A 72,089-nucleotide genomic window follows, 5' to 3' on the forward strand; every position below is an offset into this window, starting at 1 on the left:
GTATCAAATTTCTGATACCACATCCTCGGTGACTGTTTTAACCCATACAAAGACTTTCTTAACTTGCATATCAGTTTTTTCTTACCCTTCACCGCAAAGCCTTTAGGTTGCTTCATGTAGATCTCTTCTTCAAGATCCCTGTGAAGAAATGTTGTCTTCACATCCATATGTTCTACCTCAAACCCAAAAGCAACAACAACAGATAAAATTAATCTAATGGAATCTACCTTGGAAAAAAGAGAAAAAATATCACCAAAATCAATTCTCGACACCTGGGAATAGGGAAAATTCTAAGAATGGAAAATTATCTTGAAGTTTAAAAATGTTGGCTAATGTCACTAGTCCTTTATATGCAAACCATAAAATATTTATTTATGTATTTGTAAAATTATCCAAATTAAAATGATTTTATATATACTCTCTATATAATGTTGGTGATTTTTAAGGTAAAATAATTTATACTGTAAACTTTGGGTGAATCATTTTTATAAAAAAAGGAAATTGGAAAATATTTTTTTGGAAAAATCATGGAAAATTAGCCCACCTGCGAATATTAGCCCCTAAAATTTTCCATGCCTGGGAATAACCTTTTGCTACCAACCGAGATTTGTATTTATCCAACTTTCCTTCTGCATACATCTTCTTCTTACACACCCATTTTCTTCCAATGGGTTTCCTTCTAGTCGGCAACTCCACTAGGTCCCAAACCTCATTTTTGTGCGAAGATGCCATTTCATCAACCATGGCCTCTTCCAGAGTTTTCCATCCTCTGAATCTACTGCTTCCCTCACAGTTTTGGGATCAACATCGGTAATAAATAAATAAAATTTTAACAGAAAGCAGATGGACTATACCTTTCTGGATTCCTTCTTTCTCGAACTGATCTTCTCAAAGCCGGAGTTTGTGGCTCTTAATCTTCATATTCCTCTTCTGTTTTAGAGTTTGGTTCTTCCTCCTTTAGCTCAAACTTTATCTTCTCAGGTTCCATTGGTAGGACTTCATGTTTAATAACATTTTTCACCTCTCTAAACAGAACATCTCGGTTCTACACAACCTTCCTTGTTTCTTGGTTCCAAATCTTATAACCTTTTAAACCATCCTTATACCCAATAAAGATGCAATTTTTAGATTTAATATCCAACTTTGTTCTTTTATCCTTTGGAACATGTACTTTTGCATCACATCCAAATACCCTCAGATGTGAAAGAGAAGGTTTCTTACCAATCGATACCTCTTGTGGAGTATTATCCAACAAAGCTGATCAAGGTGATCTATTGACCACGTAACATGCAGTCTCCACCGCCTTTGCCCAAAATTCCTATCCTAACTCGAGAACACTAAACATGCTTCTTGCCCTTTCCATCAAACACCATTTTCATTCTTTTTTCAACTCCATTTTTCTCAGGTGTGTATGGAGTAGTCTTCTATGATGCTATACCACACTTCTTACAGAACTCTTCAAATTCCTTCTTGCAAAACTCTCCACCATTATCTGTCCTCAACACCTTTATCTTCTTCTCTATCCGGTTTCCTCTAGAGCCTTAAATTATTTAAACCTGTCAAAGAATTCATATTTCTTCTCGAGGAAATATATCCATGTATTCCTTGAGAAGTCATCTATAAATGGTACATATTACATAGAATTTCCCAGTGATGGAACCGACATAGGTCCAAACACATCACTGTGGACAAGCTCTAATATATGTTTTGCCCTCTTACCACCAGAGGGGAAACTCACCCAATTCTGCTTCCCATATACATAATTTTCATAGAAATCAAAATTGAGAGAGATATTATACATACCTTCTACCATGCCTTTACCATGAAGTATTTGAAGACCCTTCTCTCCAATATGTCCAAGCCTTTAATGCCATAGCATGGAATTTTCTCCAGAGACCACTAGATTTTCTGCTCCATTTTCAGGAAACACAAAACCATTGCACCATCAATAACAATTATACCTTGAATCTTATACATATTTCCAATACAAACTCCCCACATCAATACCAATTCTCCCTAACCCATCTTGCAGGTATCTTTCTCGAACACTGATTTTACACCTGCATCATCCATCTTGCTTATAGAAATTATATTTTTGGCCAATGCAGGAATATGTAGAACACCCGGAAGTGTTCTAATCCTTCCACATTTCAACTTCAACTTGAATTTTAAATGACCAACGATTCTAGCCTTCCTTTCGTCCCCTAAAAATACATCACCACCATCATGTTTCTCATACTGGCATAACAACTCTGTATGGGGAGTGAAGTGAGAGGATGAACCTGAGTCAATCAACCATGCCTCATCATCAACATGTGTACTTGAAGAAGAAGCCAAGTACACATCCCCACCTACATGTGAGGTTGTTTTTGCCTCTACAAAAGGAGCATCATCTGATCCCTTTCCTTTTTCAGGAGCTTTAGATTTACAGTCCCTTTTGAAGTTCCCTTCCTTTTTGCATTTCCAGCACACCTTTACAGGTTTTCATGGAGATTTAGATCTCCCTCTAGATTTATATCTCCCACTTGAGGACTTATTTTTATTTCTATTCTGGGACCATCCTCATACAGACAAGGCATCACCATTATGGTCCTACTTATCTTTCAGTCTCATCTCCTCCCATAGCAAGGATGGAACTATTTCATCAAGATGTAAGGCAGTTGCATTGCTACCTATTGCAACAACCAGACTATCTGATGAATATGGTAGAGAACACAACAAACTGATGCAATTATCTTCATCTGAAATTTTAATATCAATGCATAATAGCTGGCTTACCACTGTATTAAATGTGTTCATATTCTTTGTCACTGAGTCACCATATTTCATTCTTAGGTTATACAATTTTTTCTATAGGAACAATTTATTCACCAGAGACTTAGATTGATACAAATTCCCTAACTTGTCCCATATATCCTTAGCCAAAGCTTCCCTTGATACATTCAACAATATTGAATCTGAGACACACAATCGTATTGTGCTCTTTGCCTTCTGACCCAACTTCACCCATTCTTCAGCTGACATTGTTGCTGGTTTAGTATTTAGATCTACCACGATCCACTTATCTTTATCTAGCTGTAGACCCTCCATATTGAGTTTCCACGAGTCAAAACTCTGACCATTAAATTTCACGATCTCTATCTTTCCACTACTTGATATATTTTTTTATTTTACACTAGAAGAATAGATCCCACAGATCTCCCACTAAACACGGTCTACCACAGGGCCGAGAAAAAACCCCTCAGTCGCAAAGGTGTCCCTTTGAGGCCAAAAAAACTGTGATACCAAATGTAGGTTTTAACCCCGTACAGAAATTACCTACATATGAATTCTAAGAAAACAGAAAATAAACAATGGCAAGAGCATAAAACATAAAAAATATATACATAGAGATTTTTCCCTAGATCCCAAAATTGGGGCTACCATATTGATTGTTCATTATGTTCCTTTCAATGTTACAATACATATATATACATTTTGAAGCATCCATAAACCCTGGAATAGAACATAATCATAGATCTCTTGACTAGAACTACAAAATACCATGGACAGAAAACCATCATGCCCAAAACCTTGTGTGAAATCCATGCACAAAACCATAGGTAGGTCTTCCTACCTATTATTGGGTCAAAAAAAGTTTCCCGACACACTGTCGTAGACCCCGTCTAGGGGGGCTACCGCGACCCCTGTAACCCACCAACAGATGGGGTAGTCATGGAAAGAATATAGCATGACCCAACAGGGTTGGTTACAATAAACTGCATATTTTCTTCTCTTTTCCTTTAGATTTCAGGACTTATAAGCCACCAAATGGTCTTCCTATATAAAGAAACCTTCCAAACAAGTGTTAGTGCATACCATAAAATATTTGTCAAGGTTTTTTATTTTCAACAGAAGTGGAACATTGAGTAAATGTTTTAACCGCTTAAAGCTCTCTTGGCATTTTTGAGTCCATTTTATTTTTACCCCTTTCTTTTATAGGGAGCTTATGGGATAGGATAATTAAAAAAATCTTCCTATGAATCTATGGTAGTATCCAGTGATATCCATGAATGATCTCACATCTACAACATCCTTGGGAATTGACCAATTAAATATGACTGTCACCTTTTTGGGATCCACTACAACCCATCTTTATATATCACAAGTCCAAGATATTTTATATTTTCTTGATAAAATTCACTTTTGTTTAACTTAGCTTAAATTTGATGTTCACGAAAAGTACGTTGTAGTATTTCCAAATGTTATTTATGTTCTCCGATTTTTCTTGAATAATTTAGGATGTCATCTATAAATACTAACACAAATTTAACTAGAAACTTACTAAACATATTATTCATTAGGCACATAAAGTTAGCAGGTGCATTTGCAAGTCCAAAAGGAAGCACTGTAAACTTGTAATGTCCATAACAATTTTGAAAATATATTTTTGGAATGTCCTCTCCCTTAATCCTTAGTTGGTGATAACCAAATTTGAGATCTATTTCAGAAAACATTGTTTCCCCTCTTACTTGGTCGAATAAATTGTCAATTATAGGAAGAGGATACTTACTTTTAATTGTCAAATTATTTAACTGCCAGTAGTCAATACACAATATGAGTGTCATGTCCTTGTTCTTGAGAAATAGGACTGGTTCACCCCATGGAGAAATATCGGGTCTAATATACCCTTTATTTAATAATTCATGTAACTACATTTTCAACTCCATTAGTTTCACTACGCTCATCCAGTAAGGTTATTTTGATATCGGTGCTACTCCTAGTATTAGCTCTATAGAAAAATATATCTTTATCTTAAGTGGTAAACCAAATACTTCTTTAGGAAATACATCCATATAATCTCTTATAACTTCTAAATCATTCAAGGATTTGACTGGCTTATTTTTTGAATGCTTCCTCACATGAATGGAAAACAACTAGTAGCCTTTTCTTACTACTCTCTTTAGCTGTAGAGAAGATATTTGGCACATAGAAATGGACTTGAGTATGCCTTTGATAACTTGATTTTCTCCTTTTTTTTTAATTACACGTATTTTATCAAGGAAGTTAAAAATCTCCCTGTGCTCCTCCAACCATTCCTTTCCAACTAAAACATCATATGAACCTAGTGGTATAATGTTTAAATTCATGGTGGTTTGATTTCCATTTAATATAACTAGGAAAGAATTCAACCAATTGGAAAATTTTCTTTTAGTGCCAGTAACTAACTGGACCAGCCAGGAATTTTTGTAGTTTTCAGATTTAGTTTACATTTTTCTACAACCTGGGGACTAATATAACTAAAAATACCACCCGAATATATTAATATAGAGATAGATTGGTTAGAAATAGTACCTCTATTTTCACCATGGTGGACTGTTGCTCTTCCTATCACTCTTCCAAGGCTTTGTTGATACACAAAATGTTTCGAGCCACATCATTAATAGTAGAGGCTCTTGAATTTTCTACAATTTTGGTAAATATTTGGTATCATAGGGACGATTTCTTAAAGGATGGGGTTATTCACAACCTTAAAACTTTAAGGAATCTTTACACTTAAATCCCTTGTTATTGAATTATTTTCATTTGGATTTAGTACGTATCTATGTTCTTTGTTTCTAATTATTGCTTTTCTTTATGTTATGATTCTGGTTACTCTTACTAGATTGTTTAAACAGTCCAGGTTTCGCTCCTTTTCCACCCAGGGAAAACATGTCCTTCTTCTTATTAGGCCATGATTTCTAGTTTTCATCTATCTATTTGGCCCGCTGATAACAAAGTATTTCCTTTCAACTGGCCTCATCCATTTTTGTAGGATTATCATCATTATTTAAAAGACAGTGGGTGAAAAAATATAAAGCGTTATTCTCTTTCTTTTTTCGTCTCTTATGTTTGGCACATATATCAAAAGGTGAGTGATTTTTTTAGCTAACTCATCCATTGACATCTTGCCAAGTTTTAAATCATGGAATTATTTGTCTTTGTGATCAAAATAGAATTCAGTTAAATATTTTCTTTTAAAGAGGCTGAACTTCTTCCCAATTAACCTACTTACTCTCTAAATTATGGATTGCTTCAACTTCTTCCCACCACATGGAAGCTTTTCCTTGAAAATGTTAGGTAGCTAACATCGCCTCTAATTTCATAGAAAATTCATACACTTGAAAATACTTATTGATATTCAACAACCATGCTTTTGATACTTCCTTTGATTCCCCATCATAACTTGGGGGAATAATATTGACGAACTCTCCTTGGAGTTTTATTTTTGGCTTCTTTCTTGGCTTTGAATCAAATTTTGATGAACTATGCTCCTGCACCACCTCAAATTTTTCTTCCTTTCTTTCAACCATCTCTTCAAAGGTATTTTGCTTAAATGCCTCTCCTTATTTTTCTTCACCCCTTTCTGTTTCTGCAGTCTTGGGATTGAATTTATCCCTTAGGTTTTTAATGAGCTATTCTTGATCTACACTAGATTTTAGTAATTGCTTATGTCATGAAATGTGGTTCACTAACTCTATTTTCAAGTCTCTCATCACATTCAATAATTCTTTGGTGGGTACTTTGGATTTTTTACCCAAGTGCACATAGATTTCTTCTTCAACAATGTGGTTATATCATTGTGGTTTTTCCATTTTTTATTTCTCGTGTTTAGTTTTCTTCTTATTTTTTTGCAAACAAAAACATTTATTTTATTAACAAAATAATGGTCATCTCAAAGGCCACAATATTGCAACCTAGTTGCTTTGACACCTGATGCAGGAGCACTCAGCCCAAGGAAAATCATTGTAATTAAGTAGACATAGGGGGTCATGTATTTTTAGGAAGTTGGATTCCTAAGTTATAAATTGATGTAATATTAGGATTTTGAGTTCATAAAATAGAAATTAATTAGATAGTGAGAGGAAGTTGTAAATGCTCTCAAATTAATGAGAACATGAGTGGTGAATAAATGACAACAGTTAGAAGTCAACAAGGACTCTTAAAACAGTTTCATGATTCGAGGAATGAGAGAGAGCTTTTAGGGGTTAATTGAAGTAGAAGTCGACAAAGGATTTAGGAGTCAGTTCAGAGGATTTAGGAGTCAAACCAGGAACAGTTCAACAAAACTTCTGGCATAGATGTAAGCCTGTGGGCAGAGCTCAGAGGGTCCATGATATTGAAGAATAAGCCTATGCGAGACACAGAGTATCAGATATGTAATTGACTATTTATATTTATATATATAGATGTTTATTCCTGACTATGTCAGTGTGTTGAAGAGTATTTCATGAAGGAACTACTTGTGAATTAGTAGGCTCTATAACAAGTTGTAGATAGAATTCTGAAGGACACAGAGGAACATAATGATTCAGAGGAATCATGAATGGATCCTTGAATCCAATTAAGGAACAGAGCGAAGATATGGGGTGAAATAGTGAAGTGAGATTTCATAGAAGAGTAAAGCTCAGATGTAGCTAAGCAGCGGAAGCAGAAGGCGAAGTTTTGAAGGACTACTCAAGAGAAGAGTGATTCAGAGGACCATAATGGGTCATCGAATCAATTAAAGGGATTAAAGCTAAGCTCAGGAGGAATGACACTGTAAAATAGCAGAAAGGCCGAAACCTTTGAATACGAGCAAAACCACAGAAGAATTTAAGACTTAGCGTAAAAACTAAGTAAAAAGGAGGAGCAAAGGAGTAAAGTGTCAGTGCTCAGTAGCCGTTGGATTTGGAAAATCAACGGTCCAGAGGATGTCATTGAGGAACAAGCGGAATATTGCATCGGCAGAGTTATTTATGTAATTTTGGCTGCAAGTGAAAACCTTGACTTACACTAAAAACGAGTGCAAAACATAGTCGGATTTGAAATCCAGACTTGAAATCATATAAAGAGTGTCTTATATCCATATCGAGTCTGTAACGACATCGGATTCATGCATGGAAGTGGAAGGGTCTAGCCTTGATGTTGAGTGAAATGCGATCGTGCAAGTTAATCACAACCATCGGATCGTGAACCAGATTGAAAGTTGCGATTTGATCGCTAATTCGCAATTGGAGGAGTTAAGGGCTAGTGGTTATTGGAATGTCGATGCGCCAATAGCAATAAAGCACTAATCGGCAATCAGAGCGTTCGGAGATCGGAGTTGCGGAAAGGGTCTGAGTAAAGAGTGAACCTGACACATATATAGAACCGGGTGAATTGTTTTTGAAGTCCGAACAAAGGGTTCGGGCGGGGTTTTCCTTTGTATTCGTGAAAGTGTTGTGCCAAGCCTTTTAAGGCTAGAACATATGTTAACTATTCAGATAGTGGAGTCGAAGAAGTGGTGAGGCATATAGGTATGTATGAGCTGTAGAAGAGCCGATAGCGATTGCGATAGAGGTAGCCTCGATAAATGTGCAAAAGTCGTACAGAGGTGGAAAAGCGTATGTTTGCGTAGTTTTCCTTTGTAAAAGGTGTATAAAGGAAAAGAGTGCTGACAGAGTATTTCATGCGATAAAACATATGTAACCAATGCATAAAAGGGGAAGGTTACATATATGCAGGCATTAAAGGGATAATGAAGGTTATGAAGGTTTAAAGGTCGTGATAGGAAGGATTAATGAAAGACTTTAATCAAAGTCTTATAAGAAGGCTTAAGGGTTGATAAAGTTCTGATAGGAGGTTTAGGTGGGGTGATTGAGTTCCGATATAAAGGAACGGATAAAGAGGCCTTAACGATTTGATGGTTGAGGATTTGACTCCTTTGTGAGTTAAATTCTTAGGACAATGTATTTATGTATTTATATGAATATTGTGGGTGTAAGTGGGGGTAACCATGCATCATTTGGTATCAGAGTCGAATTGTAATTAAAACTGTTGGGGTTAAACAGAATAGAGAAATTCTATGTGAAAGAATTAAAAGCAGAGTTATGTGTTAAGGTGTTTATGCAGGCAAGGTAGGATCAGATTCTAATATGAAAAAGGAAGGCACACAGAGGTGATGTGTAGCAGAACTTACAAATGCAAGAGACAGAGGAAATCCATTCAAAGTATAGGTGGAATGGTGAAACAAGATAATGCTGAGATCTTGAAAGTGAGGTAATATGTTCTGTTTTAAATTTAGAATGTGTGTTTTTACACTAATGCACAAGTGACAGCAAGAGAAGCTGTGAGAGGAGACCAGATGTGTTCTTGAAGACAGAGTAAGGAAAATACTCTGATGGAGAAGTGGCACTGAACCTGAAGAATCCAACAAGAGATTGTACAAAGAGGAGAACTGAAGTGTTCTCAAGAGAGAGTGAGAGATTGCAGAAGCCTATAAGCAGCAAAGGTGTTGCTCAAGAGGAGGTTCCAGACAGAGGACCCGTGCTTACCAAAATACTGAGTGAGGAGAGCTTAGTGAGGTAATATCGCAGCGAGGAGGACTAGCTATTGTAGAGGCTTGTTACAGATGAATGAGGAACTCATGAAGAAAGAGGAGAAGAAGATGACTACTGATAGTCATAGCAAAGGTTTAGAGAGAAGCCACATCAGAAGATATGAGAAGAAGGATGCGAAAGCAGATGGCAAGAGGATGAGTCAAGAGGAAATTGACAAAGAGATTTCTGAGTTAAAGGAACAACTTGATGCATTAAGAAGAATACTAGAGGAAAACCAGAGACTAGGTTGGGTCTTTAGGAAGAAGCCAGTGAAGTGGAATGAGTTAAAGAGAAGGCTACGATAGAGGCAAGTAAGGTGGCTGATGGAAAAACTCAAGGAAGTTTAGTTAGAAATGGAAGAGTCCATTTGTGAACTAGAACAGGGAGAAATTCTGGGGGAAAGTGAAGACTAAACTAAAGCTAAAAACTGGAGATCAAGTGAAGATCTCATGGACTATTGGGATAGTTCATAACAGCATGAGGAGATGCTAACTGAAGATGAAGACTTGAAGACTGAAACTTCAATTAAGGGCAAAGAGTCACATGGTTTTAAATCTGAAAATTTGTGTATGTTTCCAGGTGAAACATGTAAAGAAAGACAATTTGCTGATATTGTCATAAAGGAGAAAGAAGACAAGCAGAATCTAAATATGTAGTTGGGGAAAGATACCAAGAAACCAAGTGAAGGACTTGAGGAGATTGAAGACGAGACCATCGATGAATTTCTGAATCATATGCATGATTTAGAATAGGAAGGAGATATGGTGGCTGAACCATCAAGTAGGACCATAAAGTCTTATGTTTTTAAGATTGATAGCTTTTCTGTGGATGCAAAACAAATGTAGGAGAATTTTTATGCAGATGGTGAGACAAGGATAGCTATTGAGGAAGATAAACAGCGAGAGACTGAAGGCGAACTTCAAGAAGAGACTATGATAGCTAAAAACATAGTAATCGATCATCACTCCACCTTGATTATGGGCATAATGGAAATAGCCATGGAAGCTATTGAGACAGTCAAGAGAAAAGAAGGACATCTGTTGAAAGATGTTAAGAAGAAAGAAGTATATGCAAAAGACTTAGCAAAAGGAAAAAGGAGATCTGATGAATTCTCAATAACAAAGGAAGGTATGGAAAATTGTGTGAAATTTCCAAATTCTACTCCAATTGAAATTATCGAGTTATATAGAAAATTAGACTTTCAAAGAAGGGAGTTGGAAAACAGAGGGTAGATGTTCAAGATAGATCACTGAAAGAGAAAAATAAAAACATTTTCCTAAATGACAATCATAAGAAAAAGGAGATGGATATGAAAGTTCAGCAGATTGATCTTGTAGAGAAAGGAGTTCATTACGATGAATAAGAGCAGAGAGATATTATTGGAAAAGATGATGTGGAAGAGAGACTATTTGACAGTCTCATGAGTTCTTTTGAGAATTCAAAACAACATACTGATGTGCTAACAGAGGAGAAAGAAACAGAGCAACAAACTAAATTGTTGCAAAAGGAAGATAAGGCACAAAAGACTTATGTTTTTTATTTTAACAAGTGTTTTGTGAGTATAGGTTTAGTTGCAGATGCTGGAGGAAATTTGGCATAGATGGGTAGCCAAATAAATATGGAAGAAGAAGATTGTATGGAATAATTTAATCCATGGGATAGAGATGCTCAATTGCTGGAGAGAATGGTGCAAAATCATGATTCAGTGCAAGAGGGTAAGGATGATAGGGAGGTAGCAATAAAAGAAAAAGTTGGAGCAAGCAAAGCAAAAGTTGGAGTAAGCAGAGAAAAAGTTGGAACAAGAGCAAAAGAAGAAGAAAAAGTAAGCCAACAACTACAAAGAGGAAGTAACCAACAACAGTTTAAAGAGTTAATGGACAACAACAACAACCTGAAGCAAAGAGAAAGAGGAAGAAGTAAGGGGTAGAGTATGGACCAGCCCAAAGATGTGCTGGAAAAAGAAATTGAAGAAATGTGGAAACTAAAGATGAAGCAGTCCAAATGGAGGAAAATGGTAGTAGCAGGAAGCATGATCAATCGGAGTTTGAACCTGATTGACAAGAAGAAGAAGATGGAGAAAAAGATAGTAGAAGTACAACATCAGCAAAGGAGGAAAGCATTTGGATAGTTACAAAAGAAAGTATGGGATCCAGGAAGACGAAGATCATAAGACACATGATCAGGAGATCATGAATATTTCCTACTTAGGGACTCTGATGCAGGAACATTTAGCCAAAGGAAAATCATTGTAATTAAGTAGACATAGGGGGTCATGTATTTTTAGGAAGTTGGATTCCTAAGTGATAAATTGATGTAATATTAGGCTTTTGAGTGCATAAAATAGAAATTAATTAGATAGTGAGAGGAAGTTGTAAATGCTCTCAAAAAAATGAGAACATGAGTGGTGAATAAATGACAAGAGTTAGAAGTCAATCACGACCCTTAAAACAATTCCATGAATGGAGGGATGAGAGAGAGATTTTAGGAATTAATTGAACTAGAAATGGACAGAGGAATTAGGAGTCAGTTCAGAGAATTTAGGAGTCAAACCAAGATTAGTTCAACCGAAATTTATGGCATAAATGTAAGCCTACGGGCAGAGCTCAGAGGGACCATGATATTGAAGAACAGGCCTGTGCGAGACACAGAGTCTCAGATATGTAATTGACTATTTATATTTATATATATAGATGTTTATTCCTGACTGTGTTAGTGTGTTGAAGAGTATTTCATGAATGAACTACTTGTGAATTCGTAGGCTCTCTAACAGGTTGTAGATAGAATTCTGAAGGACACATAGGAACAAAATGATTCAGAGGAATCTTGAATGGATCCTTGAATCCAATTGAGGAACAGAGGGAAGCTCTGGGGTGAAATAGCAAAGTGAGATTTCGCAGAAGAGTAAAGCTTAGAGGTAGCTGAGAAGTGGAAGCAGAAGGCGAAGTTTTGAAGAACTACGTAAGAGAAGAGTGATTCAGAGGACCATAATGGGTCATTGAATCCATTAGAGGGATTAAAGCCAATCTCAGGAGGAATTGCGCAGTGAAACAACAGAAATGCCAAAACCTTTGAAGAAGAGCAAAACCACAGAGGAACTAAAGACTTAGTGTAAAAACTAAGTAATAAGGAGGAGCGAAGGAGTAAAGTGTCAGTGCTTAGTAGTCATTGGATTTGGAACATCAACGGTCTATATGATGTCGTTGAGGACTAAGTGAAATATTGCATCAGAGGAGTTATTTATGTAATTTTGGCCCGCAAGTGAAAACCTTGACCTACACTAAAAACGAGTGCAAAACATAGTTGGATTTGAAATCCAGACTTGAAATCCTATAAAGAGTGGCCTATATCCATATTGAGTCTGTAAGGACATTAGATTAGCACATGGAAGTGGAAGGGTCTAGACTTGAGGTTGAGTGAAATGCGATCGCGCGAGTTAATCAGAACTGTCGAATCGCAAACCAGATCAACGGGAATGATTTGATCGCTAATTCGCAATCGGAGGAGTTAAGGGATAGCGGTTATTGGAATGTCGATGCGATGATAGCAATAAAGCACTGATTGGCAATCGGAGGGTTTAAAGATCAGAGCTGCGGAGAGGGTCGGAATGAAGAGCGGACTCGATGGATATATAGATCCGAGTGAATTTTTTTTGAAGTCCAAATAAAGGGTTCGGGCGTGGTTTTCCTTTGTATTTGTGAAAGTGTTGTGCCGAGCCTTTTAAGGCTAGAACATACGTTAACTATTCTGATAGTCGCATATTAGAGTCGGAGAAGTGGTGAGGCATACAGGAATGTATGACCCGCGGAAGGGACGATAGCGATTGCGATAGAGGTAGCCTTGTGAAATGTACAGAAGCCGTACAGAGGCAGAAAAGGGTATGTTTGTGAAGTTTTCCTTTGTAAAAGGTGTATAAAGGAAAAGAGTGCTGATAGAGTATTTCATGTGATAAAACATATGTAACCAATGCATAAAAGGGGAAGGTTACATATATGCAGGCATTAAAGGGATAATGAAGGTTATGAAGGTTTAAAGGTCCCGATAGGAAGGATTAATGAAAGAGTTTAATCAAAGTCTTATAAGAAGGCTCGAGGGTTGATAAAGTTTCGATAGGAGGTTTAGGTAGGGTGATTGAGTTCTGATATAAAGGAATAGATAAAGAGGCCTTAACCATTTGATGGTTGAATATTTGACTCTTTTGTGAGTTAAATTCCTGCAACAATGTATTTATGCATTTATATGCATATTGTGGGTGTAGGCGGGGGCAGCCCTACGTCAACACCATCTATAACACCACCTCTATGTTATTTAGAGAAATAAGCATAATTACTAGGATTTTTTTTTTGCAAACATTTGTATATATATCAAATGTATTATTTGTGTCTTTCTGACAAGATGATCCTTGATTTCCCTTTGTAGGAATTATACTTCATATTCACTTTGATTATTTATATGAAAAATGACTTGGTTATATGCTTTATATATGCCATGAGCATGGTATGTACTTTTACTGTTCGTCCAACCACTTTATATGCTATTTGTTGGACACCTAATCCTCTAAGGGTTGGTGTGGAAGCTGAATAGCCAAAAGGAGTCCAAGAAACCACTTGGAATATGAATCCAAGGGTCACACCATGTACTATAAATGTATATAATTTTTTAATAATAAGTGTACTCTCCTAATTATCATTCATATTCTGTTCCTCCCATATGTGTGTTTAACATGGTATCAGAGCAGATGATATCCTGCCCTACTCATATTTGAGCCACTATTTTTTTGGTCTTTCTTTGTGTGTTTGTCAGACCTGAGTGTTGTCTAAAATATTCCAGAATTTATCTGCACCGGTCAGAGCGCAAGTCTCAAATTAGTTAGTGTAACTCCTGTCAAATTTCTCTGCCATATTTTCTGTCCTCTACATTAGTTTTATTGAATGGTGTCTTTAATAATTAGTGGGGTTGGTTAAATGATGGCTCCCTACACACAGTCTGCCTATTGGCCCCAATACATTGCTCTCTGAAATGTTCCTTCGACTAGTACGCTGCTAACCATACCAACCTATTTCCTACAAGCATGACGACCTCAATCGAGGACCATAACTTGATTCTGGCACCCTAGAACACTTGGCCATCCTTAGCTGTATCTCACGTTCAAGATCCTTAACAACGAGATAGCATTCAGGTTTGTAACGTTGAATTATGTCTATAATGTATTGGATTTTCTGGCAACCATCCCATCTGTGTATCTCCTCATAGATGACAGATTGAAACAGTTGTCCAAATTTTATTGGCAGGTTTGGATATTCTGAAAAATGACTATTCTTAGGTGGACAAAAGAATAGTCGAGTGATTCTAAAGAAGGTACTCTCAAATACCTTGCCACGCTGCTCTCCATTGCTATACCTCCGGTTGCATACCTCCATTGCTAGACCTCTGGTTGCTCATACCTCCCATTATATGCAACTAGCAGTTGGATCTCCACTTACATCTTCAACTCTCCACACATATACGTAGCAAGTAGCTCCCATCTGGCTTCAGTAATTCCCCATTTTTTGCCACGTTCACCTCCGCTTACACCGTTGGCTCTCAAAAGGCGTTTTCTTTGAAATTCAATTTCCAAGTCCATGTTTGAGGCATCCTCCTGTCAGGCTTCCATTTCGCTCCAGCTACAACTCACGTGAGGTTGCGAATTCAAACCCTGAGGAGTTGTGGTGGTAGGGTTCTCAACACTTTTTCTTACGAATTGCTAAAGGTTGCATCCCGTAGAATATCAGGCAATAAATTCTTTAATTCTTCAAATGCCCTTTGATTTTTAGAAAGCCTAAGATAGCAAAAAATTATGTGTTTAAGAAATCACACGGGTGGTTTTTATGCAAGTGATGAAACCATGGTTTCCAATACCTGACCTATTGCAAAAAAAAAAAAAAGGCGCTATGTTGTTGCACAAATATATGTTAACCCAACATCATCCAAGAGTATTTTTTGGATGATAAAAGTTACCACTGTCTTTGACAGTTTACTTCCCATCTCCATTGTTCACAAGCAAAGTGGAAAATTAGAATTTATGATAGTCCATAGAGAGTAGAAAATTGACGACATTCGTATCATCCACCTTCACAAGTGCGGCAATCACTTCAAGGTTGGTAAGCCGTAGGTATTCAAATGGTCGTGTCTTGCTGACAGTGTTTACAAAGGATATAGATATAAAGGTATATGAGCATTGAGAAAAAGGCTTCTAGTATCAGGATGTGATTCTAAGCATTGAAGAAGAGATAATGCATTGAAAACACGATTTGAAGCACGATGAGAAATTATTCATAAAATTCATAGAGTTATCCCTCACCAAAACACTAATGCTGCCAGTCACCGGAATACCATTACTGAACCTTTTGAGTCTGCGTTGAATGCAATGTTGAAGCTGTTATTTGTGCATTGATATTTTACTCACCTGATGTGAATTGTTTGTGTTGTTTGAGAGGAAATATCCAACTATTAAATAACTTGGAGTTGCGTAGGGTATTGGTGCATTGGCATCAACATTTGAATGTTGAGCGTTGAGCATTGAATAAGGCAATCTCTTTGGCGTTGTATTGTTCAAAATTGAATGGGTGTGGTTGAAATTCCACCACCTGGAACTACTGTATGCTGCTTTGAATACGTTGAAGGCTATTGTGCACGAGTGTTAATGATATATGGTGTATGGTCAATGAAATATAGAATCTAATCTCATTTCTGTTGGGGTCTTGTTATTGCTGGAAAAGAAGAGCCTGTGGGCTGCAAACCTGTCAAGCTGGACATTCTGTTAAGGCAGCAATATTGGGCTTGATGTGTAGAAATTGAGGCACAAGACATTGTGAAGTGAGAACATGAGCAGACATTAGTGCAAATTAATTTGTGTTGAAAAATTCAAAAATTAATTTTCTAAAACCATTATTGTTTCTACAAATGCATTTTTTGGTCATTTATTGATTTGATTGTTTGAATGATGGAAGAAGTTCATGGATTATTAGAGTTACTAAGCACTCTAATCTTATCTACTAGTGGAAGCACATTTAAAGTCAGAAAAGACACTCTTAGAGATATTCAAACATCTTTACAACATGCAGAAGTAAACATTGCTTTTTTGTAGCTTGAATCTCAACTACAACAAGAAGAATTATAGCAGTTGAGTCATCATTTTGAACCTATTTCTATTTAGAAGATTGAAATAGACTCCCATAAACAACAAGACAATAATTTTACAATTGATTCAGATCCAGTGCCCAATAAAGCAACAGTTGTACATGCAGATGCAAAAGTTCAGTTTGCACTTCCCAAGTCCATCATCAGACCTTTAGAAGAGATTGTCCACAACAAGCACAGAACTAGTCTTGGATATACCAAGGATGTGTCCTTTCACATTCCAAACTACTTAAAGCCCATTCAGTTTTAGAGTGCTAGATTCCTTCATGACAGTTCACCTCGAGCTGTTCCAGATTTTGCCCATCTTTCACAGCAACAGATTGTGAAATGCCAACACTGTGACTGAGTTGGCCATCTAAAAGATCACTGTTTTGATCTTCATCAATGTAAGCACTGTCATAAAACCAGTCATTCTTCAAACATATGCTTCAAAAACAAACATCCTGCAAGAACAATGATTCATCTTGGATGGATTGGTTCTTGGAAATGGGCTTCAACAACCAAGAAGATATTTCACTCATACAACAAGATTTGTTCTCGAGTATTAAATAGTCTTGTAGTTGAGTTTTCACCATCATCTCACCTTGTATCTGACTGGGGGGAAATGATGGTCATCTACAAGTTTCAACGCCACATCAAGCGAGACTGAGCCACAACCTTCATACCAGATTTAGAGTTATAGCTAGAGGCAAAGATGCCCCTAAGCATCCCTTCATTCGGTGATGCCTCTTCAAAGAATTGGGGACACTTCCTCTAGCAAAAGACTTCAGCTTCTTGCCATTTTTGGAAGAGTTCCAGGAATTGCATTAAGCATTCTAGAGTTGTTGGTCATCCTTAAACCATCACAGGTTGAGACCTCCCTTTTTAGGTTGAGGTTCTCCCTTTTAATCGAGGTGAGACCTCCCTTTCATGGTTGAAGGTTTCCCTCTTCAAAACATCTGAAGCACTTCCTCTAGTAGAAGACCTGAGCTTCATGCCAGACTTGGAAGAGTTCTGGGAACTGCACTAAGCATTCCAATGTTGGTGGTCATCCTTAAACCACCTCCCTTTATACCAACATTTTAGAGAGCACATTCAGCCTAGCGCTACCATGCATTTTTGCACATTTTGTATTACAGCTCTCTTCTTGGACGCATACATAACCCTTCAGATTAAGGGGGGGAATGTTGGACACCTAATCCTCTAAGGGTTGGTGTGGAAGGTGAACAACCAAAAGGAGTAAAAGAAACCACTTGGAATATGAATCCAAGGGTCACACCATGTACTATAAATGTATATAATTTGTTAATAATAAGTGTACTCTCCTAATTATCATTCATATTTTGTTGCTCCCATGTGTCTGTTTAACAATATTCAATTGGACCCCTATAGTTATGGATCTACACGATTCCTTCATTATTTATTTCTAGGCCTTGATATTTATGGTTAGTTTGGTGGAAAACCCTATCCAAGCATATGGATAGGAATTAGTTACTATATGTATTCTTATGTCCTTTTAATATGATACTTTTAAAACAATTTTGTCCAACAATTGGTTATTTCTTAAGGTATGTAAAGGTGGTTGGCTATATCATTTTGACCAACACTTATTGCATATATTTATATGTTCATGACGAGGAGATATACCCCATTTATTAAGATTGTCCAAACTATATGTTTACATACTTATAACTTAAATGATTTTTTACCCAATGCTTTATACACTGAGCGCTCAAGAAACTTTATAAATTGTTGGAAATAATACTGAGAAGGGGGGGGGGGGGGGTGAATCAATATTAGCAAATAAATAATCTTTTCATTTCCATTATCATATTCATATACGCTACTTCAGTTAAGGCAACCCACGTGTATACGCAACTGTGTTTAATGCAACTAGTGTATATCCAGTAAACTTATGATTCAGTTAGTTGATCTTTAATGAGTGCATCAGAACATTATTAACCATATAAATAGTAAACAGGTGAAGTAAAATAAAACATATCATCAAACATAAGAAGTACACCATGATATAAGGTGGAAACCCAATGTGGGTGAAAACCACATGCTGCAATCATCTCTATCTTCCTTTTAGTAAGAAACTTCATTTTACAATTTTATACTGGTGCAGACTCATACTAGTACATAGGCACCCACCTATAGAAGGCTACAACCTTTTCTCGTTCTCTAGCTACTACTGGAAGGGAGCTACAACCCCCTAGCTTTTGTACTAGTACATAGGTGTTGACCTACAGAAGGCTACAACCTTCTCTTTTCTTCCAGGGACCACGTTTCATAAATTTTCATACTGGATCCATCAATACAAAAAAGTCACGGCTGCAATACAACCATCAACTCTGAATCACCCAACAACTGAATCACTGAAACCCTGTCATCAAAACACAGTCACCAGAGCACAGAGCAGAGCCCAGAACTCTACAATAACCACTAGAACCAACAACAACCTCAAATATCAAATCTCATAATGTATACACTACTTGACTGTGTTGAACCAGTGTGTATACACTCTTTCACCAAAGGGAACCTGCGTACAGATTTGAAAATAATTACTTATACCTTCGCTACAATTTTCAACTTCAGATATACCCAGAACATAAGATATAAAGGATAAGACATGCGTCAGTATTCAGATATATTCATGATCATTGTTAGGATATTCCGACACATAGGATATAGTTAAGTTCAACTTGGTCTAGTATAGAGTTAGGTTAGAGTTAGGTAAAGTGTGTTTCTTTACCGTTGTACATTTTGTAACTTATAATCCGACGGTCATGATATGTAGTGATCCGACGGTTCACTCTCACCTCGGTATTACCGACACTTGATCCGTGGCTTGACACCCGATTGGTCCATGAGTTCTATTTAAAGCGCATGGAGGGTCATTGTTCGGGTAATTCGTGCATGAGAGAAGCTTATGTAAATTTTCATTCTTTGATTAGTAAATTGCCTGTACTACCCACGTTGGGACAGGCCGTGGATTGTTTCCCTCCTTGCACTTTGAGGGTTTTAACCACGTCAAAAATACTGGTGTATTGATTTGAGATCTGGTTGTGAGCGGTGTCCTTTTGGTGTTCTTTCTGAGGAACTTACCCTGTAAATTCCTACATGGTATCGGAGCTATTTGAGGGCCGCGTCCGTTGGTGATCCAAATCTGAAGCCGGTAGAACTGCATGCGGCTGTCGTTTCCTAGATCTGCTGTTTCTGACTGCTTTCAGGCCGAGAGGACTGCTCTGTTGCATTCGGAGCATCTGTTCCAGTGAGGAACCCCTTTCGTTTCACACGAAAAGGTTTCCGGTAGCCCTAGCTGCGTCATTTTTCAGATCGGGAGGGAAAAAGAGCTTTCTCAAGGCAAGCACGCAAACCAAGGCCCCCCCCCTCTCTCTCTCTCTCTCTCTCTCTCTCTCTCTCTCTCTCTCTCTCTCTCTCTCAAATTTTTTGTATAGATCAATTGGTTCAAAGCTATTTTAAGAGAGTAGAGGTCTTGGGTTCAAGTCTCCATTTTGTGGGGGCGGATTTTTTCATTCTCGCACATTCGCGCACTTTGCCGGCAACTTCAACAATTTTTTTTCAAAAAGCCATAACTTCTTCATCCAGAAGCCCTTTTCAGAGCCGTTTTTTTTTAAACCGCCTATTTTTTCGAGATCTATCCATTGGAACACTTACTTTCAGCATCTTCAGCTTCAGTTTAAAAAAAAAATGGAAAGTCCATGCCAAGTCATTCTTGACAGCACTAACTACTTCCAATGGGTAGCCTACATGGAAGATTTACTTAGAAGTAAAGGTCTCTTCAGAATAGCCACAGACCAAGAGAAGAAACCAAAAGATGAAGACAAGGTTGCAAAATGGGAAAATAGACAAGATCAAGCACGTGGTTTGATAGGGATGTCTATTTCTCCTGATCTTAGATTCCACATTGCAGACCTTGAGACTCCTCATGAAGCATTAGAAAAACTCACTAAAGTGTTTGGGATTAAAAATGAAATTAGAGCCCATCAACTTGAAAATGAGCTGCTTACTTTGGATCCTAATAATTTTTCTTGCATTGAAGATTTCTTGTCCAAATTCAAGACCCTTAGATATCTCTTGGAAGGTGTTAAAGTTAAGAAAGAAGATGGTAACCTTATTTATTCCATCCTTACTAAGTTGGGACCAGCCTACTCTGTATTTGTTTCCACTTTCCATTCTACAAGGGAAGCTTTCATTTGTCAAGGAAAAGACTACAAGGCCCCTTCCTTTGACTCCTTTTGTGATTCCTTAATAAGAGAACAAGAAAAACTCTTACACCTTGGTCTTCTTAATCTTGGAAACTCTTCCACGAAAGCGTTAGCCGCCCAGCAGCAACCAAATTCAAGGAATCCTAAGAAGTCATATCCTCAAAAGAATGGTCCTAAACCATCTCAGCCTCAAAATGAAAGATCATTTCAGCAAAATGATAAGACCAATAAAAACAAATGGAAGAAGACTGATAGACATTGTAACTTTTGTAATCGAGATGGCCACTTAGAATCTAAATGCTTTAAGAAGATGGAAGCCTTGGAAGCCGCAATGAAGAAACATAACATCCATGTGGAGCCTACTTCAACTTCAACTTCCGGAATGGCACTTTCTGCATGTCATTGTCAATCATCTTAGTCTGGTTATGCATTAAATGTATCTTCTTCTTCTTCTCATTCTCATGAGTGGCTCATTGATTCTGGAGCCTCTTGTCACATGGCCAAAAACCAAGCCATGTTTTCTTCTTTAAATGATTGTAACACCAAAAATATATATATTGGTGATGATAGATCTCTTAATGTTGTAGGGACTGGAACTGTTCATCTAGACAATGGTCAGTTTAATGATGTATTATGTGTTCCAACCTTATCCTGCAACCTTCTATCTGTCTATCAGATAACACATTCAAGTGAAGGTAAAATTGTTGAATTTTCACCTCATGATGTTGTAATCAAGGATCTAAAAGATCCTCAACAGATTCTAGCTACTGGTCTTGCTGATGATTCCAAAAGGTTGTATAAGTTTCACAACTTTGGGTCATCAAATCTTCCCTCAGTATTTGTTGCTCATAATGATGAAGTGAGCAAACTTTGGCATGAGCGATTTGGTCACTTAAACTATCGCTCCCTTCAGCATCTATGTAAAGAAAATATGGTGACAGGTCTTCCTATGGTATCTTGCAGAGATGGTGTTTGTTCCGGATGTGTACTCGGAAAACATCATCGGGACAGTTTTGACAAACGTGCCTCTTGGCACGCCTCAGCCCCTTTACAACTTGTGCACAGTGATTTATGTGGTCCTCTTCCTATTGCTTCTTTCTCTGGCTGCAAGTACTTCTTAACTTTCATTGATGGTTTCTCCAGACGCACTTGGGTATACTTCTTAAAACTCAAGAGCGAAGTATTTAACACTTTTTTGGCCTTCAAAGCCTTTGTTGAAAAACAATCTGGACATCAAATTCTTAAGCTAAGAACTGATAATGGTGGAGAATATGTTAAAAACACATTCACCAACTTTTGCACCGAAAATGGAATTCAAATGCAACATACTGTTCCATACACTCCACAACAAAATGGTGTAGCTGAAAGGAAAAATCGCACCTTAAAGGAAATGGCTAATTGTATGCTGGAATCTAAAGGACTCAGTCTTAGTTTTTGGGCCGAAGCAATTAATTGTGCAAATTATATAATCAATCGCACTCCTACTAAGGTTCTAGAGAATATCACTCCAGAAGAAGCTTGGAGTTCCATTAAACCAGATGTAAGTCACTTTCGTGTGTTTGGAAGTGAAGCATGGGCCCATATTCCAGATGAAAAGCATAAAGCTTTAGAACCTAAGAGTGAGAAATGTACTTTTGTTGGATATTCTGAAGATGTAAAAGGTTATAGACTTATTCCATTTAAGTCCAAAAATGTTATCATTAGAAGAGATGTAAAATTTGATGAAAATAAATCGGTCTGCGAGCCTAGTCTGGCGGATGTGCCACCTCTTCCTATCTCTTCTACTTTTGAAAACATTTCTTCTTCAGATGATGAAAGCGAGGATGATAATCCTCCCCCACCTTCTCAGGATCCTCAACTTCCAAGATGGGTCCGTGCTACTCGGGATGCAGCAGATGATCTTGCCGGTGATCCTACAGATCAGCGACGTAGACGTTCTCAGTTTGAAAGAGCCTCTTCTTTACTGGCTCAAGCTCCAGTAAATCATGATCCTGACACTTTTGCAGAAGCTTCAGGCCATCCACATTGGGAAGCAGCTATGAATGAAGAATATCATTCATTGATGACAAATGATACATGGGATCTTGTTCCTCTATCAAAGGGACGCAAACTTGTTAGATGTAAATGGGTTTACAGAACCAAGTATGGACCAGATGGGAAAGTTGATAAACATAAAGCTCGTCTCGTTGCTAAGGGCTTTTCATAGGTTGAAGGCATTGACTACACTGAAACCTTCTCCCCTGTTGCCAAAATGAACTCTATCCGCCTTGTTCTTTCCCTTGCTGCCTCTTTAAAATGGGAAGTCCATTAGATGGATGTTAAATCTGCCTTCTTGCATGGGGACTTGCAGGAAGAAATCTATATGGAACAACCCATTGGCTTCACACAAACAGACTCCAGCGTTGTTTGTCGACTTAAGAAATCCCTTTATGGCCTCAAGCAAGTTCGTCGAGCTTGGTATGCCAAAATGGATAGCTTTCTTTTAAAATCTGGCTTTTCTAGGTGTCATTCTGACAATACTGTCTACACCAAGAAAGTGGGAAACTCTTTTATCATCCTTGTTCTTTATGTTGATGATCTTATTCTTACTGGTAATGATCCCAACCTTATAAACCATGTGAAGTCCAACCTTAAAAAGAAATTTGAAATGACAAACTTAGGACACTTACACTATTTTCTCGGTCTTCAAGTCTTGCAATCCCAGGAGGGTATTTTCCTTTCCCAGTCCAAGTATGCTTGTGATATTCTTCGTCATTTTCACATGGAAGACTGTAAGCCAGCCCCTTCTCCCTTTCAGTCTGGAGTCAAACTTTCAGTCTCTTGTACTTCTCCTGAAGTTGATGCTACCCTATACCGTCAACTTGTCGGAAAACTCTTGTATTTAACCCATACTCGTCCTGATCTTTCCTTTGTTGTTGGCCTTGTTGCTCGTTTTATGCAAAACCCCCGTGAAAGTCATTGGAAAGCAGCTAAAAGAATACTTCGTTATGTTCGAGGTACAATACAGTTTGGGATTCATTACAGTGCCAAAGCAGCTCCTCTGTTAGTTGGTTTCACTGATTCTGATTGGGCTGGTGACCCTGATGATCGGAAGTCTACTGCCGGTTATGTCTTCACTCTTGGTTCAGGACCTATTACATGGGCTTGTAAGAAACAGGCTGCCATTTCTCTTTCGTCAGCAGAAGCAGAGTATCGTGGTGTTGTGGAAGCTAGTAAGGAAGCCTTGTGGCTTCGTCAGATCCTATCAGAGTTTGGCTTTGAGTAGCAGCATCCAACCACACTTTGGTGTGATAATCAAAGTACCATTCAGCTATGCAAAGATCCAGTCCAGCATCAGCGCATCAAACACATTGAACTACACATGCACTTCATCAGAAAGCTCATTCATGACCATGTTCTTGAAGTGCAATATTGTCCAACAGATGATCAGGTTGCAGACATCTTCACAAAGGCTCTCACAGAGGCGAAGTTCACTAAACTTCGATATATGCTTGGAGTTCAGGAAGTTGTCACTAAGGGGGGATAGGCTCTAGTGCCTCCTTCCTTCTCCTATTGTGTCATATTTGTAAATCCTTCAATCCTATCCCAAGTTGTTCTTAAGGGGGGATGTTAGGATATTCCGACACATAGGATATAGTTAAGTTCAACTTGGTCTAGTATAGAGTTAGGTTAGAGTTATGTAAAGTGTGTTTCTTTACCATTGTACATTTTGTAACTTACAATCCGACGGTCACGATATGTAGTGATCTGACGGTTCACTCTCACCTCGGTATTACCGACACTTGATCCGTGGCTTGACACCCGATTGGTCCATGAGTTCTATTTAAAGCGCATGGAGGGTCATTATTCGGGTAATTCGTGCATGAGAGAAGCTTATGTAAATTTTCATTCTTTGATTAATAAATTGCCTGTAGTACCCACGTTGGGACAGGCCGTGGACTGTTTCCCTCCTTGCACTTTGAGGGTTTTAACCACGTCAAAAATATTGGTGTATTGATTTGAGATCTGGTTGTGAGCGGTGTCCTTTTGGTGTTCTTTCTGAGGAACTTACCCTGTAAATTCCTACAATCATACCATATAATGATAATGCATTTTAGTCTTCATGATCCCGGTTCATCAACCTTTATCAACCGCATAAGTGCACCCTTGGTTCAGATCGAGCAAAGCATCACAAACGCATAACTAGCATACTAGATCTCACACTTCATCAGATATTCATTACGTGAATACTTAAACTTTGGCCTAATGATCTTCTCCTTATATAGGTTTAGGCCTCTCTCAATACCATGGTCCAAAACCACGTAGGACCAATACCTTGGACCCAATACCTGGGGTCAATACCTCAGACCAAATACCACGTACCAAAACTTAGTTTTCCGACATGTACGCGCCTTTCCTTCGGTGAAAGTGCATGTGTATGTTATACATGCCTTGTATATAGTGAACCTGCGTATATACGCAACTTGGTATGTAGTGAACCTGCGTATATACGTGGCATGGTATATAATGAACCTGCATGTGTACATGACTTGGTATATAGTGAACCTACGTAAATACGCGACTTGGTATATAGTAAACTTGCGTATACCTTTCTTTCTTCATTCTGTGAATTTGAACGATGATCTGTTATCTGAGTGAGTTTCCATCAAGGACAACACTTGATTCATCCCTGTATCATAATTCCAACAATCTCCCCCTTTAGACTTGATGGAAACAACCACACCAAGTCACTCCCCCCCTTTGACATCGAGGGCAAAGGGCGGACCAAGATATTTTCTCCCTTGATATACATTCTGCTGTCCATACTCCCCCTGAGTACATGCTGAAATCTCTGGTTGAGCTCCCCCTTTCTATATGCTAAGATGGATTAATCCGTCCATGCTCCCCCTGAGCACATGCTGAGTCTAAACAAGACCATGATAGTCATTAGAAACTATCATACACCATATGATCTGCACTATAAGCATCTCTCATCAACATCAACGACCTGTAACCTGCAATATCATTCTCTTGACCAACCAACAGTAAGTACCAAGATGTATCATTTAGCCACATAAGCATTATCACCAAATTTCTGTAACCATAATGCCAACAATGCCAACAATTATGCCAGCAATTATTCGAAGCATATTCTCCCCCTGAACCTGTGCCAACTAACACATACCATGTCTAAACCATATCAGACTTCTTTCCTTGAGTCTGTCCTACTGCTTTTTCTTCAGAGCTCCATACAGGCAACTCTGCAGCCTCTAACTCGCGTATATACACGATTTCTCTTTATAATATCTACATATGTAAATTAGAATACTGAAGGTCTACACTTTCAGTTTCCCCTGTGTCTTTTATGTTTGCTAACTGAGTTATGCCACATATTTTTGATTCTAATTCTATCTTCTTCAATACCTGGAATTGCGATGATATATGATCCTTTTGCTTTGGTGTCTGAATTTTTCTCCTGCATTCCTTTACTTTATGTCCAAACTTGTTACATACATAACATCTTAAATGTTTCGTATTCCTTTTATTGCAATCAATAGCTTTGTGACCAAACATATTGCAAGCAAAACAATATCCCTTAAAGTACCTGGAACATGATGATCTTTCTATGTGATGGTCTTGAAACATTCTTCTTCTGCATTTGGCTACAATATGTCCAAAATTATCACATACATAACATTCAACATTATTAATTTGAGGAAATAACTGACTATCACTTCCATAGTTAGGAGAAAAAGATCTTCTTTGAAGAATTTCTTTCCTTGGTTGTTGCTGGGGTTTACCACTTATCTCTTTGTTGATCATTTCAGATTTTGCATTAGAATTCCTTTCCTCACCCTATGAGCTAGATTCACCTTCGACAGTTTCATAATAGCCAATACCAGTTTTGATAGTAGGGGATCATTGACTACTAAGAATATCATCCAAAATCTTAGTACTGACTTGAAATTGTAGCAGTTTATCCTTTTCTTCTAATTTACCTTTTAAGATATTTACCTCAACCTGATGTTGTTCTTCCTTTTCCAGATATTGCTTCTTTATGTTTTCTTCAGCTTTTCTTCTTTCTTCCACTTGTTGCCTTAATTCAAGCACTTCATGTTCTTGTTAATGAAGGGCTTCTTTATTCTGCTTCTTTGATTCTTTAAGATCTTATTTTAGAGAGAGGATCTTAGATTCAAGTCTCTAAATTGTTATTCTCTGATCTTTTACTACATCCTGCAGCTACTCCCTTACTTTGGTTACTATCTCAAGATGATCTTTTAATTTGGTAACTTCTTCTGTTTCTACGTCCTTATTTTCATATGCCATGAGAAGTCTAACGTCTTCATCACTATTGGATGAGTCATTACTTTTATCATGAGTATAATAACTTCTATTACCTTCCTCAGACATCTTTCCTTTGTTATGAGGGCATCTAGCAGCGTAGTGACCAACTCTACCATAAGAAAAACATTTGAAAGTAGCTTACCTTTGAACCCTCCAGATCCCCGTTGAAGATTCTTGACAAAATTTACCTCATATTCTTCTTCTGAAATGTATCCTGATTCACTGAATTTTTTTTTTCCCTTTAATGATACTTTAAATGTGGCTTCTCTCATATTTGATGGTCCTCATTTTCTCATTTCAAAAGCAGTTAGGATACCATGAAGTTGCATCATAGTGATTTTTTGCAGATCCTCCTTTTCTTCTATGGCAAACACTTTGGATTCAAATTTAGCAGACAAGGATCTCAAAACATTCTCAACTAAGACAACTTCCTTAATTTCTTCAACCAAATTCTTCATACAATTGAAAATCTCATCTATACGTAGGAAGTAATTAGCTATGCTTTCATTACTATGCATCTTAAGAGTTTCATACCGTATTCTGAGAGTTTGAAGCTTAGCCTGTTTTACTTGATCATCTCCTTCGTAGCTTAGAATGATTTTTTCCCATATTTCGTTGGCTAATTTGAGCTGCATGGCTTTGAAAAACTCTGATTTTGACAAACTTCCCAATAAGATAGTAACAGTTTGGCATTGAGTTCATATTTGTTTCTATTTGTCGTATTTGTAGGAATTGTTGATGGATATGTACATCCTCCTTCCAAAATTCCCCAAACATACATTCCAAGCGATTGTAGATATGTTGTGGTTCTTATCTTCCAGTAGACAAAATTTCTCCCATCGAAGATTGGTGGTCTGATGGATCCCTCTCTTTCTTGATTACTCATCCTGATGGATCTTCCATCAAGCGATCAAGCTTCTTCTGAAGGACTTGCTTTGATTCCAATTGTTGGAAATAATACTATTATAGACATATTTGGGCACTTCAACCCTAGTCACATATGTTGATAAACCAAGGGTTCTTTAACCCCTAAAAGTGTTGTTTCATACCCTAAAGGATCATGGTCAACTAACTACATCATTTTCCAGAAGTTCCACCTAAAAAACCACTAAGAACTGGACAAAACTGGACCATACCGACTGCTATATGGTTAAGGTGCGATGCATACTGGCTGCTACACTAGCCAGGTGTGATGCATTCTCAAGAGTCCTTCTATAGGATGCGATGAGCGAGAATGGACAAATGGCAGATACAGTTTGCTAAGTGGAAACTCATGGAATCTTCTAGAAACTTCTCCCATGACACTAGCCTCTCTGAATTCGGCCAGGGATGAATAAGAGATCAATGAAATCTCCAAGTGGAACCAAGAACTATCAGTGGAATGACACTAATAAAAAAACCAGAGCTAACTCACACCCTTGCAAGACATCTATAAATGGATCCCTCATCTGAGTGATCTAGAGGCTAGAAGTTTGTAATTTGTAAGGAAGTGTTGTTGGTTTATCATTGAGAAGAGACATTGCATTGTGGGGTGATCTTGCTTTTCATGAGGTGAATAGGGCTTTGATGCTGGGAGGATGATGCTAGATCAGATAGTTGGGTTGTAATCCTCTCTTCTACTATTAATAATGTTCTTTGAGTTTTCCTCCATATAATCATGTATTTTTGAATCTTGTTATTTGTTAATGCAATTGTATGGTCAATGTATTTCTGATTCTGCATTGTTTATGATATTATAGATAGAGATGCTTTGATGGTGTTTTGTTACTTTGACTCTACAAGTTTTCTCTAAAGTGGGTCAAATAGGAGAGGAGTTGCAAAATCTATCAAGGGAGAAAGAAATCAAGCAAGGAGCCAAGCAAAAGATCTAGGTTGGTCCCCTTTGCTTCTCTCCTATCTATCGTACATAAAGGAAATCACAAATTGCTTTGATTGTTTGTTTCTAAGATAGCTACCCATCTTAGTGGGACTAGTAGATCGAAAAGACATTTTTTTCCGAGAAACAAAATCTCGACTCCGCTGGGGAGCAAATATTTTGTTTGTTTGTTATTTTTGATTTCTTTATAAACTACAGATGGAGCCTGAAGTTAGCCAGATAGCCTTCGAACTGCTCTTGCTATGCAATTGCAAAGTAGATGAATGCTACTTTAGTCAATCTCCAGGTTATTTTATGAACTAAACATTTGACTTACAATCATTCTAAGCATCCTTGTGGTAGCTCGATAACCTCCTAAGATCATACCTCTGTACTTTGTTCTTTACTGTTCATAATAGCTCGGTCTAAATCCCTGAACTCAGCTGCAAATTTATCCAAAAACCTAACTCAGTTTCGCTCCCTGGCCCATCACACTGTCTATAATTGGAAACCAGTATGCATCACACATTCCGTGTGTAGTAGACGAGATGCACCCCTGTTTCTCTAAAGCACAGGTGTGATGACTGAGTGATCTTATTTCTCTCTTTGAAATTTTGTCTTTTTGTCCTTTTTTTCAGCTCTGTTTGATTATGTTGCTGCTTATGATTAGTATCTCATTGCTGAAACTTCCTTCCTTTACACAATTCAGTCTCCATTGATTAGGATTAGTAAATGTTTTTTATGTATTTGTCGATCATTTACAATCCTTCGTCAAAAAGTAGCTTAAATCGAACTGTCGTTTTGATGCAAAAAGTCGTAACTGTCATTTTGAGTCAAAAAGAAGAGTGTCATAAAGTCTTCCTCCTCTAGATAGTCGATTGTACTTTTTGTCATGTATTTGATTTGAATTGTCAATATTTGAAGTGTTGAAAGTAGTTTTCTATTATAAATCGAAAAGTGTCGTTTAGTCTTCCTTTCATTTTGAAAAGAAATTGTCGAAATGTCGCTTTGAAGAAAATAGTTCAGATCTATACTTAGTTTTCTTTTTTGGCATTCTCACATTAAGGAAACGAAAAACAAATTAATGCATTTGCATTTGCATTTAGACTGTGTGTGAAAAGGATTTAGGAAAGGTGCATTTTGTGTGTGCTCTTTGCTATTTATTGAAAGAATCGTAATCTTCTTTCCTTAGTAGCTAGGATTTTCATTGCTAAAAGAAAATAAACGACTGCTTATTTTAGATTGCATATTTAGGAATTTTGCATCTACATCACACGGTGAACCTTGAAAGAAAAACTTCTAAACAAGATCAACTCTAAAATAAATCTTAATGAACATAAAAATGCTTTGGAACCTAATGTAACACATCTAGAAGTCTAGGCTAGAGATGTGTTCTGGCGTTGTAAAACCTGGTAACTATCGTTTTCATCGAACGTTGGGTGATTCCTCCTCTTTGATATGACAAGTGCTAGTACGGACTTGTGCTCCCTGTACCATCGAGTATATATTGGGAGACCACAATAGGCTGATGTTCTTTATCCATAGGAAGCCATGTTTGCCACCCTATCGATAGCAATGCACTGAACATAGCATTTGGGAATATTGAATATCGTACATAACTCCTTGGTAATTTCTCTTTAATTTACCACCAAGGTGTATTTTGTAGTTTTGTGATTGGTTTGGTAATCACTCTATCTAGATTTCTAGAGTAGTCACTTTCATTCCTTTTCGACTCCTTAAAAGAAAAGGTCCATCTAAGAACTTGTCATTTCAGGCTCATTAAAAATCGAAGGCGACTAGAGTCATCATTATCTTCTTCTCAACTCTTAAAAATTGAAAAAGAAAAGTTGTGTCAAAGAGTCATTAAAATTTATTTAAATTGGAATAACATCCCTATTCCTTCGTTGATCTTAGGTTGAGATTGGAGTCCACCAATCAAGGAACCCATCTTGGGGGGAATCCTAGTCCTTTCTCTTCTTGGGAAGATATTGGTGCTCCATATATGGCTACATTGTCCCTCCCAGGAATCACAATTGGCCTACCAGTATGACTATTCTCAACCTCTGTCGTTCAAAATATCGTGATTCCTCAACAATCGAATCAACAACCAAATGATACTGAAGTTTTCCCTTCACCTTATACTTCCCTTATTTCTCCCTCCCCTTCTTCCTCTTCTCTTGGTGAAACTAGTGATACTAAAAACCAAGTAGCCGAGAAGAAGAAGAAAGGGAGGGTAAAGAAGAAGAAGAAGTCAGTTAAGCAAGGGGGAAACCATGCATCATCTGGTGAAAATCTGCACGTCGAAATTTCCAAGCATAGATCTCCATGCATAATTTGCAAGGGAGACCACCTTCATCGAGATTATCATTGCATTCCGTGGATCTTGAGAGAATGGTCCCCCCATTCGCACCATCCGATGTCATCAACCTCTGGAAATCAGGTTGACAGCATACCATCAACTAGTGAAAATGAAGTCAATGGACAGAAAGGAAAGGTCAGATTTCCATGTAGGTTATGTGAAGGTAATCATGCTCTTCACTGTTGTCCTTTTTTGGACGAAGCCAAAAGTGTCTTGGATAACCGTTCTGCTTCACCGCAACGACTTCCACCTGGATACAAGAAACTCTCATCAAGTTCGTCGCTAGTTGAAAACTCGACTAGCATAACTCAATTATCGGTCAAAATGCCTGTCGTTGAAAGTGACCCTTCTGAGTGCATACCGAACCAAAGTCAACAGGTGGAGATGGTAGTCGACCTAGTCTTGCCTTCAGAAGATCCACCTTTAGATGATCCAATTTCCAAAGAAAATGAGAATGACACCATTCAAATTCTTTTTGTTAATATAGAGTCTGATGAACTTGGAGTCAATCCGCCCGTTCCTTTACAACAGGACGAAAGCCCCCCAGTTCATGAGGTTCATCCAGCTATTTATCCGATACCTCCTCCAAGCAGTCTAGTCGTTTCCATTGATTGGAATCAACTAGCAAGACCTCGCCTTCCATCTAATCTACCATTTCGGATCATAGTACAAGTTTACAAAATGATCATGTCTGGAACTATGATAGATGAATGGGCTTTAGTGAGTATCCTTTCCTCAACTACTTGGAAAGTGCTTGGTTCGCCATCGCTTCTGCCTAAGACACAAAATTTGTCAAGCTTTAACAAAGGAACTAGTCGACTATTAGGGATCCTTCCGAAGATGCCGATAACTTTGAAAAGGAAAACCGTTCACTTGAACGTTATGGTAGTCCAAGGGCCATTAGATTACAATCTACTCCTTGGGCATGACTATGTTTATTGAATGGAAGCTATTTTTTCCACACTCTTTCAAGTGATGTGTTTCCTGCATGAAGGCCAAATGGTACAACTTATCGACCAGCTTTCATTTCCCGATTCAAACACAGCTACGAGTCAAACATCATCCCTAAATGGTCTCTTTGCATCAAGAATGTCTCTTCAACCTTCATTTCATCCACCTAATTACCGCGAGTAGTCCGGTGAATGTAACGAAGCTTAGGGGGCATGCACCCTGGTCTGCTTTGGTAGGCAAACCCAGCTGAAAAGATAGGTTTCTTGACAGGTTATGTGATTGGAAACTCACACCATTCACCTTCATCTATTTCGATGGACAAAGCCAAGTAAGTGCTTTTTGTCTAACCGCTATTAGAAACAATCCTGCCTAACCGCAGTGACCTCCATATGGTTACCTGGAGACTCTCCTTTTCTCGATACCTGGGGGCATGTAAACCTTTCTTTTGCAAGCAAAAAATGATGAATTTCATTTCTTAGATTTTAGCTTTTTAGCTATTTAGTTCAACTTCTTAGGTTAGGTGAGTGGTCTGATCCACCATTCACCTTTGTCTTCATCATGCGGATGAAGTAAAGGAAAGTGTTTTGTCTAGACCAAAGACAGAACTAACCTACCTAACCTCAGTAGTTCTTTAGCTTTAGTGTAGTTAGGCTTGTAGTTTGGTCATTTCTAGCTTACATAAAAAGGCAATGAGCACATGCTATCATAGACTTCAAGTTCAATAAAAAATAAACCTACCATTGAGAGACATCTTTAAATGACTACTATAAGCAATGTTTCTGCAAGGTTCAAGCTCGTTAAAAAATAAACCCGCCTGTGAGCATAGTTTCTCCCGGTTCAAGCTCATTAAAAAATGAATCCACCCTCGGTAAATAACCTTTGTGATTGCCTTGCTATCAGCCTTTTGAACTTTGGTTTTGTTCCTACCGTAACCTCCATTTTTTTGGCCGATCATATGCTTCCACTTGATTGTTTACCCTTTTGAGGAATAGCTGCGATGAGTGGTCCTATTAGCCACCCTCTTCACACTGCCATGTTTTGAAAAGTTCCAAGCTTACCCGAAACCAGTTGCCACCCAAAACACCACTCGTTCCTAAAAAACGAGTCCCTTTTAAACTCTTTTTAGACTCGTTAAATATAAAAATATTATCGAGCTATTGGCCTTTCTAGCTTGTTAAAGTAAAGGGAAGTTCCATCCCTCCTATACATTTTAATCTTTTTGGACCTGAGGGATTATTAAACAAAAATATCAAGGGCTTGTCTTTTTCGGCTCGCTAAAGCAATCGAAAAGTAATCCCTTTCATATTATTTTATACTTTTTCAGACTTAAGGGATTATGCTACGAAAAAGGACTACTGGAGTTTTTTTTCGTCCCCTTTCATACTCTCTAAACATGAAAAGGACTGAGTTATCTTTTTCGTTAAACTCATTAAAACAATAGCAACAAACTTGTCCATCCAGACAAGAATGAGTTTCACTATCGCTAGGCTCGCTAAAACATAGCGACAGGTTTGCCTGAAGGGAAAATTATAGAAAATGCATATGTTATCCTCCTCAAGCTTGACAAAAATAAAGAGGTACTGGTCAGCAATGACTGGGGAAAAAGGTAAGAAAACTTGAAGAATTTTATTAGTAGCAGGTTGCTCTTGAACATGACACTTTCACTCCATCACCATGATTGAGTCGGGTTGGGTTATTTAGTTCACCTATCATATCACCATTGGTCCTCCGTACCATCCATATTTTGGGGTTAACACTACCAATCCATCTCAGTGTCACCGACATGTTCAAGAGAAGTCATTCAAAGAATTTACCATCGAGCTAACGCCTCATCTACTGCAATACCTTCACCCTTCATTTTTCATGACCGCCATTCCTGAACCTTGTATCATTAGATAATTTTCACCACCAGAAAAATCATTTGCTTCATTTCATGTTGTAGATGTGGGATACATCAAGGCCCTCCTACGATGGGTCACTTCTTGTCGACATCATCTCATTATCCAAGAAGTTGACTTAGAAACAACCCTTTCAGTACTTTTAAGCTTGCATGCCTCAATGGCAAGTTTCTCACTTCCAGTGATAGGTTTACATCAATGGCCTTCAACCGAAATATTTTGCATGGTGTTCGACAACGGTTCATATATTCACACCACGTGAATTGTACTGTAGTACCTTGAGGGTCATTATCATTATCGGTGACTCCTCTCGCACCTGTTAACAGCTTACATTATTGGCTGGTAATCAGGCGATGTCTTTCCATGTTCAACTTTAGAACATCTTTTCACATGGATCAACTTATAAATCAGGTGAAGATTGAACGAGCTTGAAGACCCTGGATCTAGTTTCATCCATCTGGGCTATGATATATTCAGGAAAATAAAGATATCAATTGTACATGAAAGCTACATAGATAATCATCCAAGCTAAAGGATGATGACTCTAGATATAAAGAATCACTGATTTGCAACAACAAACGATTATCTGTCCTATGTACATGAAAATGAATTTATAAAGCTGAGCATCGGAATGCCCGCCTCAGCTAGATCATGAAAATAATATGATGATGATTTATTGTATTGTATCTTATACAGGTCACCTTCCAGTTCAAATACCTCGGATCCTCATGATAAAACATTTCACCTGATATCAAAAGATTTACAACCTCATGCATTAGGGGGCAACTGTTATAGACATATTTGGGCACTTCAACCCTAGACACATATTTCAATAAAACAAAGGATCTTTAACCCCTAAAAGTGTTGTTTCATACCCTAAAGGATCAAGGTCAACTGATTACATCATTTCCCAGAAGTTCCACCTGAAAAACCACTCCGAACTAGCCAAAACTAGACCATACCGACTGCTCCATGGTCAAAGTGCAATGCATACTAGCTGCTACACTAGCCAGGTGTGATGCATACTAAAGAGGCCTTCTGTAGGGTGTGATGAGCGAGAATGGACAAATGGCAGAGACAATTTGCTAAGTGGAAACTCATGGAATCTTCTAGAAACTTCTCCCATGACACTTGCCTCTCTGAATTCGCCTACGAATGAGTAAGAGATCAATGAAATCTCCAAGTGGAACCAAGAACTATCAGTAGAATGACACTAATTAAAAACTTAGAGCTAACTCACACCCTTGCAAGACATCTATAAATGGATCCCTCATCTGAGAGATCTAGAGGCTGGAAGTTTGTAATTTGTAAGGAAGTGTTGTTGGTTTATCTTTGAGAAGAGACATTGTATTGTTGGGTGATCTTACTTTTCATGAGGTGAAGAGGGCTTTGATGTTGGGAGGATGATGCTAGATCAGATAGCTGGGTTGTAATCCTCTCTTCTACTATTAATAAAGTTCTTTGAGTTTTCCTCCATATAATCATGTATTTGTGAATGTTGTTATTTGTGAATGCAATTGTATTGTCAATGTATTTCTGATTCTGCATTGTTTATGATACTATAGATCGAGATGCTTTGATGGTGTTTTGTTACTTTGACTCTACAGGTATTCTCTAAAGCGGGACAAGTAGGAGAGGAGTTGCAAACTCTATCAAGGGAGAGTGAAATCAAGCAAGGATCCAAGCGGAAGATCCAGGTTGGTCCCCTTTTCCTCTCTCTTATCTATCGTACATAAACGAAATTGCAAATTGCTTTCAATGTTTGTTTCTAAGATAGTTACTCGTCTTAGTGGGACTAGCAGATCGAAAAGACACCAGTTTTCCCGGAAACAAATATTGAGAGGTGGGGGGCGGGTGAATAAGTATTAGAAAATAAATAATCTTTTGATTTCCATTATCAGATTCATGTACGCTACTTCAGTTAAGGCAACCCGTGTGTATACGTAACTATGTTTAATGCAACTAGCGTATATCCAGTAAACTTATGATTCAATTAGTTGATCTTTAATGAGTGCATCAGAACATTATTAACCATATAAACAGTAAATAGGTGCATTAAAACAGAACAGATCATCACACATAAGAAGAACACATGAACACCGTGATGTAAGGTGGAAACCCAATGTGGGTGAAAACCACCTGCTGTAATCATTTCTATATTCCTTTTAATAAGAAACTTCCTTTTACAATTTTGTACTGGCGCAGACTCATACCAGTATGTAAGCACCCACCTGTAGAACGCTACAACCTTCTCTCGTTCTCCAGGTACTATTGGAAGGGACCTACAACCCCCTAGCTCTTGTACTAGCTGATGTACTAGTACGTAGGTGCTGACCTACAGAAGGCTACAACCTTCTCTTTTCATCTAGGGACCACGTTTCATAAATTTTCATACTAGATCGATAAATACAAAACAATCACCACTGCAATACAACCATCAACTTTGAAACACCCAAAATCTGAATCACTAAAACCCTGTCATCAAAACATAGTCACCAGAACATAGAGCAAAGCCCAGAACTCTGCAAAAACCACTAGAACCAACAACAACCTCAAATGTCAAACCTCATAATGTATACGCTACTTGAATGTGTCGAACCAGTGTGTATATGCTCTTTCACCAAAGGGAACCCGCGTACAGATCTGAAAATATTTAGTTATACCTTCACTGCAATTTTCAACTTCAGATATACCCAGAACATAAGATATAAAAGATAAGACATGCGTCAGTATTCAGATCTATTCATGATCATACCATATAATGATAATGCATTTTAGTCTTCATGATCCTAGTCCATCAACCTTCATCAACCGCATAGGTGCACCCTTGGTTCAGATCAAGCAAGCATCACAAACCCATAACCAACATACTATTGGCATTATGATGCATGTGTTGTATTTGATGGCAACCCACTCATAGAAGAACATCTCATTTAGTTATAACTAGATGAATCTTCAGAAGAGATATCAGATGTGATTGAATGCATGACATGCAGGACAGCTCAAAGGAATCAGATGATAGTTCTAAGTGTAACAAGTTAGCTTTGCCATCAAGTCCAAAGGGGGAGATTGTTGGCATTATGAGACAAGTGTTGTCCTTGATGGCAAATCACACAGATGACAGATCATAGTGTAGTAGGTTAGCAGCAAGGATTTGATGATCAGACTACAAGAATGAAGAGAAAATATATATATGTAGGTTCATCGTGACAAAGCCGCGTATACACGCGGGTTAGACGTTACAAAGGCGCGTATGTGTATACACGCACTTTCATGCAAGGAACAGCGTGTATATGTTGGAGAACTTACTTTTGGTCCGTGGTAGTTAGTCCTTGGTATTTGAACCTATGGTTTTGAATCATAGTATCTCGTCAGATGTGTTGATCCCAAGTATTGGGTCCATGGTATTGTTTTGTTATGGTTTTGGACCATGGTATTGAGAAAGGCCTCAGACTATAAAAGGAGAAGAAGATCATTAGGCAAGGGTATCGAAAAAGTCTTGAATATCCGATGAAGGATGAGATCCAGTATGTAGGAAATGGGTTTATGATGCATTGCTTGATCTGAGCTAAGGAGGCATCTCATCGGTTGATCGAGAACAAGATCTAAGCATAGATCAGGATCAAATGGTTTGAAATGAACTATCTCCGTATTGTTGATTATGCTTATTCTAGATCTGTATTCTGACGCATAAAGTTCTAAACTGGGTTTGAAATAGATGCAAGTCATGATTGAATATTTATAGATCTGTACGTGGGTTGGATTTGGTGAAAGCACGTATGTACGTAGTTTTGGTTCATTGTAGTAGCGTATACAATTTGAGCTATTATGTTTAAAGTTACAGGTGGTGCTGGTTGTTGATGAGTTCTGATGATTGTTTAATAGTATTAGTATTCTGCATATCCTGTTTGGTTGATTGTGTTTAGCTTCAGTTTTGATGGATGAGAATTAATATTGGATCAGGATCATAATGACTCATATTTATGTGATCTGATGGACTAGATTTGGGTGCTAACACACATATTATCCTTGTATATGTAATAATCTGGATATGTCTAAAGTCAGGAAGTGCATCAAGTTATAAGTAAGTAATTGATGACATATATGCTGGTTCACCTTGGTGAAGTTGCGTATACACGCTGGTTCAGCACTTCCAAGTAGCGTATGCACTCTGATGCATGATTTTGATGATACAGTTGGTTCTGAATATTGTTGCAGAGTTCAGTGTTCTGCTCTGTGTTCTGGTGACTGTGTTGTTGACAGGGTTTCAGTGTTTCAGTGATTCAGAAATTGATGATGCTAGTATTGATTGTTTTGTGCTTCAATGATATTTATGGGTCCAGTATGAAAATTTGATGAAACGTGGCCTTCAGATTATAGTGTTGTGCTTCAGGAGTATCCAGTCTGAAAATGTATGAAATGTGGTCCCTGGAGGATGAAAGGAGATTGTAGGCCGGCGCCTACGTACTAGTACATCAGCTAGTACAAGAGCAAAGGGGGTAGTAGCTCCCTTCCAGTAGCAGCTAGAGAACAAGTGAAGATTGGAGCATTCAGTAGGTAGGCACCTATGTACTAGTAAATGGATCAGCTAGTACAAGAGCTAAGGGGGTTGTAGCTCCCATCCAGGAGAGTCTGGAGAACGAGAGAAGGTTGTAGCCTTCTGCAGGTAGAAGCCTATGTACTGGTATAAGACTGCACCAGTAGAGAAATATTGTAAAATGAAGTTTCTTATTAAAAGAAGATAGATATGACTTGCAGCAGGTGGTTTTCACCCACATTGGGTTTCCAACTTATATCATGTTGTTCATGTGTGCTTCTTGTGTGTGATGATCTGTTCTGTTTTACTGCACCTGCTTACTGTTCATATGGTTAATGAAGTTCTGATGCACTAACTAAAGATCAACATTTAATGGATTAACTGAATCATAAGTATTCTGGATATACGCTAGTTGCATTAGACACAGTTGCGTATACACGCGGGTTCCATTAATTGAAGTAGTGTATATGTATCTAAGTATGGAAATGAAAAAGTTTTATTGATTTGATAATACTGATTCACCCCCCCCCCCCTCTCAGTATTATTTCCAACAATTGGTATCAGAGCAGGTCCTTTGGTAGAAGCTTGATCGCTTGAAGGAGATCCATGGAACAATGGGAAAGAAGCTTAAGAAGAAAGCACCTAAGCAGAAGAAGACATCTCAGAAGAACTATGATAGTGGGATAATCGATTGAGGATTATGTGGAAGAAGCACTTCAGATTAAGAATCAGATTCAGAATCATTTCAGAATGAAGATGAACTATCAGGTATGAATTTGTTATCCTCTGATGTTCCAGCTATCTATCCATTTGAAGGTGATGTAAGTGATAACGAAACAACTGAATGTGCTCTTATGGGTGAGCAAGAAGGATATCAGATAGAGGCAGAATTTAAAAGGCTGACGAACAAAATTAGAGATCAAGAATATCTATTGAACATAAAGGATGGTGCCTTCAAAGAGGTAGCTACTAGACTAAAGGTTCAACAAGAGGAAGGAAGCAAGGTAAGGAAGTTATTCAAAGACAAATATCAAAAGTTGCAGGATGAAGTAACATCACTAAGAAATGAAGTCAATGAAAAGAGCACAACAATCAAGAAACTCAGAGATAGATCCAGTTATTATGAAAGGCTTGAAGCTACGATCCTCTCACTAAAAGAAGATCTTGAAGAATCAAAGACGCAGAATAAAGATCTACTCAAAGCTATTGAAAAATAGGAAAATGAAGTTATCAGCTTAAAATCTCAGCTGGAATGTGCCTTCAGAATTCGTCAAATGCAGCAGGATCTGAATGAAGAACAAGAAAAGGAGATTCTCAAACTAAGGCAACAAATGGAAGAAGGAAGAAAGTGTAAAGAAATTTTGAAGAAGCAATGTTTGGAAAGGGAAGAACGGCTTCAGATTGAGGTAAATATCTTAAAAGGTAAATTAGAAGAAAAGGATAAACTGTTACGATTTCAAGATAGTACTAAATCCTTGGATGATATTCTTAGTAGTCAAAGGTCTCCTGCTATCAAGATTGGTCTTGGTTTCCATGAATCTGTTGAAGGTGAATCTAGTTCACAAGGTGAGGCAAGGAACTCTAAAGAGAAATCTAAAATGATCAACAAGGAGATGAGAGGTCAACCCCATCAACAATCAAGGAAAGAGATTCTTCAAAGAAAATCTTTTACTCCTAACTATGGTAGTAATAGTCGGCCATTTACTCAGATGAATAATATTGAATGTTATGAATGTCATAATCTTGGACATGTTGCAGCTAGATGCAAAAGAAGAATGGTTCAAGATCATCACACAGAAAGATCATCACATTCCAGGTACTTTAATGGATATTGTTTTTCTTGCAATATGTTTGGTCACAAAGTTGTTGATTGCTACAGGAGGAATATGAAACATGTAAGATGTTATGCATGTAACAAGCTTGGACATATAGCAAAGGAATGCAGGAACAAAGTACGGACATCACACCAAGAGGAGAAAACATCATCACACTTGAAGATATGGAAGAAGAAGGAAGTACAGTCAGAAAGATATGGCACAACACAATGTAATCAGACACAGCATAGCACAGACATAACAGACTCAGAGGGAGCTGAAAGTATAAAACTTCAATATCCTGAATCTCATACGCAAGTTTCATAAAGGGAAGTCGCGTATATATGCGAGTTAGACACTGCAAAGTCATGTATATGTCAGTCTGAGGAAAAGCAGTGGGGACAGGCTCAGAAAAAGGGGTCTGATATGACTCAGTCCATTATTTTCTCTATTGATTAGTAGTTACAGCCTGTTGAGGATGTGTGGAAATATACTTGTAAGATGTTTAGAAGTGTTTTGATCCTAACTTGATGATGATGATGTCTTGATGCTTATTAATGATAGATGCATGACCAGATCTAACAGTAAACAAATGGCACAGGTTGAGGGGGAGCATATGCCTTTAATAATGCATTGTTGGCATTATGGTTAGTAGTCCTTGGTGATAATACTTATATGGCTAAATGTTATATCTTGCTATGATGTGGTTATGAGTTGTCCATGACAAAATCTCATATGATTCTTGGGGCTACATAGTTGATGTTCAGATCAGATTTATGGTTGATTCTCTGATGATGCATATATGGTGCTTAGATGGTGATCCTCATAAGGATAAGGAGAAGTACAAAGCTTGAATATAAATCTTCATTACCTGATGATGAGTCACTCATATGCTGCTGTTGTCATATGCATAAAGATCATATAATACAGTTATGATGCAGGATTCCTATAATTCTTGGTGCTCATGTGGATGAGGATTGTTGAAGTTGATGATGTAAAGAAGCCTTGACAAAAGATCTTGAGCTCAAGATACATAGCGCTGGATACATGAATGATTACTCAATGTTGCATTGTTGGAGACGTGATGATGATGAGTTCTTACCTACATGTTGATAGGTTGATACTTACATATGTTGACTGATGCAGATGATACATGGATGATCTTGTTGATAAGATGGCTATGGTGTTTTACACATATGATATAATGTGAATGATTTTATGATGATGAGTTGATATCTCTATGCAGACATACCCTGTCATAGGACATTTACAAGTTGTTGATCTGGAAATGGTTGTACGCGAGTTTCATAAGAAGTATCCGCGTATATATGCCTTTTTATGTGCATACAATCGCGTATATGTTAATTTGAAGGAAATCAGTGGGCCAAACTCAGAATGAGAAGAGTATGATATGGGTCTGATAGAAACCATCTGGCACAGATGGAACACGCACAGAGGGAGAACATGATTGATGGTCTAGATGTTGTTGATAGATGCTTATAGAGCAGATCATATATTGTGTACGATGACTATCATGGTCTTATCTAGATGTTTGGTCTCATGCAAAGGTCATATCAAGACTCATGATGTAACAATGTGTCTCTATCTATTGTAGTCATTTGATGAAATCTCTTCTGGTCACATGATGTAATTTATAACCCCTCTATGCATAAGAAGGATGATGAAATATTTCAGTCATGTATTTCTTTTATCAAGGTCATGTAACGGCCTATGTTGGTTTCCCCACTATGCCTGGGATGAATGATGTTATACTCTTGTATTATCATGTGTAAACTTTTGGTATATCCCCACTTGGTTGGGAGATGGATGTATGTATGAGTCTTTGGTGCTAGGAAGGTCACTTATGATGTATAGAGTCATGTTCTTTCTTGTAGAACATCTTTTTGCAGACCTTGCTTACAGTTAGGGGGAGCATGAACAGTGCACTTCAGCAGAGCAGAGACTTTAGCATGTACTCAGAGGGAGCATGGTTAGATTGGTACACCTTGGCATATATAAGGGGGGAGCTCATTCAGAGATCTCAGCAGGTACTCACGGGGAGTATGGACAGCGGAATGTGTATCAAGGAAAGAGAATATCTTGGTCCGCCCTTTTCCCTTGATGTCAAAGGCCGAGAGTAATTTGGTGTTGTTGCCATCAAGTCCAAAGGGGGAGATTGTTGGCATTATGATGCATGTGTTGTACTTGATGGCAACCCAATCATAGAAGAACATCTCACTTAGTTATAACTAGATGAATCTTCAGAAGAGATATCAGATGTGATTGAATGCATGACATGCAGGACAGCTCAAAGGAATCAGATGATAGTTCTAAGTGTGACAAGCTAGCTTTGCCATCAAGTCCAAAGGGGGAGATTGTTGGCATTATGAGACAAGTGTTGTCTTTGATGGCAAATCACACAGATGACAAATCATAGTGCAATAGGTCAACAGCAAGGATTTGATGATCAGACTACAAGAATGAAGAGAAAATATATATACGCAGGTTCATTGAGACCAAGCCGCGTATACACACACGTTAGACGTTACAAAGGCGCGTATGCGTATACACACACTTTCATGCAAGGAAAATCACATATATGTTGGAGAACTTACTTTTGGTCCATGGCAGTTAGTCCTTGGTATTTGATCCTATGGTTTTGAACCATAGTATCTCGTCAGATGTGTTGATCCCAAGTATTGGGTCCATGGTATTGTTTTGTTATGGTTTTGGACCATGTTATTGAGAAAGGCCTCAGACTATAAAAGGAGAAGAAGATCATTAGGCAAGGGTATCGAAAAAGTCTTGAATATATGATGAAGGATGAGATCCAGTATGCAGGAAATGGGTTTATTATGCATTGCTTGATCTGAGCTAAGGAGGGATCTCATCGGTTGATCGAGAAAAAGATCTAAGCATAGATCAGGATTAAATGGTTTGAAATGAACTATCTCTATATAGTTGATTATGATTATTCTAGATCTGCATTCTGACGCATAAAGTTCTGAACTAGGTTTGAAATAGCTACAAGTCATGATTGAATATTTATAGATCTGTACGCGGGTTGGATTTGGTGAAAGCACGTATGTACATAGTTTTGGTTCATTGTAGTAGCGTATACCATTTAATCTATGATGTTTGAAGTTACAGGTGGTGCTGGTTGTTGATGAGTTCTGATGACTGTTTAATAGTATCAGTATTCTGCATATCCTTTTTGGTTGATTGTGTTTAGCTTCAGTTTTGATGGATGAGAACTAATATTGGATCAAGATCATAATGACTCATATTTATGTGATCTGATGGACTAGATCTGGGTGCTAACACACATATTAGCCTTGTATATGTAATAATCTGGATATGTCTGAAGTCAGGAAGTGCATCAAGTTATAAGTAAGTAATTGATGACATATACGCTGGTTCACCTTGGTGAAGTTGCGTATACACGCTAGTTCAGCACTTCCAAGTAGCGTATGCACTCTGATGCATCATTTTGATGATACAGTCGGTTATGAATATTGTTGCAGAGTTCAGTGTTCTGCTCTATGTTCTAGTGACTGTGTTGTTGATAGGGTTTCAGTGTTTCAGTGATTCAAAAGTTGATGATGGTAGTATTGATTGTTTTGTGCTTCAATGATATTTATGGGTCCAGTATGAAAATTTGATGAAACGTGGCCTTCAGATTATAGTGTTGTGCTTCAGGAGTATCCAGTCTGAAAATGTAGGAAATGTGGTGCCTGGAGGATGAAAGGAGATTGTAGGCCGGTGCCTACATACTAGTACATCAACTAGTACAAGAGCAAAGGGGGTATTAGCTCCCTTCCAGTAGAAGCTAAAGAACAAGTGAAGATTGGAGCATTCAGTAGGCAGGCACCTACGTAGTAGTAAATGGATTAGCTAGTACAAGAGCTAAGGGGTTTGTAGCTCCCATCCGGAAGAGTCTGGAGAACAAGAGAAGGTTGTAGCCTTTTGCAGGTAGAAGCCTGTGTACTGGTATAAGACTGCACCAGTACAGAAATATTGTAAAATGAAGTTTCTTATTAAAAGAAGATAGAGATGACTTGCAGCAGGTGGTTTTCACCCACATTGGGTTTCCACCTTATATCATGGTGTTCATGTGTGCTTCTTGTGTGTGATGATCTATTCTGTTTTACTGCACCTGCTTACTATTCATATGGTTAATGAAGTTTTGATGCACTAACTAAAGATCAACATTTAATGGATTAACTGAATCATAAATATTCTAGATATATGCTAGTTGCATTAGACACAGTTGCATATACACGCAGGTTCCATTAACAGAAGTAGCGTATATGTATCTGAGTATGGAAATGAAAAAGTTTTATTGATTTGATAATACTGATTCACCTTCCCCCTCTCAGTATTATTTCCAACACATACTAGATCTCACACTTCGTTAGATATTCATTACTTGAATACTTGCACTTTGGCCTAATGATATTCTTCTCCTTATATAGGTTTAGGCCACTCTCAATAACATGGTCCAAAATCACGTAGGACCAATACCTTAGACCCAATACCTCAGACTAAATACCTGGAACCAAATACCAAAACACCATGGACCAAATAACAGGGACCAAAACTTAGTTTTCTGACATGTACAAGCCTTTCCTTCTTTGAAAGTGCGTGTGTACGTTATGCGTGCCTTTGTATATAGTGAACCTACATGTATAAACTACTTGGTATATAGTGAACTTGCGTATATACGTGACTTGGTATATAGTGAACCTGCATGTGTACAAAACTTGGTATATAGTGAACCTGCATATATACGCGACTTGGTATATAGTGAACCTGCGTATAGCTTTCTTTCTTCATTTTGTGAGTCTAAACTGTGATCTGTCATCTGACTGAGTTTCCATCAAGGACAACACTTGATTCATACATGTATCATAATGCAAACATAAATTGGGGCCTTGTGGCACATGCATACACATAAGTTGAGTTGGAACTTGGCTCACGTGAAGGGGGTGCATATGTAATGGGTTAGCATGGCTAGAGTAGGTGTCCCCTATCGATGGTGGTGAGTTCCTAGATTGGATCGATGGTGTGGATCTATCAATGTAGTTAGGTAACTAAATATCACCTCCACCCTAACTCCTACCACACTGGTTTCATTTTCGTTCGGTAGAGGTTGAGAGACAAGATCTGCAACCCTGTGATTACACTAGGAGAAATAGAGTTTTTCCTTTGATTTGAGGGTCATGCACCATGAATTTTACTATATCTTCTCTGTATACCAACAAAAAGGATTTCTATTTACAGGTTGATGTTATATCTTTGTAGACAAATTTAAATTTTAGCTTGATTCTTGTCTTTTTTCTTCTTTCACTTCATATATAATTGTTTGTATCTGATGCTAAAGTTCTTGAATAATTTTCGATGACCATAATCTTATTTATTTTCTTAATGGTATATATTTGTTTGAATAAGTCAAACCCTCACTCTCCACAAGGGACTTTAATCGCAGAGTCCATAATTTCCAAGAATTACAACCGTGACAACCCAATCGTTAGGGTTATCGCAAGGTAATTTATTCAAATTAAACTCATAATATTGAAAACTAACTTCACTATTTTTGAAGGATTTCTCTTGAATTATGTTCTTGTTACTCAGTCATTTCTTTTTTCTTCTACAAGGTATTAAGGTGGAGGATTCAAAATTTTTGTCCAAGGTAAAGTTTCTATATGCCATGAATACTGTTTACTCTTCCTTCCTTGGTAAATTCAAAGGATGACTAATAAACACTTTTGATCCCACATACGTTAGTTTCGAGTTGTGAATATGGTTTAATACCGAGCATTTTCTAGAGTTAGATTCATATGGTTTTTTCTTATTTTCTCCAGGACTATTAAGGTGTTCATTTTTCATCCTCCTTTAAAGGTTCTCAATGCCCTTAATGGCTTTCAACTTGTCCATCGTTCACATGAAAAAATTCTTAGGTTTCTTGGGTTTCCATAGTGAGGGTTTAATAGGACAAATTATGCATCCTTACTATATCTTCGTCTTCAAATATTGTATTTAAAGTGTTGGCAAAATATTCAGTCTCTGTAGACAATTTTTCATAATTAATTATATTTCACAATAAGGGTTTACCCCTTTTAGAAATATTTCAATTTTCATACTTTGTAATTTGATATATGACCAACACCCATGAGGAAAAGGGGAAATTAGTCTTTATTTATTTCCTAGAATAAAAAATGTATGTTGTCTTTTGTATATTTAAAATTCATGTTATGATTATATGTATACTCCGATAGTTTCAAATTCTAGGTTGGTGTATTATGGAGGCAAGAGTCTACAGGGTTGATGGCACAAATTTTCTTTTGTCTCTTGGAAAAAAAACAATTGTCTCATTTATAAATTATCACATATCATTATATTTTCACTTAGGGCTTTTAGACCCTTAAAATTTTGATTTTGTTTTTTATCATGTGATCAAGTAATTATAATTTATGGCTTTCTCATATTAGAGTTATCATCGTAGTTTCCATATTAATGGAATCCCTAATTTCCTTTTACATAAGGACTATCTTTCATTATATTTATATATTTTGATGGCAATATCTCTATTGATATGTAATTATTATTTTAAATTTAACAGGTCTATAATTTACCCAGAGACCTCAAGGACTCCTATCTTAGTGGACCACTAGGATTCTCTTTAGTCCCTAATACTTCTTTTCCCAAGACTCCCTATCCCTAGAACAAATGACATTGTTTTCTCATTATCAAGGCATACACAACTAACCTGGGCATAGGTATTATTATTCTTTAATAAACCATACCGTGCATTATTCTATAATGACCCTATCATAATGTGTGTCATGAACATATGCTTACATATTTAGATCTAATTTGTAATCATTAAAAAAAGTCTACTACATAAGGGGTGTCCCTCTTATATTTTTCTATAGTGATATTCCTTTTGTTCCTTCTCATACTTTCCTTCTACCTTAATGACATCATTCTTTTTTGTTCATGCCCCAATTATATAGTGGTTGCTAGGTTTAGTCCTTGGTTAGGGTTTATGTTCAAACCCTAAAGTAATATTATTTGTCCCAATGATTCAAGATTTTGCTACATCATATTATTTCAAGCACACAGAGAGAGATATATATATATATATATATATATATTCTGAAAGATTGCTAAAATTTACAAAATAATTATTCACCACCCCCTTAGTATTATCCTAGTTTCTAACATGCAGTAGTTAGAGGTTTATTTTAGTGTTCTACATGAATAAGACAAACATGAAATTTCATTTAAACATATGAAACTATATGGTGTTATGGGAATATTTCCCTACGGCTAGGTTTGATAGCCCCAATAGAGAAAAAGGAAAAATCAATAAAGAAACTCAAACAAATGTGAAAATAAATTTGGATACATAATGGAGGTTACCAATACTCATAAGTGGGTCCTAATTTTGGTGTAGATACTATAGACATCAAACCCTAATTTCTTGTTCCAAAGTTGCACACTTGAAACACAATGAAGAAACCAAGATAAGAACAAATAATTAAAATGTTTTGAGCATATATGTGATGTTAGTCCATAGTCAATTCCATTAAGCATAAATAAACATGAAATATATACAATATAAATGGGACAAAATATGAGTTTATTTTTATTAAAAGTAGTAGCAGTAAGGTAGTTATGGAATAACCTGATCTTGGCTACTGGTACTGACAAAACTTCCTTCCCATCCTTCCTTCCCAAGTCACTAAGTGTCTCCTCTCCAATAGTAGAAATATGGATGTCATATAGGAATGCTCAAAACCATAAAAAGGAAACTAGGGTTTCCTAAAGACAGGGGAGTGCTTAAAATAATTGGAACAACAAAATAAATCTTAGGAAAATTTTGATATAGTATGGATGACAAGTATAATGATGTTTAGATGGGTGACCCAAGATGTGTAGTTATACAGCCATAAATTGGTTGGGCTGGTTATTCCATCGGATCCTGTAGGTGGGCTTCCAGTCTAACTCATAAACCTTGCTCGAAAAATAGTTGAAGTATATATATTTTTAAATTTTAAAAATTTGTATATAGGAATATTTACGAAGAATTTTTTACATACACACATTTACTTTGGTGAGGTCACATATGGAATTTGAAAAATCATATTTTAACATATGTTAGTTATATATGGGGAAAGGGATAATACCCTGGCCAATACATGCATTTGTCGATAAGTGAGGAAAAGTATGCTATAACAGAGGGCCAAGCCTTAGCCTAGTGGGAAAACCACATGGATACCCTAAGGCTAGAGGGAGATCCTCTACTAAAAATGTACAAGTATTTGAGAAATCCCATAAAATCACAATTTTACCCTATGATGTATGTAGATGACGATCATATCTAGTTGAATTACTTCAAGTAGAGACAAGGGCAGAGTGTACAAGAGTACATTGTAGAATTTACAACGATGGCCATCTTGTTGGGTATCTCCCCAAAGAACCCATATATATTCCTCAAGTATCTAGTCCTTAGAGTAAATTTCATCCTAAAAGTGGCCATGAAATTTTCACATACATAATATGTAAAATGATCAAAAGATTTTAAATTTAAAAAGAGGTACATGTAAATATTTTGGAGGAAAAAAAAACTACTTTTTTTAATTGTATTTTTTACTTTTCTCCTTATAGGTTTACTCAAAGTTCAAGTGTAGACACTCATTAGAGGTGGAATTAAATTCCACATCCAACGAATACCCATTATGCATACTTCTGAGTAGACCCACATTGACAAAAATATAAGATACATTAAAAAAATGTGTTGAACATGTTTTTAAATGTATTTTATATTTTTATCAATGTGGGTATTCTCAAAAGTATGCATAATGGGTAATTGTTGGATGTGGAATTTAATTCAGCATCCAATGAGTGCCTACACTTGAAATTTGAGTAAATGTATAAGGAGATAAGATGAAAATACAATTAAAAAAAGTAGTTTTCTTCTTTTCCCACCTAAAATTTATAACTCGTAATTTTTTATTTTCCTATTATTTTATTATTTTTTCTTAGGAGGCCACTTTTAGGCTGAAATTTCGTCTAATTGGTTGGACATATCCATATCAAAAAGCAAGTGATGTTGTTCAAACCCAAAACATTGGAAAAGGCTTGCCTATAGGTAGAGTACCTAGAGAACATAGTTGACAAGAATGGGAAATCAAGTGGATCAAAGTGGAAACACAACTAAGAAGCTTCGAAGGTGGGAATAAGAAGTGGAAAGGAAGAAAATAAAAATATATATCAACCAAAACACACTAGTGAAAAGATCTCAGCAACCACTACAACCATTGTAATTTAATTGTCATATAGAGGAGAATGGTTGGAAGTTGCATCCAAAGATCGACCCAAATAATGAAAAGAAAGATAGTAGGAATAAAAATATCATGGACACATGTTCAATTAATAAGTTGGAAATTAGTTCAGATGTGGATGAAAATATTGTATGAACACCAAAGGCAAAAGGGGGTGAATTTGAGTAGCTTTAAGGAATAGTAAGTGAAGGAAATTGTTAGGCCCCTATACTACTAGTGTAACCCCTTATTGTTATTACTACAACCCCCTTATTATATTGTTGTGCCCATGTAGTCCCCATAATGTTATTATTGTGCCAAATAGAAGCCCACTATTGTTATTATAGAGCCCTTACATTATTATTGTTATGTCGTCTTTAATTATATTATGACCCCTTACACTCCTATATATAGAAAGGAGGTCTTGTCATTTGTATCATCCAAGAATTGTTCATTTGTGTAATGTAAAGGAGGTTTCCGCCTTGAACAGGCTGAATTCTAAGGCGTTCATCTATCTTTTCTATCTTTTTGTGAGCTGGTTTCATAACATTTGGTATCAGAGCTTTGGATTTTAGGGTTTCGCTGCTCCAAATAGGTCATCGTGGAATTTTCGCTATAACTTTTTTCTGTGATGTTGCATAAGTGAAAAAAAAACCATTTGAGAAGAAATTGCGCTAAACCTTGGGTCCAAATTTGAGAGATTGTCTCACTATATTTTCGGAGAGATGATTTGAGGAAGTCAACATTTTTGCAAACTCCGTAATTTCAACTAAAATGGGCCATCATGGGATTTTTTCTATAACCATTTTGCTACGAAGTTTCAGAAGCTAAAACAAAAACCCATTTGGGAAGAAATTGGTTTGAACCTTGGCTCAAAATTCCAGATCCTGTCTCTCTATAGTTTAGGAGATATAGTCTGAGGAAGTGAGGGTTTTTGCAAAGCCCTGAATTACATTCCAAACAGGTCACCTTGGGAAAATCGTCATAGTTGTCTCTCTAAGCATCATATTGAAATTTCGTAAGAAGTTATAGAAGGAGGACGAAATTTAGTTTCTTGTGTATATTTTTTAGATCCAAAGGTCAAAAAAGTGACACGTGGCACTTCATACAAGTTCTCTCTTTGGAAAAGGTATATAATCAGGTCATCATGGGAGATTGGGAATAAATATTTCATAGAGAATCCAATTGTGATCAGACTTGTGGAGTTAGAAAGAGGACACAGAGGGATATTATAGGTCGCGATTTCAGAAATGGAAGAGTTGAAATTACAGAGTTACAATCATTTCAATATCAAGCTCCTAAAATCAAGAAAAGGCAATATGAGGAAGTTTGATGGCAAGGACCCGGTAAATTGGATACTACAAATGGAACAATATTTTGATCTACATGAGGTTCAACTGTTACAAAAGGTACATATTGCATCTTTATATATAGAACCAAATCAATTTTTATGGTATAAAGGGATTTGTTCTCGTAAAGCACTTGTCACTTGGTCAATTTTAACGGAAGAAATGATAACACATTATGAGGATACAAAGATTAACACCTTCTTTAGCCAATTGATAAATCTTGAATAAAAGAGTTCAATGGCAGAGCACATTGAGGACTTTCAAAAATTGAATATAAAGGTAAATGATATTCCAGAGAATCAAAGGATTGGTGTCTTGATAGGGACTTTAAAGGATAACATTCAACATGAGGTTCGTCGTTAGGAACCTGATTCATGGGAGAAGGCATTCAGGTTGGTGAGAAAAATTGAAAGCGAAATTATGGAAACAAGGAACCCCATCACTCATGACTATAATTATGGAAGTGTTTTTTTCTCCTAGACTTCCACAACCTACAATGTTTACATGACAAAAATTGGAAGAAAAAAGAGAAAAACAGCTTTGTTACAATTGTCATAGCAAATACATTAAAGGTCATAAGTGTGCTGAGAAGAAATTATTTTACATTGATTGTGAAGAGGAGGAAGAAAATGATCAAGAAACATCAAAAGAAGAGGATATACACTAGGAAGCAACCCCAGAGAAAGAAGAAATGAATCTGACCATATCTTGTAAAGCATTGACAAGAATTACCACTCCTCAAGCTCGCAGGATAGAAGGACATATCAAGAAGAAAAAGGTTCAAGAAGTGAAAGATCACATCGAGAAAGAAGAAATGAATCCGACCATATCTTGTAATGAATTGGACGAAATTACCACTCCTCAAACTATTAAGCTAGAAGGACATATCAACAAGAAAATGGTTCAAGAAGTGAAAGATCACATTGAGCATCAAGAAATGAATCCAACCATATCTTGTAATGCATCGGAAGAAATTACGACTCCTCAAACTCTCAAGATATAAGGATATATCAAGAAGAAAAAGATTCAAGCAGTGAAAGATCACATCGAGCATCAACAACAAGTTCTCTAACTTTTAAAGGATAATGCCCCTTTGGTGCAGAATCGAATGAAACAACGAGTAGATCAACATCATAGTGAGAGAAGTTTTGATGTAGGCGATTGGGTATTGTTATGGCTACATCTCAAGAAAGCTATTTATGAGAAGAAAATGTTGGCAATACTGCATGCACTTAAGAAATGGTGACCTTAGCTAATGGCAAGACACTTCAAGGTAAAAATGGATCATGATAGTCTTAAATACTTTTTAGAAAAAAGACTATCTTTTGAAGAACAGAAAAAATGGGTCACAATATGTTGGGTTATGACTTTGAAATCATATACAAAAAAGGGAAGCAAAATGTTGTTGGAGATGCACTCTCAAGAGAGGATGAGGATGTGGAAGCATTGTTTTGTGGTATTTCTATTATGCAACTAGATTGGATAAATGAAGCAAGGTATGAATGGAAGAAGGATGAAGAAGTGTGGCCATTCATTCAAAAGTTGTAGAAGATCCCAATTCAAACAATATTTCTAGAATGTGAAGAGGAAGAAAAAATCATATTGGAACCTGGAGCAGTCACAGAAACAAGAACCCGACAGCTATGAAATCAATCAATTTCAGAGTATCTCATCAAGTGGAAGAACTTACCCACTGAAGATTCCACATGGGAGGATAGGAATTTTATACAGAAGCATCAAGAACTACTCAAGCGTTGAGGACAACACTTTTTGAAGGAGAGGGGCATGATAGGCCCCTATAATACTAGTGTAACCCCTTATTATTATTAGTACATCCCCCTTATTATATTGTTGTGCCTGTGTAGGCCCCATATTGTTATTATTGTGCCCCATAGAAGCCCACTATTGTTATTATTGTGCCCTTACATTATTATTGTTATGTCGTCTTTGATTATATTATGACCCCTTAGACTCCTATATATAGAAAGGAGGTCTTGTCATTTGTATCATCCAAGAATTGTTCATTTGTGTAATGTAAAGGAGGTTGCCCCCTCGAAGAGGCTAAATTATAAGGCGTTCATCTATATTTTCTATCTTTTTGTGAGCTGTTTTCATAACATAAATGACTAGACTCTTCAATATAAAAATACATGTCAACAAGAAATAAACAATGGTCTAATTCAATTCTTGATTGTAGGTAAATCTCATAGAAATATATTTGGTGAATATATTAGGATTGGAGACTCATGGCCATCCTAGACAATATCCATTTGTATGGGTAAACAAGGAGAAAGAGGTAAAGGTAACCAAATATTTTAAAATATTTTTTTCTTATCACTGTTGACTTTATTGATGAGGTAGAATTCAATGTTGTTCCACTTCATGTATATGAAGCTACATTTGTGAGTCCTTATATGTATGTGTACATTTCCATCGTCATCAACATGCACAAGGAAAAGTCAAAGATCTCAGTAGTAAGTGTTGTGGTGAATTTGAGTAGCTTTCAACAACAATTAGACAAAGAAATGACTAGAATCTTAAATATGAGAATACATGTCAAGAAGAAAAAAAATCATGCTCTATTCAACATGATCATAAGTAAGTCTCATAATAGTAGATTTGGTCAAGATACTGGGATTAAAGACTCATAACCACCCCAGACCATATCCATTCAGATAGGTCAACAATGTGGAAGAGATAAAGGTAACCAAATAGTGCAAAATCATATTTTCTATCAACCCTAACTTTATTGATGAGATAGAATTCAATGTAGTTCCACTTCATGTATGTGGATATGTGATGAGCATTAGTATTGCAACAAGAATGTTGCAACTCCCATGGCTACCAACTTTAATTATCAACCTGAGGTTCGTACAAACTTAAGAGGTATCGACACTATATCTGCAGCATACAATGTGTCCTTCCTTTGTTGTCATGATGTAATGGAGTGCACGTACTGAAGTCAAATCCTAAACTAACTGCAGAAAATGAAATGTTTGAAATAGAACCTCAACCTATTGAAATAAAGAAAGTACAAGGAAATAAACCTATTCTAATTGCATAAAGATCATGAACTAAATGAAAAAGAAACCTAGCTTAACCCTATTTATCACATGTTATGATTTAAACTAACTGAGCATGAAATTGGATCTAGAGAGCACTGACTGTTGTGTGCATGTGTAAATATAAAAGAACTCATTTTTAAATTATTTTTTTTGCTTTATAAATGCAAATGTTAATCTTTCCTTGATCTTTGGCATGGGAGACAAGTGTGGACTAAGAGGGTCAAAATGGTCTTGATGGCATGGAGTTCAAGTAGAAGCCTAATCCTAGCTTCAATGATGAGTTTTCTCAATTCGGGCTCAAAACAGGCTTTCCTATAGGATGCTACAGGATTTCCTACATGATGCTACAGGATTTCCTACCGGATCCTCTGATTTACTACACGATGTTACATATTTACTATACAAAATTATAATTCATCGAATGACCAAGAAAATCAAATCAAAATTGGATGGGACAAATTTTTTTATTGACTAAGATTTCTTAGGTCGCCATTCCAAGTGGAATCATTCGAAAAGACTTCTGTTAACCCATGTGAAAAAATAACACAAAATTACTAGTTGAAAATCTAGAAATTTGAGAACTAGTGAGCTAGTAAATCTAAAAAATGCCTAACCTAATCAAGTGCAAATGCAACAGGGTATTTTTTGTTATGAACTGGAATGTTTTTGTGATATAATTGAAGTGGAACCAACTTTATTGGAGCTCGTTACCATGCTAAAACAAATAGCATAAATTTACTGTTCTTTGCCACAAAGGAGTTCCAGAAATATAGATTTGGGGATTAAAAGGCTAATCCAAGTAGATCAATGATTATTATGTTCCAAAGCTTTTCCAAGGATAAAATGATTCTTGTGATCCTACAAAAGAGCTTACATTAACCATCTAACTCAATCCTACAACGAGAAATCATTAATACTAAATGCAGAAGTAGAAGGAAATAAAAACAAGACATGCATGTGAATAAAAAGTGGAAAGAAGGAAATAAAATGAGAAAAAAGGGCTCTGATGCTCCTAGGATGACCAAGCCCAAGGAAAACCAAAGACCTATGGAAGAGAACAAGATTTAGAAGCTGAACATGACACCAATATTCATTATTTTATTGGAGAGGAGCAATTACATATTTTATTCTTGTAATTGTTTTTTTATTATTTTTAATTTTAGTTTTTTTTTTAGGATTTTATTTTATTTTATTCTTTTTTTTTTTTAATTTTACATGGTATGGTTATTTGTTTTTACATTTTATAGTTTTTTTGATGTCACTACTATATATTTTTTATATTTGATTTTTTTGTCATGTTTTTTTATGTTTTATTACTTGTTATTTTTTTTTAGTTTGTTTTTCAATATTTGAATTTTTGTTTTCTTATGTATCTTTCTTATATATATATATATATATATATGGCCTATGTCAGTGCTTGTCTAGCAACCCGATCCCATTATGTGCAATTTGATAGTTGATTTTTATTTTTTTTTGCAATGTATCAAGTTGTCGTAGGCTAAGATTTTAAAATTACTATACATTTAGCATTTAAAAAATTACTCTTGGTATAATAACTCTTTCATTCAGATGCTCATTTTTAAAGTTTGTTTAGTCATAAATTTTTTCCATAATCTCATGCTTGAAATATTTTAAAAATTTAAGATTGTTTTGTAGTTATAATCTTTGGTTTTAATTCCATGGTTGAAAAATTGTCAATATTTTAGTGTTTTTCTAAATCGTGATATTTTATCTTTAATGTTATGGTTGAAAATAGTTATAAATATTTTTTCTTAGCACCATGTTTGAAAATTGTTGGAATTTTAAGGTTTTTCAAAATAGTGATATTTTAAATTTAATGTTATGCATAAAAATCATTCGAATTTTAAGGCTTTTCAAAGACGTCATAATTTATCATTAATGCCATGCTTGAAAATCGTTGGAAATTTAAAGTTTTTCAAAGTCATGATATTTTAATTTTAACGTCATTATTAAAAAATTTTGTAAATGTACCCTGGAAAAAAAGACGTTATTCCGGCATCAACACTTTTCGATTTCAAGGTGTTTTTTGCACCAAACAAAATGGATTTTATTGTTTTTTATTGTTATTTTTAAAAAATATTGAAATTTTACTCTGGAAAAATGGTGATGCAGAATCAACACCTTTTATTTTTGTGTTGTTTTTTAATGTCTTTTTTGGGATTTTTGTGCTCGAGTACCCGTTTTGAGGTAATAGTTCTCATTTGATCGATAACTATGTTTTCTCTCCACAAGAACACTAATGAAAATTTATACCTAGAGGAAAATTCGATTTGGTACTTATACAAAATGATTAGGCATAATTCCCCATGAATGGAGGATGCTTTCCCCACCAAAATCCCTTGATTAGTGGATATTGTTCCAATGCTAGGAATCTGCATTATATGGCAGGGAACACATTCCTATATTTTTCTCGTTCATTGGAGTTCCACAATCTGTGCAATAATTCCATAATATCTTATTGATTTATTATTTATTATTGATCCTCCTGTAGTAGGGAGCAAGTCCCTAAATTATCTTCTCCTCCAAATATTCATAATCTGCCCAATATTCTCATAATATTCCACAAAAATAAATAATATTAGGCAAAAAAATGCAAGTATTAAAAAACCTTCTTAAACAAGATATTAAAGTTAAAAATTCAATATATAATGCAAGAAGAGAGGTTTAATGTGCTGAACGATGGTCATAGGCCTTAATTTATGTTTAATTTATAGGCATGGGCCTTAATTTATGTCTAATTTAGAGGCCCATCATACCCCCTGCTGAAAGTGTTTCTCATCCTCTGATCAACTTAGTGACCTCATTGGCCCTAGTGGCCTCTCTCTTGTGTATTAAGTATCTTGGCTATATGTTCTACAAGGACAAGCTAAAAAAAATATTTGCGCAACGAAAAATCATTGTTTCTTGAGACCATTAGGTTGCCTTCTTCCTCTTATTCAAGAGGGGCTCTTGAATATTTTTCAGTTTGGCAAGGTCTTCCACACCCTTATCAACCTTCTGCTACCTTGTTCCACCATTTGGACACCTCTAACACCTTCAAATTGACTTTAGATGAGAACTAGGACATCCTATAGTAATTCTTGTCAAAACATCGGGAAGCCTACTGGAAACCTTGTTAAAACTACAGGAAACCTTTTTTGAGCATAAATGATATTCTGAGCCTAGATCAGGTCCTCAACTTGACTCCCATGCCTTTTTCTCATTTTTAGCTCTTGGACAAAAGCTAAAAAGAGATTGTAGAGCTCTTGGAAAACATATTTTCATTAATGCAGTTTGAGTTTTGTTTTTATGGTGAATGCCTCATTTCCTTTTGTTTCCTTCTTCTTGTCTCTTGTGGCCTAGATGATTGCCTAATGGCCTTGGAGTTCTCTGTTTTGATTAGGTCTCTCTTAAGCTTTGCCATCTTGGGGGCTCACATAATTTGTTCATTTCTTCCTTCTTGTAGCAATATTTTGTGTTCCTGTAGTAGTGATTCCTCCTCTTTCAGGGTCTTCTAACTACATGGGGGTGATGAGAAATGATGAAGAGGGATTGGATGATGATGCTAGGGCTAAAAGGGAGTAGTGTAGGTTTTTGAAAATCGGGAGGATGCTTTGTTTGTTTTTTTCTCAATAATGAAATGGGATAGATGAATGATGAATATATAGTGAATATGAAGTGGATGGAGGGCTTGGAGTGTTGTGGTGACTTGGCCTTTCAAAAAATTTATTCTTTTAACTGCTGTCCTCATTCCTTGAAATCATCACCCTTCATAATTTGACTTTTCAACATTGCATGAGTGAAGGAGTGAGTTGCAATTAACTAGTTGAAGGTGGTTGAGTTCACTGACCCATCCTTAGATTATAAAACCTCATCTCTCATGCATTGACAACAAATTTATAACTATAATATGGTCAAGAACATTGCATAGTTGTACCTACTTGATGGTTTTTGGAGAGACATGCATGCTGTTGTTGAGTTGATGTTGATGTGCAGGTGTTGGGGGACCTATATAAACCTTCCTAAAGAATATCTGACCCATTTCTACATCATATTTCCTCTTGTATTTTCTCATTGGCCTTCCTTTAGATGTTGTTTGTTGGAGAGTGAAGTCCTTGCTTGTATTTGCTGCATGTGTTTTTCTCTTCTTCTTTTTTCCTTTGATGTTTTTCCTTGATGTGCAGGTATTGGATGGTGATTCTGATGATCTTGATGCTGCTGCTAATCTCTAAAGGAGCTTCTCTGACCTCTGTATCTCTATTCTAAAGATGACTGCAACCTGTGATTTTTTTGTTTTGTGGGACAGGCTGCTACAGGATTTCCTACAGGATGTCCTGTAGCTGCCTCTCCCTCAAAATTTTTAATCATTTCTTCACTTCTAGAGCATGAGGATGGTTGGAATGGGTAGAGAAGGGGTCTAGGGATTGGTGAATGAGAGGTATAGATTTCAACTGTTGTCCCTTTGTTCTCTGTCTTCATACTCTTTTGTCTTTCTTTTTTTTATTTTTTCTTAAATTGTAAGTTTTTTGGAACCGACTTTATTAGATGAATGCAGGGGTGATCATGGTGGAGAGAGGCATGGCGATGAGTTGGTGAGGTAGAAATTTATTTTTTTGACATAAGCAGGTCATCCCATTTCTCTAGGGTTATTTTTTTGGGTTTCCCAAGCAATTATAATTCCTATAGGATCATCATGTAGGTTTACTTGGAATCCTATAGGTTTACAGGGAATCTTGTAGAGAACACATAGCCCTTGCAAAATGAGCTAATGAGTAGAAAAAATGGAGGGAATGATGGAATGATGAAGGATGTGGAATGGAGAAATGAAAACATGAATTTTATATGTCCCCTTTGATCCTCTCTTCTTGCTATGATCCTCCTCCTGCAAACAATATTTCCAAAATTCAGGACAACCTCTTGTAGCAGACATGTTTTGTCCATATCTCCCAAACGGTAGAATGGATTGACCTAGAAATGTCTGAGCATGTTTCCATCATCACTATTCACCTCCGCATAAAAACATTTAGTCAAATGGATGCATGTATCTCGAGTAAAACTAAAAATGGTTGAAGGTGATATGGGCATGTTACCATAATCCATATGCATCTCTCCATGAAACAACATTTTAAATGGATGCACAGATATCGAGAAAATGCAAAAATTACTGTAGGTGATGGAGGTTGATTTCTCGAAAACTGTGCACTAGAATTTTCTGAAATTGATTGAGCATGTTACCATCATCCATATGCATCTTCCCTTGAAACAACTTGGAAAATGGATGCATGGTTTTCAAGTTATGGAAAAAACAAATTTCTACTTTATGTATTTTTGTTTCCTGTAGTAAAACAGAGCCTTCTTGTAGTTTTTTAGGAAAACAAGCAAAATGAATGGGAAAAGCTTGAGAATGATGGGTGGACGGTGGAAATAGATGAGTGTGATGGATTGGCATGGCCTTGGCCTTCTTGGAGCATTTTAGCAAAGGAGGAGAAAGTCAAAATTTGATTTCTTTTGACTAGGTTTGACCTATTTTTTCTTTCTTTGGTGGAAACTTTTTTTTGTTCCTTGTAGATGTTGGAGAGCACATACATTCATCAAAGGGATATATGGAGTAATAATTTTTTATTTTTTTCCTTTTTTTTTTCTTCAAGGCCTACTAGCCACCTCAGGGAGGTTCTCAACTAGTAGGTTTGCCTAGGCGCCACAAAGGAGGTTTTCACCTAGGGATTTTTTTTTTTCTTTTCCAGCCGATTGACTGCCTCATGGAGGTTTTCAATCAATGAGCCAATTTGAGGTGCCTCGAAGGAGGTTTTAACATAAGGTTTTCACTTGAGATTTTTATTTTTTTCTCGTATTTTTCATTTTGTTTTCTACCCTACCCTACTTGAAAAACAAAATCACATTCAAGTATAAGAATACTTCCAATGGATCCATGTGCGCATGAAGATGATAGACAAAATGGTGTGGAGGGTTGAAATGTATGCTTTGACATGTACCTGGATTTGAGTGATCAAATACTTTGACTTTGATGATATCAAGTGCAATTGAAGAAGAGAGTGTTTCTCCAACTTACTGACTGTCTAGAACCAAACCTAAATATAACTTTCATGCCCTTGGTTTGATTTCTTATCTAGATCATTCTTCATGGCTTCTTCTACCATGAGCTTCAAATCTTCCTCTTTTTACTGATTATTCTCTTTAATACATGGAGGATTTTATGGTAACCATGAGGGATATTTCTCGATCAATGATTTTGTTGTCTGGTCTTCATCAAATGCAGCCCATGATTCTTTGGTCTTCTCATTTGAATATTCTTATTCTCTATGTCGTCCTTCAATGATGTCAAGATAATCTCTTTTTTGCAATACTCTTCCTGAACTATGGTGAATACCATTGAGCTTAAGAGGAGATGTTTGGAAGGGTTGTACCTCAACATTGTAAGTGGGCTGAAATACTTCAATCTGTGGGTTTGGAAATGGTGGTACTTGTAGTTGAGTGGGAGTTTATATTTGAGATGGATGTGGTTGCGGTTGTGATTGTGGTGGAGGTGAATGGTAAGGATAACATGGAGTTGGGTATGGATGATATTGAGGAAAATATTGAGGATATTTTGGATGGCTCCCATAAGTTCATTGCCAGCCTTGTTGCCAAAATTGCTTTTGGGGTTGAGATGGCCAATGTTGCAAAGGAAAGGGTGTGTTCCAATTACTTTGAGATGGTTGCACATAAGATTGAAATTGTGAATTAGGCTCTTGCATTATATCAGGCTGAACAAGTTTCCATGGTCCTCTTGGAGCTACATAACATAACTGCATTGGAAATTGACTTTCTCCATTGTCCACTTGGTAAACTTCCTTCAAACTTGGTAATGAAGAGCAACGTTTAACGTCTTGTGACTCTACATGGACAACAGAAATATCAGCATCTTCTTTTTCTTCATCTTGCATTATTAACATTTCTAGTTGTTTGGTTAGATTGCTAAGAATTTCTGTTTTAAAAGCATCAAACAAATTTCCAAGTTTAGCTTGACTTACAGATCTTGATGTTGATTTACCTACTCTTGCCCTTCCTCTTGATATGTGTTTGCATGTTTCACAAATTTCTTCAAATGATAATTGGTATACATCACCTTTACTCACGAGATCAAGGAGATCAATCCACTCATCCCTAATTGTTCTAAGTAAGAGGGTTTTTAGTGTGTCGTATGCTACATCATGTACTTTTTCCCTATTAACATTATACATGAACTTCTCTATTAGATCGTCTAGAATCTCATCTTCTCTTTAATTCCTTCTAAATATTTCTTCTTTAAGATCATTATCTTTATATTTTTCTAGAAATATCTTTTGTATATCATTCCATGATCTTATGGAATTAGTCCCTAAACTCATGAAGCATTTAAGAGCTCTATCTTTCAATGTTACCAGAAACAATCTCAATTTTTGAGTTTTTAATAAGTAACCATAAGATCTACAAACAATTTCAAATTCAAAGAGAAAGTTTTTCGGATCCTCTAACCTTAGACAATGAAATTTGGGAAGAAAATATGGAGGGATTTTTTCCATGCACACACTACCATCAGTATCTTGAATGAGAAATCCGAGAGGATCTTCCTCATTGTCATCATCTCCACCCATTTCCTCTACATTTTTTGCCAACTTCTTCTTCTACCTGCAAAAGTGAATGGTGATGTGGCTCTTACTGCACCACGTGATTAAATGGGGGGGTGGGTTGGTGTTGTAGTTTTTTTTTGTTTTGACAATTGAATGAAAACACTATTGTAATGCACTTTTCTATTTTTGAAATGAAATATGCCTAATGCAATTATTTTTTTGTTTTTGCAAAAAGTAAAAAGAAATGAATCAAATAGGGAAGAAAACAATGCATACTTTCAAACCTCCATGGCAATGGCACCGAAAAGTAATGAGCCTCGGTATTGCAACAAGAATGTTGCAACTCCTACATTTACCGACTTTAATTTTCAACTCGGGGTTTGTACAAACATAAGAGGTATCGACACTATATGTGCAGCATACAATGTGTCCTTCCTTTGTTGTCATGATGTAATGGAGTACATGTAATGAAGTCAAGTCCTAAACTAATTACAGAAAAAGAAATGTTCGAAATGGAACTTTATCCTATGGCAAGAAAGAAAGTACAAGGAAAGAAACCTATTCTAATTACGTAAAGATCATGAACTAAATGTAAAAGAAACCTAGCTTAACACTATTTATCACATGTGATGATTTAAACTAACTGAGCATGAAATATCATCAACATAGTAGTAACTACTGTGTGCATGTGTAAATATAAAAGAACTCATATTTTTAGATATTTTTTCTTTATAGATGCAAATGCTAATATTTCCTTGATATTTGGTAGGGGAGACAAGTGTGGAGCAAGAGGGTTAAAATGGTATCAATGGAATGGAGGTCAAGTAGAGACCTAATCCCAGCTTCAATGATGATTTTTCTCAATTCGGGCTCAAAATAGGATTTCCTATAGGATGCTACAAGATTTCCTACAGGATCCCCTCATTTACTATAGGATGTTACAGATTTACTATATGAGATTATAATTCATCGCATGACCAAAAAAATAAAATCCAAATTGGATGGGACAAATTTTTTTATTGATTATGATGTCTTCGGTCCCCATTCCAAGTAGAATCAATAAAAAATACCTCTGTTAACCCATGCTAAAAGTTACCACAAAATTATTAGTGGAAAATCTAGAAATTCATGATCTAGTGAGCTAGTAAATCTAAAAAATGCCTAACCTAATCAAGTTCAAATGTAGTGGGGTTATTTTTTTATGAACTAGAATGTTTTTTTGATCTAATGCAAGTGGAACATACTTGATTGAATGTAGTTAGCATGCTCAAACAAATACCATAAATTTATTGTTCTTTGCCACAAAGGAGTACCAAAAATCTAGATTTGGGAATAAGAAAGCTAATCCAAGTAGTTCAATGATTACTATGACCTTCAAAAGATTTTCCAAGGATGGAATGATGCTTGTGATCCTGAAAAGAACTTACGTTAACCGTTTAACTCAATCCTACAACAAGAAATCATTAATATTATATGCAGAAGTAGAAGGAAATAAAAACAAGAGATGCATGTGAATAAGAAGTGAAAAGAAGGAAATAAAATGATAAAAAATGGCACTGAGGCTCCTAGGATGGAAAATCCTGATGAAACTCAAAGACATATGGAGGAGAACAAGATTTAGAAGCTGAACATGATACCAATCTTCATTATTTTCATCAATACAATTACATCCCTGGAAGAAAATACAATGGAGCTGCAGAAATGTGATTTCTCTCCACAATAACACTAATGAAAATCTATCTTTAGAGGAAAAATTGACTTGGTACTTATAAAAAATGATTAGTAATCATTCCCCGTGAATGGAGGAATCTTTCCCCAGCAAAATCCCTTGATTAGTGGATCTGGTCCCTAATACTAGGAATCTGCATTAAATGACAGGGAACACATTAATAGATTTTCTCAATCATTGGAGTTGCACAATCTGTGCCATAATTACATAATACCTTGTTGATTTATTATTTATTATTAATCCTCTTGTACTAGGGAGTAAGTCCCTAAATTATCTCCTCCTCCAAATCTTCATAATCTATCCAATATTCTTATAATATTCCACAAAAGTAAATAACATTAGGCACAAATATGAAATTATTCATAAATCTTCCTAATGAATACATTAAAGTTAAAAACATATTATCTAATACCAGAAGAGAGGTTTAATGTGATTAAGGATGGTCATAAGCCTTAATTTATGTTTAATTTAGAGGCATGGGCCTTAATTTATGTCTAATTCAGAGGCCTATCAACATGATTTTGGGAGTGTCTATATGTACATGTAATATTTGATCTTCATGTGGAGAGACAACATCAATGACAAAAATTCCTTCATCATTAAGGCAAACAAGGGAAAGTTAAATATCTCATTTGTGAGTGCCAATAGACAAAAAATGCGATCCTTTTCTAGGTTGGGGTTAGCGGGTTTTAATGTCCTATGCCTATTTATTATTTTACATTGTCCCATAAAATAATTAATCTCTTTGCTAGAATGGGTGTTACAACACTAGGATTTGCATCATTATTTCAAATTTGTGTGACAACAATTTCTCCAAGCCAATATTGCAGCAATAAGGTTGTACCCTTCCATACACCTAGAGAATAATTTAATAGTAGCTCAAAAACACCATGGGTTGTGCGAATCAAATAAGTAAGAGGATACTCACATAATCATCACAAAATCGTGAAGTGGTACTCTCATTATTTCATTTATTATTATTATTGAAATAACATTTCATGTGCTAGATGGGTTGGTTTTCACTTGTCATGTTTCCTTAGGGTTTTTCTTGAGTGAGATTTTCCTTATGTATGTGTGTGTATATATATATATATATATATTCCTTTTTTTCTAATGGAACATTAATGTAAGAGTGAGTCACTTGATAGGGATTTCTCCCTTACAAACAATATCCATATCACTATCAGGTCATCCTTTCACATGGTTCTGCGATATAGGTGAATATTATGTGCATTATCCATCATTGGATTTATCTCCTTAATGATGGTATGAGGCTTGATGGCCCCATTATTATATATGACATCAATCTCATAGGCTCCCATCCATGAAATGTAAAATTTTCCTATTAAACCCTTAAATTTTGAATCAAGAAATAAGGCCCAGTCTCCGAGTTTAAATATATTCTTCTTTCTGAACTTTTCATGCCATTGAGATTCATGATACTGGGTCACAACCATTTGATTTACAGAAACTTGAAAAGTTCATCCAATTCATTGATCTTATGAAATCTATGTTGTCATTCCTCCGATAAGCCCATACCTAGATGGACTCTTGTCCATAGCGTTTGCATTTCTTTCTCTATCGGTGAAAGAAATTTCTTTACATATACCACCTCATATGGAGTGCACCCAATAGTATTTTTCCATGTTTCAAGGTAAACCCATAATGCTTCAGGATGTTAACCTGCCTTGTCCTTGAGGTGCAATTGGACAACTTTTGTGATGATGGCTTCAAGAAGATTCATTGTTCCTTCTACCTTTCCATTAGAATATGGATGATATTGATTTGTTACTTTTTGTTTATCTTATATGTATTCATGATTTTTTTAATGAGCCTTGAATTAAATTGTGTTCCTCAATTGGTGGCTATCTCTTGTGGTATCCTGAATCTAGTAAGCATTTCCTCATAGATAAAATCCATGATTTCCTCCTTTGTTGTGGATGAAAGTTCCTCTACATCCATCCACTTTGTGTCATAGTATATTAAAACCAAAATGTAGGAGTTGCATCAATAAAGATACTTGATAGTTACACAAGATGAAAGATCCAATTTCATGAAGGGTTCTATTTCTAGTTATTATATTAAAAATATTCAATCATTGTACCAGAAGTCTCATGTATCAAAAGCTATCACATATTTTTACATATTGCTTGGTGTGTCACAAGGTTCTAGGTTATTTGTACCCTTGATGTATTATTTCGTATCTGATCCTCTTATCTTAAAAGTGGCCCCCACAAATGCCATCATGGAAAGTATTTAATATGTCATAGATTCCATCCTCTCACACAAGTTGTCAAATAATAAGATTTGGCCTTGTATAATAAAGCCATCTATCAATCCACAAAAATATATAACTTTGTTTGATGATATTTTGTAATTATTCTAGTGATAGGCGATGTGGGATATTTCATGCAACAAAGTAGTTAACAATATATACAAACCACAATGAGTTAGTACATACTACAAAATAAATCTTCATAAGGAAAATAATCTTCAATAGAGGGCTCATTTTCATTTTTTGTAGTCGTAGAAAGAAAATATTCTAGTACATTATATTTTCTTTGTTTATTTAAGATGGTTATACCAAATTCTTACATTAGTAACAATTTTCTAGTTACTATACCATTAGTATTCATTGGATGTTAATGACAACATTGTAATTATGTAAGAGCATGGGGTATGTAGTTATATAATGCCAAAATTTATTAATATCCTAAATGACTACAACAAATTATTTTTCGTTACTTTGTAGTTTAATTATGTAGTAAGAGGATTTTTACTAATAATTTATATCACATATGGGTGATGTTATTCTTGTTTCCCCAAGAAAGCTCCAATAGTAGTATCCAATGAATTTATAGATATGTGAAGGGGGATTAACCAATTGGTCCCTCTCAAGATATAGGAGCTTTAGATACTCTAGATTTAAATATTTTGAATGCATAATGATAGTTGTTTCTCAACACAAATTTAACATTTTTACCAAGTAAATAAAATAATGGGTAAGCTGTTTGTGGAAAATATTCAATAAATGTTAATAAAAAGAAGAATTTCTAAGAAAACATCATACCTCTTTTTGCGTCCATGGAGTAGGAAAGTTTAATATTAATATTTTTTTGTTGGATCCATATTGATGCCCTTTAAAGAAATATGATACCCTAACATGATAACTCCAATTAAAATCATTAATCATTTTATATTATTACGAGTTGTGTGACATTACTTACACCTTATTAATAACTTTTATGAATTATCCAATGGCATATCAAATTCATCGTCATAGGTTGTATAGTCATCCACATAAATTTCCACATAATCATGAATTGGGTTAGATAATATTCTAATTATATCCCATTTTCAATTTGTAGGAGTATTTCAAAGTCCAAATGGTAGAACATGATACAAAAATCCCCCCAAAGCACAAGTAAATGTGGTTATTTCTTGGTACTCTAGTTTTGGAAATACTAAGAGGGTTGGGAATCAATATTTCATGTTAGTCAATTAATTTTAAATTCACAAAGCATTAATTATCATTATCATTAGATTAAAAACATAACATAACAACATCATTCAGTAATGCACAACATCCAACACAATATAAAAGAGATTTTTAGGTGTAAACCCTTATGGGAGATAAATCATCAAATGCTTCTTAATATAGGTCTTCAAAATTTACATGAATAGGAAGCTCCAACTTCCAAAACATTTCAGCACCAACTGAAGGATGATCCAACCCCCATTTTACATGATCCAACCTTAATGACACTCAACACCCTGATTTACCAGATACAACTGGAATGATGCTCCAGTGCATTGATTTACCAGCTCCAATTATAAGGATGCTCCAATACCCTCACTTTATCAGCTTCAATTGAAATAACACCCTGCACATGCTCCAAACTTCCTTAACATCGACCTACCGCCCTGAAGTGCTCTTAGGATACAACCTAAAGGGGACTCCAATATCGTGACTTGCACCACCTTTAAACCCTCTTAGAAAGAAAAACATGTTTCATTTATTTTAAGATTAGATCCACCTTTGCACAACACGAATACTATCAAGAGTAATTTTCTTCTTTGTAAATATTCAATACTATCACAAGTTCATCAACAATAACAAAAACTCTCTCTTAGTAGTATAAAATTTGTCAAATCCACTGTCACAATCAAATATGGTTATTCTCAACATCAATAACAAACCCTAGCTAGACAATGTAGTAGTATCTAGTGCTCTCTGCTTAGTAGACCTCGACATTTTTTTCTTCCCAACAATATTCTTTTCTTTTCAATAACATTGAGTTGTACAAACCTAACAATAATATGAATACATCAACATTCTCTCATAAATCTTATCCTTCAAGATTGTAATAGAGGAAACCACTGCTGATATTTTTGAACCGAATTCAAATGTGCCAACTAAAAGTGTTGAATTCCTACTTTATAACATACTTGTAAAGGTAAAAAGTTTGCCTTCAAGAAATAACCTAATTTTTCTTTAGAACTTTAGAGATAGTACTATCGCCAAATAATCTTCTTTATCATAAAATCATCTTTATCAATCTTTACTACAGGATAAGATCACTCTATTTTTCTTAATTAATATGACCTCTTTTTTTGATCTATCAAAGTTGTATCTCTTAGGAAATATGCCATTTATTGTTGAATGTTCAGTTCTAACATTTACCTTGTTCTATCCTTTGATAAGATCAAGAATAGAAATTGAAACTTAGTTGTTATCAAGATTTTCATAAAGTCTGAATGTACCCTCAAGGCTTCTCTATCCCATGCTCAGGGAAGAATTGTGATCTTATGATTGGCTCTTCAAAAACTAACTAAAACTATGGCTTTGAATATTCTTCCATGAGATTAATATGATGCTACAAGGATTCTCTTTGATTGACCTAAAAATAGATTAGGTACAGACTCAATAAGTATACATATTAATTTCATATTGTATTAATTACTTGGCCTTACTTCAAACCATACATTCACACTCTCAGAGAGTACAACTTCATTACTTCTCAAAAGCTTCAGAGTAATGCAAATAATTCATAGATTGATAGCATATAGTCTATTTGAATTAGGTCACAAATCCTATGAAAATGATGGACGATCATTGCCTCAGAAGGATTCCTGAACCTACCAAACCAATACTATCCTAGATATTGGATAACCCTTTTCAGATTAGCGAATAAAAATATATAGAGATATATACATGGGAAATGGATTTAGGCCAAAGGGATATACCTAAAAGTTGCTCAAAATTTGTGTGAATATGCATTAGAATATCGTCACAAATGCCCCAAACCAGAGAGTCGATATATATATATATAGATATAGATATATAGATACGAGACAACTCCAAATAGAGAAATAAATATCCGAACGTGAAGTATTGAATTAGGTTAAAATGCCTCAGAGTATGCTAGAAAAACTTCAACGAAAATCCATAGCCAAAAACCATAAAAATCAAACTTATAAAACTTCCTCCAAACATGCCCTTCTTCTTTAGATTTCATTACCATACTAGGTCATAGAATCGTAGAGATATCCCTGATTTTTTCTTGAGATCAATGGATAAAATGAAGGAAAATGATCCTTATTCATATGGTTTGAAGAGGCTTCTAGAGGGGTTCAAGTCAACCTGACAGTTGGAGGGAGCCGACATTCCAAAATTTGAATTCAAAATTAATTTGAAATTTCTTTTGGAGCCAAAACTCAATTTTTCTAGAAGGTCAACTTGATCCCAAATTTAAATAATTAGTAAGCTAAAGTTTCCTTGACCATATTTTCCTTTTCAAGAAAACTTGATTAGGATATGCCCACTAATTCATAGGTTTCTTGTAGAATCGTTTTGGGGATTTTGACCATGCTTTCATGGATCAAAATTTGACAAAGTATATCTCCTTAATTGTGAAGATTTATGAGGTGTGCCACATGTCGCTGTAATTACAAAGAAAAGGAGAATCAATTGATGTTGGTGTCATGATAAAAAATACTATCCTCTACATCCATATTTTTCAACAAGTGCTTCTAGGGCTTCCCCTTTCTCTCTTCCAGGGATTCTTGTCATTTGAAGCTTCTAGTCAATACAAAGTAGAAAAATATTAAGAGCATTCAAGGAATGACATTGAAATCAATGACAACACCAATCAACAATATACCCCTTTTACATTGATGGCAACACACATACTCCCCTTGTGATTACTTCTCCCCATGTCTTTACACTTCTAGTCTTCTTCTCGTGATTTATCTCCCCCTTTGACATCAATGGAAAATGGTTACCCCCCACGATGATATACCTTATTCTCTCTTCTTGTAACATGCCTTTCTACCCCTTTACATGATATTCGTCTCATGCATTACCAGAACTAACTCTACTTTTCAATATGCATCAATGACAACGAGTCCTTTTTCAAATATTCAATCTTAAAGGTTGACATATCCTAATTCACAAGCTGCCTAATATGTCGATAAGGTTGACTATTGTTATGATGACTTCTTCTCATTTGTCATATGTCAAACTATCTAAGGATATATATTCAACTACAACTAATTATACTCACCCTCTTCAACATTCACAAGACAGGGAGTCATTAGTTTGGATTCTTCAAAATAATGTGAGAACCAACTCTATAGCTATATCATCTTAAACTTCAATATATTCCATTGTAGATTGATCATGACATTTTGAATTTACAAAACCTTAAAGCATAACCATTCATAATTATTCTTTTACCTATTCCTCTTGGTTTTTATTTCTTCTCCACACCTTCTTGTGTCTGATGTTAGAATTCCCTTTCATCTTTTATATACAATCGTGAGTTATATGTCCATAGTTATCGAATTTTAAACACTCTATATGGTACCTAAATGGAAGAGAAGCTAACGTATACTTTATGTAGACAAAGCGTTTTTGAAATTTTTCTTGTGGTCCTGCAAACTTGCTTCTAGGGTTTTGATAATGTGCTTTAATTATCCCTATAATGTTTTCTTCATTATTTAGACATATCTCGGAGTTATGACATGAGAAACGATATCCATTGAACAAAATAGGGTACATGGATGAGATTCCTTGTCATGACGATATCTTGTAGAATTACCTTTAATCTTCTTTTGACCTTGACTTGGCCTTTGAAGGATATTGGTGTTAGGATTCTCTTCAATCTTGCTTTGCGGGGACTTGTAGCATATTCATTCATTAAATGGGGCTTCATTTCCTTCTTCTTCCTTAATATTCAATTGAACAATTTCTTTATGTTTCTTATTAATGACATTATTATCATCCATCAATTTCTCCTTCTACCATTTCTTGAGCTTGTCTATTTCAGTTAGGTTAGTATGAGTTTTTCTTTTCTTTTGATCAATATGTTATTGAAACTAGATTTTCAAGATTTTTCTTCTTTCTTCTGCCTCCTCTACTTGGAATTTTATAGGGGTGACCTTTTATGTTGCTTTGTTAAAATCATGGATTTGTTTCTTCTTCATTTTTCTTTCCTCTTATAGCCTATGTATTTCTACTATGGATGCATCAATTTCCTTTTAATTTTTCCCAACTCGCTACATATTCCTCTAAATGGCGTTTCATTTTTTTTCTCTTCTTTTCAACTTCCTGCACTTGAAATATTAGAAGGGAACCTTCTTCTTCAAGTATCTGATTTCACTTCCATGGTTTGTTAAGATTACATAAGGCATTGATAAATTCTCCCTCCATGTTGAAAACTTCTTCATATTCATATACTTCATCTAAACCAGAATCATGATCATGATCATCTTCATCTTGGCCTACATGCTTCTTTGAGTAGAGCTCATGGAGCTTCATCCAAATACTTTTTCCTAATGCGTATTGATCTACTATAGCTTTTGCAGGGTTTTTTAGAGCTCTTAGAATGAAGTTCATTTCTTTTGTATTCTATCTTCTAGATTCATTGGTAGATATATCTCTAGAAATATGAGAGAACCAAAAATATCTTCCTTGAGCTTGCAAATAGGCTTCCATTCTAGATTCCCATATTTCATATTCGGCTTCATCAAACTTAGGAATCAAATAACCAACTTGAATCTCTTTATTAGCTATAATGAATTTTGAGACTACTGCAATACTAGAGACTTCCTTTGATTTTTTTGGTGCATGCTTATTTGACTTTTCCATCTCTGCACTTCTGGGATCTACCGTCCAATTCTTAAGTTACAACTAAAGGAGTCAGCTCTAATGCCAAATGTTGCAAATATTGAGAGGGAGGTGAATCAATATTTCACTTCAATCAATTAATTTTAACTTCCGAAAGCATTGACTAGGAATATAACTATATTAAAAACATAATATAAAAACACCATTCAATAATGCACAACATCTCGGATAGTAGAAAATATATTTTTATGTGGAAACCCTCTTGCGAGAAAAACCATTGAACACTTCTTAATATAGGTCTTCAAAATTTACAAAAAATGGAAAGCTCCAACTTGAAGGATTCTCCAACACCCTTATTTACTAACTCCAGCTAGAAGGATGCTCCAACACCC

The 72,089-nt window shown here is 36.1% G+C and overlaps 1 pseudogene; it reads right to left on the reverse strand.

Annotated features, from left to right (window-relative positions):
• Positions 1 to 15,089: 15,089 nt before the first annotated feature.
• LOC149235143 (uncharacterized) lies at positions 15,090 to 22,054 on the reverse strand (annotated as a pseudogene).
• Between the last annotated feature and the right edge of the window lie 50,035 nt (positions 22,055 to 72,089).

The sequence above is a fragment of the Pinus tabuliformis genome, chromosome 8 (assembly GCF_031772625.1).
Source record: "Pinus tabuliformis cultivar Carrire ecotype Pingquan chromosome 8, CPIR1, whole genome shotgun sequence".
NCBI lineage: Eukaryota > Viridiplantae > Streptophyta > Pinopsida > Pinales > Pinaceae > Pinus > Pinus tabuliformis.